The sequence below is a fragment of the Pezoporus wallicus genome, unplaced genomic scaffold (genome assembly GCF_028554395.1).
Source record: "Pezoporus wallicus isolate ANWC-B61680 ecotype Strahan unplaced genomic scaffold, APGP_CSIRO_Pwel_v1 contig_747, whole genome shotgun sequence".
NCBI lineage: Eukaryota > Metazoa > Chordata > Aves > Psittaciformes > Psittacidae > Pezoporus > Pezoporus wallicus.
Window position 1 is genome coordinate 2,138,480 of NW_026638457.1, and position 72,089 is coordinate 2,210,568.

At 38.2% G+C, this 72,089-nt stretch overlaps 1 protein-coding gene across 5 annotated transcripts; it reads right to left on the minus strand.

The window, feature by feature from the left end:
* Positions 1-1,824: 1,824 nt before the first annotated feature.
* FBXL4 (F-box and leucine rich repeat protein 4) lies at positions 1,825-59,855 on the minus strand. Of its 5 annotated transcripts, none has more exons than XM_057410833.1 (9): positions 59,751-59,855; positions 53,569-53,741; positions 52,151-52,740; positions 41,908-42,253; positions 34,842-35,086; positions 26,557-26,770; positions 11,949-12,020; positions 9,666-9,978; positions 1,825-2,323 (listed from the first exon to the last, which is right to left on the minus strand). In XM_057410833.1, the coding sequence occupies exons 3-9, from the start codon at positions 52,657-52,659 to the stop codon at positions 2,160-2,162; spliced, it is 1,863 nt and encodes a 620-aa protein (XP_057266816.1). In that variant the 5' UTR covers positions 52,660-52,740; positions 53,569-53,741; positions 59,751-59,855; the 3' UTR covers positions 1,825-2,159. The 5 variants fall into 5 exon arrangements, with proteins under 5 accessions (XP_057266816.1, XP_057266819.1, XP_057266818.1 ...); XM_057410836.1 differs by lacking the exon at positions 59,751-59,855 and adding an exon at positions 59,593-59,677; XM_057410835.1 differs by lacking the exon at positions 59,751-59,855 and adding an exon at positions 54,470-54,601.
* Between the last annotated feature and the right edge of the window lie 12,234 nt (positions 59,856-72,089).

Genomic DNA, 72,089 nt, shown 5'->3' on the forward strand with positions numbered 1-72,089 from the left:
CACAATGGCTATCACTTCATCCACATCCCATTCTATTTACAGAGAAAAACAAGGATCATTAAGGAAAAAAAGGAGATAAATACAGATGCACCCTGAGAAGTGAAATTTCACAACAAAAGCATTTGTTTTGAAACACTGTTCTTTGTAAACTCCCATTATCTGAACCTGTGTTCTCTAAAACAATAATGTTTAATACTCAATTACAAGGAAAAATATTACTTGCAGGAAAGAAAAGTTAAAAGCTTAAGTTCCCAGACAAATAAATCAACCCAAACCTGATTGAAATAAATGAGGTCTCATATAGAAGCACACCAAAGCTGACAACTGTCAGTGTGGAAAAAATGTAAATCAAGCTAAAGATCTCTTGACAATGTCCAGTTTTCTGGGGAAAGAAAAAATAAAATGGAATGGCATAATCTAGTTGGAAATCCCATAGTGCCATCTGTGTGGAAGAAAAATCAAAAAGCCAACTGTGCATGCCCTTCTTTGGATCTGGAATTCCCAAAAGTTTCTGTAAAATTGAAAAAACTGATGAAAAAGGTCATTCTATAAGATTAGATAAATGTTCTGTAGCTGTTTCATGACATGGTTTATAAAGTATTGGCACCAGCACAAAGAGTTCAAAGTGTTCATTCAGGAGTCATGGAGATTGTCAAATCTTCAGTGATTCATAGCAGTCCTCTAGTAGCAGTCAGCTATTTACTGCATAAACTGAAGAATCCTTTGCCAGTGATCTTCAGTGCAATAATGTTCTTTTGTCAGACAAAATAATTTTCTTATTATTCCAGTAGGTAATAAGTGCCATCAATACAAGAACAGTGGAATTAATATCAAATGACAAGCTATATTTCATGGTCCATATTCACCAACACTAGCTATAAAGATAAAATTCTAAACTCAAGCTGTACATAGCAACATATTGTAGCAGTGGTACTCAAGGAAGAAAAAAAAAAAAGGAAAAAAAAGGAGAAAATCCTCATCAAAGAAAGTGCAAAAGGAAGAAACCTTCAGAATTTGTCCATTGACAGTTTTCCGTCTTCAGAGGCTGAACAGTGCTAAAGAGAGTGCAATAGTACTTTGACTGATCACCTCTTGGAAAACCAAACCAAAAAAATCCAAAACCAAACCAAATCCAATGCTAATGTTTGGTGATTATTAAATCACCAAATCACATTGCCCTTGTTTCAAACCCACTATACTATATTTTCACTGATGTTTTACTGAACAAAGACGTTTGGTTTTACACTTGACAATAGATTTGATGCCAGTGTAATGCATTACCCTATTTTTCATGGTACTCTGCATGATAACCAGATGTGCCACAAATCAAGTCTTGACCGTGACAGAAATTTGAAACAAAAATTGCTCTGGAGTTTTCTACACATTACCAGTTATGACACTAAGTACCTGGCTCCAACTTTATATCCAATACCAAGAAGCATCTGGCAATTTTCCCTCTGCTCTAAGTTAGGTGGAAGACTCTTTCATTTATTGGTTGTGTCACTTAGGCTGGACTGTAAAGCATCACAACATCTATTTCAGGTGAAGGGAGAAAAATGTATCAGATGCAATTCATTGCCAAAAATCCGAAGACGACAAAGTGTCTTTTCAATCCATTCTTATAATCATAAATAGGTTTTCAAACAACTAACTATAGGCCAGATCATAACGTCTTATGCTGCAGACCAAGCGAGAATGCTACAGTATCTATGTATATACAAATACATTTGTAAACATTCATATATACACATACAAACACTTATACATAAAAAGGAAGCACCCATTTTTTCTTACTGCTAAATATTGAAATTCTGCTTCCATCCAGATATAAACAGAATTTATTGTGTGTAACACTCTATAAAGGGACATTTAAGACAACATTATTAATTTCCTTCTCATTAAAGCCACATAGATGGCTGGTATTTAAAAACATGCAGTGCCACCAATTAATACAGAGTTAAACAATTCTTAGGTGCAATATCAACTCTTTAAGAAACGCACAATTTACTTATATGTATTTTACCCATTTATTTTTTTTCTTAGATAATTAATACTTTCCACTATTTCATAGCAGATTTATAGTCTTCTTAAAAAAAGTCAGCACAAATTCACAGGAAACAACTCTGTCAAATGCATTTCACAGCAGCTTAAGTAGTGAGTCACTGAGTGAAACTCTTTTTTATGAACACATTAGGAAAGTTGGCATTCAGTTCTAGGACAACTCTATTGTCAATCTGTGAACAGAACGACACATCGAGTAAAGAAAGATCTTTACAAGACTCCAGCAATTTTCTTAAAGATGCAGGGCTTACCATCCTTGTCCCTGTTCAAAAAACAAGAAAAAAAGAAACAAAGCAAATTGTAAAGTTAGTGAGAATAATACTTTCTTTTTTTTCTCTTAAAGCTACTTGATAGTGTGTTACGAAAAAATGCTACTGTAACACAAATTTTATTAAGACATGTGAACCTGGAGAAGGAGAACCATGCCTTACTGGAACATCTGGAAGCCAGGCAGGCTACTCTGGGTAAGTGAACTAAGCCTGGATGGCTATAGTGGGATAAAGAAAGCTCTCCTGGCTCTGTAATTTATACATCCAACATGACTGCACACACCTGTCAGTAGACACGTCAACTTACATAGCTCCACCTTGAGCTGAACTGCACCCCAAAAAGCCACCTAGCTCAGGATCTTGTCTATGGTCAAGGCCAATATTATTTACAGAAAAAAAAAAGCCAAAAAACAAACAAACAAAAAAACAAATAAACCAACAAAAAACCCCAACACAACAACAAAAAAAATCCAAACAAAAAGAAAACCCAACCCAAAACCCAACCCCAAACCCAACAATCGCCCCCCACATAAACATTAAACACACTATTAATTGTAATAATTAAGGGGCAATGAATCACAAATAAGCAGTGAGAGATCACGCCCATTAAACTATTTCCACATCATTTATAATCCTGTGGACATCTTCCTGTTCCCTCAAGGCTGCCTGTTTTCCAGACTCTTTTGCATCTCAGATGACCCCTGTTGTCTTCTTTCTGCACTAATTTAGTACTTTTAAAATTGGACAACTAGAGCTATACAGTGCAGTAAACACAGAGCCAGTAACTCTAAATGAGGTCTTAACGGTGTTTTCTCCATTTTTTTTCCTAAAATATCTTAAAATTCTCTTTGCCTGTCGGAACGATGCTGAGCAATGAGCTAATGTTTTCCAAAAATTGTCCACAGGATCTCTTTCCTACTGAACAGTAACTAACATAAAGTCCCCTTCCCCTGTATTCTTAGTGAATGTTATTTTGCCTCATGCAATAACTTAGCATTTGATGGAATGTTTTCTTCCTGCTTTATCATCTGTTTACTAAATATCAGATGATGACGCAGGATAAAATCATTCTGTATTTTTTTAGTGTTAAATTCTTCAGCTTAAGATTTTTCTACCCTGAATGGCTGCGCATTACCCTCTGGTAACGCATTATCCACCCCTTTGCCTGGATTACTTATAAGCAGGTCAGTACAGAACCTCAGTGACTACAGTAATGACATAATTTCATTGTTCTTGTCCTCTATCTTCGAAACACTCATAACCCAGAAGAAGACAGCTAAGTCACAAAAGCAGAAAAACCTTGGCTGAAGCTTTTGAAAATCCAAACCTTTATGGACTGGATCATGATCATGAGGAACTCCAAGGAATTCTAAAAGACTGGAGAGCATAACTACGCTATCCTCACAGGGATGCAGCTCTCCCTCAAAATATCATAATGGCCTTCATGTGCACCAACTGACTTCATGGTTGCAACTGGTTTTCACAGAGCAAAAGGTGATCTTACTGTTTTGAAGCTTCTAACCTGCACCTTTTAGAGAAGCTTTACCCATGTTCATAACCCTTCATTTCTCTAGTGCTAAGGCTGATGTAAGTGACAGACCACACACCAGAACTAAGATTTCCACAGCTCTGTATTTAAGCTCATTTAGAACTACTGCATAAATACTATTCAGCCCTAACTATTTATTATTGTTCAATGTATTGATTTGTTCAAAAGCTTTCTGTATTGGCATTCCAATTTAAAGCAGCTTTCCAGGCTAATCTCCTGGAAAGAATGACTCTGATGTAGCAACCTACTTGATCCTCCTTGCCATGAACCCTAATGACAGACAACAGTTCTGCTGCAATGGCCTTCTTGATCTAAGTAATCCTTCACATCTGGAGTATCTATCAACCTCAGTAACTCTCCTGTAAACCTCTTTTAACATATCTGAAAATACAGTTTTAGCATTTACCTTTACCAATAGTTCCTTAATATCTCATACTGCCTTACTGTGATTTTGTTTCACTTTTTAAAGTTCATCTTCCCACTTTCCTTCTCTGAACAGGATTTATTTCGAGAAAGATGCCTCTGTTTTTAGTAGTCTCCTGTACTCTTCTGTGTAAGCAAGGGGGTATCTAACTGTAGTCTTCACTTCTTTTACTTCTTAAATTAGTTGCTTTGAGACATCATTTAACATCACCCAAAAAACAGTCTTTCCTATCATGCCCCCAGATTTTACTTCACCTACAGGGAGGTAATCAGAGCTTGTCATTATTATTGTGACTTTTAACTCCCTTATCATTACATGATCACCGTCACCACAACTGTCTGGTGGTTGATGTAACAGTCCCTATGGCCATATACAGAAATTCTGTAATACACTTTCAATTATTCACTTTGCTTGACCATAAATTTTACCACTGTCCTACCATCAGGATCTGCTCTACCATCCAACTGAAACTCTAAGAACAACATATTATGCTACTCCTGGGTTCTTTTTACCAAGCCTTAAAATTGCTACTGAATCAGCACCTTCATTTAAAACCAGTCTTACTTACACATAACAGCTTTTACGCTTCAAGATTCAAATGTGTGTTTCTACAAAAAATGCCAGATCTAGATGCCTAGCCACAGATTTTTTTTGTGTAGGATGTTCTTCATCCCTTCCTACCTGAACTTCGACAGTTCTTCTACCGTTTCGTCTAAGTTACAAATCCATTAAAGATTGCAGTCTACGTAGGCCATCCTAAATTGCATGTTTTACTGCACCTGTTTCTTTTTTCCTCTTCAGACTTACAATTTTATGTTAGAGAATATCTTTTTTCAAAAAGCTAAAAAACCCAGCAACCTGGCTGGGGTTTAGTTAGTCAAACCACAGGATAAGCAAGCATCATCTGCAGTCTTACTTTTATTTATACAATGTACAATTAGTGATGTGGTTTCTTAAAGCACATTCAAAAGCACTTCTGAAGAGTAATACATGTTTCCTTTGCTTTTGAAAGACTGACAACATATGCTGCTCGTTACCCATATAGTGCATTCTTCTAGAGTTCAGAGGCTTTTGGACCTTTGTTACTTACAACTTCGCTTACATGGACTAATAGGCCATTTCTGAGAATAAATAAATAACCAGTATATTAAAATATGTTATTTAATTTTGTTGTTTGGCATAAAGGCACTTCTGAGTAATGATTTGTTTACTAGAATGATTATGTTTATTGCCTGTAAATTATTTCATTTATACCATATATCAAAGTCTTCAAATTGTAGAGCTGTTTAGAAGAGCTGTGCACGACTGCTATAAAACATGTTACAGCCCTGATCTCTAGGGCAAGGGATATCGCTACACATTAAATGATATTTAAGAGTAGAGACCCTGAAAAATATCAAGCATTATCCCCTCAAATGTTCTTACTTTTCCTTTCCTTAGAGCATCCAGACCAGCCTTTTATTCCTTACATTTTATTCAATCTATTGCCCACAACTCAAATTCAAAATTTTAGGGTTCTACACATTTTCATGTTTGAATTGACTAACTACGTGTTGATGCTCTCAAGATAAAGCTGAAAATTTTGACAGCTGGCAAGGGGGCAGTTGGGTTTTCTGTTGCTCAGGAAGGTGTGGGAGGTGTTGGTATGTAGATAGGAATACATGAATTTTGTGTTAACAAGGGCATCTACTTTTCATTACCCTTTTTGTGCAGGACACAGGCAGTCACGAATTTTGGGGAGTGAGGTTAAGATGACTTATTCTTCACCCTTGACAGCAGCTGGTAGCCCCACAGCAACCGAACAAAGTAGCTGATGTAATGTACAAGAAAAGCTTTTGGCACTGCCAATTCAGGTTGTCATCTGACTTGTCACATTGCTCAATGCTGATCACAGTTTGAAGACTAGTTTTTAACTACAGGTCTAGAGGTGTCCACAACTTTTGATAGCCTGGATGATGCACTCCATCACCACAAAACTGTCAAATGATCACAGTTGGATCATTCTACGGCAGGGTAGAAACCTGCCATGTCAGTCAGTGGAAAAGTTGTGGGCAGAGAAGGAAATGATACTTGTAAGCAGGCAGCTCTGTATGTAATGAGTAAAAGAAACCCCAGAACTAAAATCTTCAAGAAGCACACCCTCATATACTCAGTGACATGCATCAATGCTTCCTCTTCCAAACTGTATTATAATATAGCAGATACAGATCCAACCCATGATTTCTTTTTTTTAAACAGAAGTTTACTTTCTGAAGTATATATTACACACCACAAACACAGCTACCATCAAATAATGCTCTATATGAGCCAATAAGTTTGGGAATTTTAATCTTGTATGGAGTGCTCTGATTATGTAACAAGGGAATTGCCAAATGATAATGGTAAAGGACATATGGGTAGCAAGCCACAGTACCTGAAAACAGCATCCAGGGTATATATATATAACATACATTTTGTAATACTTAAATGAAAGACCCAGAGTTCAAGATTTCTATCAGAGGCTTGGACTCTTCCAGTCCTGAAGCTATTGTGATGATAAATAATCTATAATCAAAACAAGAAGTTTTCCCTGACAAGTTTTTAAGTTCTAACAACTGCAGAGAAGCCAGGCTAGCATTGTCAGCTCTGGTGACTACGGTGCAAGGTATGACATTCTGATCCCTACTTAGTTAAGCATAAAAAACCTTAAGCTTTTAAACAGCTTGCTGAAGCAAAAGAAATTCCCTTATGATGGGCACTGCTAACCTATCAGCAACTCTCCTACACCCTTTACAAGGCATGTACAAGCCAGATATTTCTGTACTTCGGAGATGACAAAGGATATAATGAGAGCACCTCTCATTCTTTCACATCACAGAGAAGACCCACTGTTCAAGGTTACTCTTGCAAAGCTAAGCACTGACCTCAGGCCTCTAACAGCTTCAGACCTGTTGTCACACTCATTCAAAAGTACAAAAACATATTAAGCATTTCTGTAGCTTATAGTAACAGGATGGCCCTACATCAGCTGTGAAAAGTTGGAGCACATACAGAGATTTACGACTTTCTTGGTACTCCAACACTATGAGAGACTAGCTCTTTAGATTAGACAACAAAGATTTCTGCACTTACATGGGAACACCTGGCAACTCTGCCTCCAGGTGACCTGCTGTGGTTCTACTTGACAACTCTTCCTTTTAACCACAGGCTGTAATGATTCCCATATTCAGACAAAGAAATGAACACAGTTTCTTTGCTGTTGACAAAAAAGCTAAGTAACTCACTCACACATACTGTATCATGTTGTACTGACTCATTTACAGCAGAAGACAATATTCTTTCCACTCTACCGAGTATTCCCCTGAAGGAAAAAGTGAGGTCTGGAAGACAGATATTAAGGTTTTTTGGTAAGATAGAATCACAGAATAGTTAGGGCTGGAAAGGGCCTCAAGATCATCTAGTTCCAACTCCCCTGCCATGGGCAGGGACACCCCACACTAAACCATGTCACTCAAGGCTCTGTCCAACCTGGCCTTGAACACCAGCAGGGATGGAGCATTCACAACTTCCCTGGGCAACCCATTCCAGTGCCTCACCACCTCACAGTAAAGAACTTCTTCCTTATATCCAATCTAAACTTCCCCTGTTTAAGTTTTAACCCACGACCCCTTCTTTTGGACAGTTTAATTGGATATCCCCTGGAAAGCATTTATCTGAACACAACATGCTGCCTCACTGGGAAAGGTTTACTACAGGTCCACTTGACTCAGGAATATAGGCAAGCACACAGAGAATAGAACAAATTCCTTTTCCACATTCATGTGTTATTTTTCCACAAAAACGTCAGCAAGACGTCAAACTAAATTCAAACGTGAATTCAAATGCTGAAGAAGCTTGGCAACAAACCTTCACTGCCAGCAGAGAGGCAACAGAAGTAGCAAGACTATCCACAGGATTTAACACAGCCAAACTATTCATTGGGCAGCCTCTGGTGTAATGAAAAGGTCAGACCACTTTGTGGGCAGACACAATGCCGTTGTAACAGAAATGCATGGAAGTGGGTGGTCAGGGGAACATACGTGTTTATGAAAGACTTCATTCACCATGGCGTTTGGAAATTTTTCATGTCTGAAGAGGGAAATGTGATGTTGATAATCTAGCTACAAAGTAAGATTCCTTAAGGATACACAAAACACATTACCTCCTGTGGACACACACATCAAGTCTCTACAATGTGTATTAAGTGGAGTTAAGTTTCTAGCTGTTCATCTTTTCTTCCCATGCTGGTCAGAAGGCAACTTCCTCAGAGATGAGTAGAAACATATTTCATGATAGAAGAGTGTACTAGCTATACTGGAATGACAATCTGAAGGCATATGGTAAATTTTTTGTTATGAGAAATGCCAATAGCCTTAAACTTGCTTGAAATGTTATTCAATCTGAGGTCTCTCAGTTCTTTACAGCATCGCTCTCAAATGTAATATTTTCATTTAAAGTATTAAAAATTGAAAATACATGGTGCAGTTACTTTACTTCCTTTTATTTAAATCTCCCCTTTTCAATTAGCCCTATGAAAATAAATCAGTAAAAGCACGAAGACATTTCTCCCACACTGATGTCACAAATATCCCTGCTGTCCTACATTATTTTAAAAAGAAAACCTCACATTCCACCATAAAAGGAATAAATTTAGTATCATGCAAAACTGTATTCTAAGTCCTTCCTCAAGAGCCCAAACTGTATTTATATTTCTAAAAATATTTTTAACTATAGAAGTTGTAGAGGATTAGAAATTCAAGTTTGCTATACCTTTTGCCCCTCATCACTTCCTTCCCACCTTACTAGAAAGTGCATTTTAAGTTTTGCTGTTAATTACCTTTTCCTCTTTAATGAGTCAAACTCACTTCTTGGTAAAAGTGACAAAGAAATTCAATATTGATTGATATATCTGTATGGCGTAAAAGCAGAAATCTGTTTATTGATCACAGACTCATTCTATAAATACACTTTGTCATGCTTCAAAGGAATAAAACAACAAAAGCAGAAACAAGGTTAAGAAATTGAATCTTTTGATAGAAAAAAAAAGACTTCAGTGTAAAAAATAATGGTCATGAAACTAAAAGCTACTGAAAAAATCTTGCACTTAAATCTCAGTTTAAGCAATTCATACTAAGTAGTCAAATTACACGGTTGGTACAAATACACTGGATTCTGAGTCAGAAATACACTGCAGTGAGTAACTTTTTTTTAAATGTTAAACCATAATTTTAAGAAATATTTATTTAGAAATATGTCTAGAAGATGGTTTTGTCTTAAGGACTCTTTAACTGCACAAATTCTGAGACACAGTAAGATAAAAAACAGTATTCCCACATTTTCTTACCTAATATATCCAGCTGCCGTAAATGCGTACAGTTAGCAGCAAGTTCCTCAATGTCTGTGTCACACACAGACCTGTTGGCTGTAAGAAAGAGCTTTTGCAGGTTTGGGAGTTTACGTGCAAGGTTTGTGAAACAGCCTGTACTGCTCTGTAATGTAGGGCACCAGCCAAGATCAAGTTCCTCCAAAAGCTGGCAGCCTGATGCCAATTCTGCTATTCCACTTTCAGTTATGTTTTTACATCTCCACAAATCCAGACTACGAAGCTTTTTGCATTTTGCTCCCATCATGCTTGCTATAAGATCATAGTCTTCAATCTGCAAGGAAAGCAAACAATTTGTCATATATACCATCTTTCCAGACATACATAGGTGCTTCAAGATTTGCTTGCTAACACACCTACAGATCTGTTTTAAGCATTTGTCATTTCTAAAGAGCTCTGAAAACTATTGTATAGTAGAGGTTTCATTTTTAAAACAACAAAAATAAAATAAATTTCCTATCAAACCCCAGATATAGGTGCCTTTAATTCACTTAATACTAAGGATCAGTGAAAAGGCGGTGAAAATTTTTTTTTTTCCTCAGAATCCTTCTCCTCACCTTTTTTCCATAGTTGTTTTTCTTTTAAAAGACAATTAAAACTGATTTTTATGACCATAGGCACTGCAACCATAAGCACATGCAGATTAAAGAACATGTCTGTTTCCATTCTGGGCTGACCAGTTGCTGCATCTTCTCATGGAAGTCTTACTAGTTACTTTGGGCAAGCCAAAAGGACTGAAACAAAGGCCAAACATACAGGCAGAAAAAATGAAATCCACTATCAAAAAACATAGGAAAATAAGGACTGTTGAAAAAACAGTCAACACTGCCTTCCTCTTCTGTCCAAGAGTCAAAGCATGGAAGGCTGAGCCAATTCTCCTTTATCACTTGCTTCTCTGGACAACCCCAAGCACTAATACAGGCTGGACAAACAATGGATTGAGAGGAGCCTTGAGGAGAAAGACTTAGGGGTGTTGGCTGGTGTGAAGCTCAACACAAGCTGGCAGTGTGCGCTTGCAGCATGGAAAGCCAACCATATCCTGGGCTGCATCAAATGAGCATGTCCAACAGGTTAAGGAAGGTGATTCTGCTCCTCTACTCTGCTTCTGTGAGACCCCCTCCCTTCAGCACCACATTCAGCTCTGGAGCCCTCAACATAAGAAGGACATGGATCTGTTGGAGTGAGTCCAGAGGAGGCCATGAAGATGGTCAGAGGGCTGGTGCACCTCTCCTATGAAGACAGAGAGGCTGAGAGAGTTGGGCTTGTTCAGCTTGGAGAAGGCTCAGAGGTGACCTTATAAGGGTACTGCCCTCCAGTACCTAAAGGGGGCCTACAGGAAATCTGGAGAGGGACTTTGTACAAGGGCATGTAGGGATAGAACAATGGGGGGGTGGCTTTAAACTCTAAGAGGGGAGATTTAGATTGGACATTAGGAAGAAATTCTTTCCTGTGAGGGTGGTGAGACACTGACAAAGGTTGCCCAGAGAAGCTGTGACAGCCCCATCTCTGACAAGTGTTCAAGGACAGGTTGGATGGGGGCTTTGAGCAACCTGGTCTAGTGGAAGGTGTCCCTGCTGCTGTGGTTTAATCCCTAAGAAGGAAAAAAGTGACTGCTACAGCTGAACCCTGGACACCTGCCCATGGCAAGGGGCTGCAACTAGATGATCTTTAATATCCCTTCCAACCCAAACCATTCTATGATTCTTGAACTACGAGGAAGATCAGCTAAGTCTCCTTTAGCCTCTGGCATGTACATGTAATACAGCTCAGTTGAGTGCCCTGCGAATTGCTGCTGTTCCTGTATTCTCTTTTTTTAAATCATCAGTGTTCCCAGCAAGTCTATGATAAGTGGCTTTTACTGAAAATATTTATCTTGTGGTACTGTAAGGGTCAGACACAAGCGTTAATCTGCTAGAAATGATGATTTGGTCTGAATAAAGTAAGTTTTGATTACTAGTTTTGGAAAGAAAAAAGTGATTACGCATATAAAGGAATGCCCAAAAGCTTAGGAAGAAGTTGAACAAGTGTGAGAAAGCCTACAAGCTGGTTTAGACCTTCTAAACTAGTATATAAGACTTAAGTATATGGCTAAACTGCATTCATCTTGGACCCTTTAAGAGAGTATAATATCAGTCTAGCATTTAACATGTCTTTGTGAAACATAACCCCAGCCTGGGTTCCAAAGCAAGGGTTTGCACACACACACATACAAACCTATGCACCCTGAGTGGTGTAAGTACTCACCATGACGCAGCTGCCCAGGCTGAGGTGCTGCAATTCTGAGCAGAAGTTCAGAATACTGAGCAGGGCTGTTTGCTGCCACAGGGGAACACATCAGAAGGAAATATGGAAAGTGAAACAAAGAGAAGAGGTCAATTAGACATTAAAGGCTGTCACTGCATTTCCTGAAATACAGCTCAAAACTCTGTTAACGACACCACAAATGTCACTTAATGAGTCCCTGGGTACTTTACCCATTGACTGGCTTAAAGCAACGGTAATCGTTACAAACCTTTATGCAAGTCACTTTGGATGTGGTTTTGCATTGCCCTGAAGATACCTATATACTCATGACCTATCTGCTCATTTCCCACAGGAAAGCTGCTGAAGAAGCGTGGCAAGTTCAAACAGGCAAGGCCTGCCCAAAAACACAGAGGGCTGACGACATACCAGAAGAACAGCAGAGGCTCTGACATTCACTGATCAGCTATGGCCTGATGGAACTGCCAATAGAGGGGCACAGCAACAGGACCGAGCTGGTGACTTTCATGTCAAAGGAGTCTCTATGCTGACAAGGATGCTGACAACCATTGAGCACCTGTCACTACTAGCATGCAAACTGAAACAGATATAATGTGCATTTTACAGTCATGTTCCTGCCATTTAACATGGCCACTCTTTTCAGAAAGTACAGCACACTGCTCGGCCTGAAATTGGACTGGAGCATCAGATGCATCTTACAAAAGTACAATGTTGTTCTGTTCCACAGCAAAGGAAACTTCATGAGTTTTTTGTGTTTCTAAGATACAGAAAAGACTCTTCGGCATTGTCTGTAGCCATATTTTGCTTTGCAGTTTGAAATACAGCGCAAAAAAGAACATGGTCTGGGATTCAAATCGCAAATAGATATGCATCATACCTAATACATTCATCACTTTGTTAGGACTTTGTAATCTGTATGAGCTTGAAATCAGGAGTAAGTTTCACAAAATACTAACAACACAACTGTGGATTTCTACAGGATGCACAACAGTTTCTAATAGAAAAAAAACAAACCCCAAGCGATATGCAAGGGACAAAATAACCCTTAGCTAATAAGAGGAATTCCTACAAGAATATTATCTAACAGTATTTGTATGCACGGGTAGCATAATTTATGCAGGTTGTTTGTTTTTTTGTTTTTTTTTTTAATACAAATTTACCTGTTTTCAGAAAGTTTACAGTTTCATAGAATAGAATCATAGAATCATTACGGTTGGAAAGGACCTTAAGATCACCTAGTTCCAACCCCCCTGCCATGGGCAGGGACACCCAAGGCCTCGTCCAACCTGGCCTTGAACACTGCCAGGGATGGAGCATTCACAACCTCCCTGGGCAACCTATTCCAGTGCCTCACCACTGTAACAGGAAAGAATTTCCTTCTTATATCCAACCTAAACTTCCCCTGTTTAAGTTTTACCCCGTTACCCCACGTCCTGTCACTACAGTCCCTAATGAAGAGTCCCTCCCCAGCATCCCTATAGGCCCCCTTCAGATACTGGAAGGCTGCTATGAGGTCTCCACGCAGCTTTCTCTTCCCCAGGCTGAACAGCCCCAACTTCCTCAGCCTGTCTTCATACGGGAGGTGCTCCAGTCCCCTGATCATCCTCGTGGCCCTTCTCTGGACTTGTTCCAACAGTTCCATGTCCTTTTTATGTTGAGGACACCAGAACTGCACACAATACTCCAGGTTAGATCTCAAAAGAGCAGAGCAAAGGGGCAGGATCACTTCCTTCGACCTGCTGGTCACGCTCCTTTTGATGCAGCCCAGGATACGGTTGGCTTTCTGGGCCGCGAGCGCACACTGAAGCTGGCTCATGTTCATTTTCTCATCAACCAACACCCCCAAGTCCTTCTCTGCAGGGCTGCTCTGAATCTCTTCTCTGCCCAGCCTGTAGCTGTGCCTGGGATTGCTCCGACAAAGTTTAATGCTTTATTTAGTTTCTTCAGTTATATTTCTAATGAAACTTGGCAAGAACACGATCCTTTGTCATACCACTGCAAAGACATATTTGATTCCTTGAACTGAAAGGCTGGCAGACACAAAACAGGGACATAGTATAGGGTATTCATGGAGACCATTTCAGACATCTAATTTACATGTCTCCAGTGAGCAACTGGAAACACCCAACACTTAACATCTATGGAACTTCAGCTTCCAACTTGTCCTTCCAAGATATGATTTATCAAAGGCAGCCTAAATGTAGACACTACACATGTATCTCTGCAGAGGTCTCCTAAAGCCACTGTCTGCTTGTCTGCTTTAGTTTCATTCATGTTTTTACAGAAAAAGGTAGCTAGGAAATTAAGCACAAGCATTAAAAACTCATTATTAAAGAGGCAACACTTAAGAACACTTTAAAGCTAGTAAATGTGAATATCCAGTAATGTACTTATTGAGCAAATGCTTCACTGTGATCATTAAAACCTGAATAAACAAGTAACTCCAACAGAGTAAGACACAGTCTTTACTATTTAACTTGGTGCAAGCTATGAGCTTTAGAACTTACTCAGGTGTAAAAAATAAAAGCAAAATCCCCAACCCCCTCTCTACAAACCTTAAATACCGAGCTAAATAAATTAGTCTCTGACTGGACACATTTCTAAAGAGGGTTTCTGCAGGTATTCAGGTGATTCTGGAGGAAAGCTGAATACCTTCCTGCATTCCACCATAGTTTTTAGTAATGGTTTCCAGACCGGAATTTAAACACTGGCCTGAAAGGATTGGAAACAGCAATATCTTTCTTTAATTAACACACACAATGTGAAAGCGGACTGTCACTGTGAACAGCCTGCAGGGATGCAAGATCAATTCCATACATTGTGTCTTCAGAGAGGAGTGAAATAGGTAAGACGACTAATATTCATAGTTATCTTGATTAGATAACTGAGCTATTTTTGTCAACTTGAACAGTAACTTGACTCATCTCAGAATACCTTTTTAATTTCTCTCTAATGTGAGGCAGTCCCTTCTGTATTGATGTGCACCGAGTCCACATTTTCAAAGGTGTTTTCACAACCCATAAACTTTGAAGTATTATTATAAACAATTATTGAAAAAAACCCAAACAATTTAAGAAAAAGCACTAGGAATGTGGGTAATAGAAGGAAGACTGGTAGGACACCATGTTGTACCATCATAAATCATGCCAAGTCAAACCCAAGTGTAAACAACTATTTACTCAACATAAATTATACTGGCTATATTAATTCCTCTTCTGGGGCACACACATGCCTGCATGCAACAAATCAGATTTCTTTCAGAAGCAGTGTCTGTTCTGTAACTGAGGTGGGGTTTGCATATGTCAAGAAAGAAGAAAAAAACCCTTTGTTCGTGCCTACTTGTGCCTCAGTCAATTCAGAATCCAGGTGGCTAAAGGCATGAAAATAGCAGAAGAGAATGGCAGCTCACAGAATCCATATGTACTACATATAGAAGGACTATCATTGTAATAACCTGTCTGTTTCAAGCCATCTGTCTCTACAATTCATCTCTCTGACTTGCAATACAAGATGAGTGATAACACTCCTATTTAAGCAAAGGAGAAGAGCGAGGCAATCACCCAACCCTGAAGCTGTAACATAGGCCAAACTTTGATGTTAGAGTGCTTTACAAGAGCAGCTAAGAGGCCACCTAAATTCTGGATCAGTGAGCTTTAACCTGGAGTCTAATTTCACTTTCTCAGCCAAACAGAGACAGTCAAACCAAAGACTACCCATGCAATACCATTCTTGAGCCTAGTAGCCAAGACGTGCATAGTTTGGAGATATTCTGACTTTTCCCTGAACCAAAGGTAAGGTTTGGTTCAACAAACAAAAACCCACCAAAAACCCCCACTCTGAAAAGAAACAAAAGCTACCATTTTTTGTGGAGTAATGTATGCACGGCTTTAGTGTGGTCTAAATTTCTTCTCCCACCCAAGCCAAAACAAAAGCTACTAAAGTAATCAACTTTTATGAGATAGCATAGACTACAGGAAGAGTCCAAAGGGACCAAATAAAATGCTTCATTCCAGGAAAGGTGTTTTCAGATGAGGAAAACATACAGCATAGGAGTTGCTTTAAGAGAGAAGACTCTTGATAACAAACTGATCAGAAGGATATTATACTGCTGCTAAACACAAGCTTACAGAGCAGATTCCAGATATGTTTTAGGCCATGGCAGTAAGCCCTACACCTCAGGAAATGAGAGCAGACTGCTTGAAGAGTCTCTAAAGTCTTTGAACAGGTCAGACAAACATCTGCCAGAAAGCACATCAACAGTACTTATCCTGCCTTGGACAAGAGATTAGATTATTGCTTGAGATCCTAACTCACTCCAGATGAGAGGTCTGCCCAAACATGAAAGTCTGTAATATAGGGCAGTCTGGAAGACATTTATGTGTTGTGTATGCTTCAATAGCTGATACTGGAATAACTTGTATTCTACCTGTCTTTTTAAAGACCTTAGACATCACATGGAAGTTTTGACTTAGACGTTTCAAGAGTGTTGCTGGTTTGCACAGACAACCCATCAGTGAAGAAACCAAATACTGGTGTCCAAGTAATACACTTAGCAAGACTGAATCTTGCTTGACCTTTTTTTCAGGACTTTTTGCATTCATGATGCAGCAGGAAGTACAAATCACTTCTGATGTTAGTATGATAAGGAAAGCATCCAACAGATAGCCTGAGCTCAATATCCGTTCAAATAGAAAAACCTTCTGTCTGTGGCAGATATGGCACACCTGTGAAAGATGCACTTCGAATATTTAGTCATTGCAGTTTCATTGTCAAATACTCAAAGACTAAAAAACAACATGCAAAAGGTGTAAAAGAAATACAACTGCACTATAATATGGCTATCACATAATGGCTGCACTATAATAAAAGGCATGAAAATAAGATTAAAGGAAGAGCTAAAAAACCCCAACGTTTAACCTTTAGGGTTGGGGCAGGGAAGAAACAGTCTGCATCTTTTAATAAACCTTTTTATAGAGAGATCTTAAAACCAGCTTTCAAAATTGGGGTTTCTTTTGGTTTTTTTGGGTTTGGGCGTTTCGTTTTTTTTGTTTGTTTGTTTGTTTTTTATGCTGGGAACAAAGGGCTGTCTTCTCCCCTTCTCTGAAGAACTGTGTCTGACATAAGTTGGGAACTCTTCCAGCTGCTCAATGAAACAACTTGAGAGTCTAAATCTTTTACAAAACTTTTATTCTCCTGCAATTTCTTGAGATTTTCAGTGAGGTGAATGCTGAGAGTAATCTTAAAGTCTCATTAAAGACTGCTTCCTCTCTTCTTTAAATATGGTTTCCCTTCCTTGCTATGTTTTTAATCATAGAGTTACTATTCTCTAGTTAATCTCTTTGTTCAAGAAAACTCACGAATTATGCAGGACTTAAATTTGGGTTTTTCTTTAACATTAAAAATTAAAGTTAGGCATAAAAAAATATCCTTTAATACCCATTCCCCCCAATTACATTATATGAGAGGACAAAGTTGTATTGTTTTTTCTTATAATTTCCAAGTGATGATCTAATTTTAAGCCCTTCCTGACTCATCCCCCCAGAAACTCTGTCGCTTCCACTTTACGTTCAAATAACTGTGTAACATTAGTTGCAGGCAGATATCAGATAACATGACTGCATTTGCAAGATCACCACAATAAGAATACTGCATTTTTTTCTACAATACCAAAGAATTAATAATGTTCCTAAAGACTACAATTTCATTTTCGTACGTCCGTTATTTCTCTCCCCATCAAAAAAAAATGCATCTTGAAGAGTCTTTGCAGTGAGTTTCCTTTGCATATAAATTTATGAAGTTGTTATATTTAATAACAGGTTCCATCACAGTATTTACTGAGGTTTCTCAGTAGCATTTTCATCTTACTTTACAGATCTATGTTAAAATATTATAAAAAATACTTGCTTTGAGGTTAGAATCGGGGTCTTCAGAACTTTATTAACCAATTGGACTGGATAACATATCTAGACAAGCTTATTCCACAATAACCTTTCCCTAAGACAAATAAGGAAAGCATCAAAAGATTTGATCAGCTGGCTAGCAAAGAATTGTGTAATCCTGAATATCCTGTACCCAATCACCAGCTGTCACATGCTGTTTGAGTACAAATAATTTGGACACAATTTGTACATTTCTCAACACATTCACCTAAAACTTGATACAGTAATTAGGCAATTAATATACAACAAACAGTCAGTATACATTTGATACTATGCAGTTATATTTTGGGAGCCTATTTATGCAACAGGACACCTGAAAATATTATTGCATTTAGTAACAACTAATTATCTGAATGAAAACCCGAGACAGAAAATTCAACCTTGCCTGAATGAGGAGGGTTATATCCAGTAATAAGGAGATAAAAGCATGGGAAGACATGAGAAAGCAGAGAGGAAGGAAGCCACCACTCGCTTAAGGGAAACTACAAACGAGCTCTTGGCAAATCAAGAACAGAACCACATGTGTGGTATCTACTATTTGACATTGAAGTAATTGCCTCACGTGGGTTATTTATTGGGATCAAGTAATCTGAATCAAAAGGGTATATGGAAATTTTTAGAATGGCCTGACTACCGGAATTGAGACCAAACTTCTTGGAAGGGCAGACTAATGACTACAAATTTATTCCCTTCCCAATTTCACACCAACAGTTCAAATCTCCTTTGATAAGACCTGTCCTACTTAACAGCTTGTTTTTCACCACGGATGTGTTTCTGAAGAGTGCAACAGTTAGTGATTCCATGGGCAGCAAAGTAGTTTTCCCCGTAAGAATTTACCTAATAGATGGGACACATGCAGGCAGCTAAAGAAACACATGCAGGCTTAATACAGACAGGTCACATGCGATGTGATCATTACCTTCAGACAGAAAAAGGCTCCCGTTGTCTCCTGCTGACCCTTTGGAGAGAGACCCCCCTCCTCAAAATACCAGCCAAAGGAAACATCCCAAACTGTCTTCTTCCATACGGCAAGCTTCTCCTCTTTTGACTACAAATTGATGTATACAGCTTTTGCCAAAAAGTTTCAGAAAATGAGCCAGATTACTTCCAATTTCAGGGAAAATAATTGAGACACAACTAAATGTTAATTCTGCTTTAGAACTTCCAGAAATACCTTAGTGAATAGCATCTGCTATGTGTTCCTGTGTAAAGTAGAGACAAGGAATTCTGATGTCAGTACGTCACTAGATTACTTTTAAGACTACAGCTATTATATCTTTGGAATGGCAATTTATTTCTGCATGTAAAACTGGATAAAAGGCAGTAAGACTCCTTGGAAAATAAAACCTGTAACAATCAATCCTTTCTCTCCCTTTCCCCAGTAACACAGCTCAGAAAGTTCTTCCCTCCGACTTTGGCTTTTAGTAGCAAAAATGCTACAGAAACATTTTTACTGGTGTTTACATCAACTATTTGAAATTTTACAGCTATAATTTATCACAGTCTTTTCTTAAGCCAGAGAAGTTCTATTTCATATAGTACCGCACCAAAAAAAAAGTTTTGCCAGACTAGGACTATCCGTGGTAAAAAACCTAACCAATCAAACAAGAAAAGCCTCAGATGAAAGCAGACAATTTTATTTCAATGAGTGCCACTACTGCTATAAATATTTATAATTACAAGCACCTAATGAAAATATAAAAGGTAATTTTGTTAAGACTGTCAGAAGTAATTAAAAATCTCTATAAGCACAGAACTCTTCCCCCCACACACACCTTTGGCATTGTAAAGCACAAGAAGGAAACAAAAAATCAACTGTTTGGATCTGTTCTTTTTTTTTTTTGGCACAGTCTCTGAAAGAACTACGTCAGAAATTACTTGGCATCTGCTATTCTAATACAGAAATTAAAACCCACTTCCAATGCAAAGTGAGAATTTTGTAAACTTCTATTGAAACATTAATTTTGACAGGTACAACAGGGCAAATCAATATTGCCTATTAAAAAGTAAAAAAAGAAAGAAACAAAAAAATCTACTTTGTGGATTTCAAGGTATTGTACTTTGGCATCTAAAAACCTACCTACAATAATCCCCAAAGCAATCCTTCCCACAGAAATAAGAATGTAGTACATCATTAATGCAGAAACAAATGTATAATAAAGGTGAAATACAATCAATCCTTACCTAAATTCACTCAATCAAAGAAACTGTAGAATATGCTTCTGGTCTTTCCCACCCTCCCAGCATTTTAAGGCATCAAGATAATTTCAGTTATGTACTTGTTGGTACTATGATACTTTGAAACAACTATGTTAAAGATATGAGGGAACTTGAGAAGGTTAGAGAGATGAGTCAATATGTACGTTTATAAGCACGAGAGTCATTGGGTTTAACCAGTGCTACCTTTAGTTTCAGGAAAAGTTTTCATATGTGTTATCTTCCCAGAAAGAACTCATTTTCAGATTATTTCTAAGACTTTGAGTTCTAAAGATAAATACTTATCCTTAGTATCTTATTTCTGACAGAAAGAACACGTCTTGGGGTAGTACATGAACAGTCAGTAACACACAAAATACGTAATATACCATTTCTGGAAACTAAGATTGGATCTAGACATCTATAAAGCTATTCAAGTTGTTCATCTACTTTCTATCTCATCTATTTTCACTTCTCTTTAACTTAGTTTTCAGTTAAATAAAATGTTACTGAAAATGGCAGGGAATCACATACCAAATTACAAGTAAATGATGGCCAAAACTGTTTTATGCTTAAGTCCTCCAGCTCCCTGTACTATGTGGTGTCCTTTCATGAGGAAGCAAATAGAAGAGGTCACCTCACTCTTTACGAGGTAGTTTTTGTGGCAGTTTTTAGGAACAACAGATACCCATGTAGTCCCAGACAGAGATAACACCTGAAACCCTCCAATCATTTACTTTGCAGAAATGCTTATACCTCTTAAGCAAGCTTTCTTTAGCAATCCTTTTCTAGTTTTTTCCAGAGGAAAAAGGCTAAGCTTTGTAACTTCCTGCAACTTAGGAAAGTATGTTACCAAGGTACGGTAACCTTATACAGACATCTATGCAGAGTACCATACATATCAAGAGAATCTCAGTCTTCTGTAATTATCCTCATACCACAGCTACAAGCTGAGAAAGTTGCTATTATGCAAATTTCACTGACAAGAAAACTGTGGCACACAAAAACAGTGCATCTCACAACTGGCCTCTGTCCTGGCCACAGATCAGGACAAAGCTCACGGGTTAAGTCCTCCATTAGTGCCATCAGCGCCAAGACACAGAACCACAGAAGAGCTGAACATTGGGAAGGACTTCTGGAGACTACTTAGGCCAGCCCACTTGGCTCCAGCTCAGCCAGCCTCTCCAATCAGGTTGAAAAAAAGCTGCCAGCAGATGTAGGAACCAGTCCTTTTCACATTTTTCAACTGATGTTTGCAGAAGGCAATAACCCTCCACCCTACCCTTTACTACCGCAATCACAAATGTATTTAAGTAATGCTTTCTGGACAGAGACATTAATGCAGTAATTTTCATTTACAGATTCAAAATAAATATAGCATCAAAACCCCTATCCTCTAAACTGGCAAAAGAACAGGAATTCTATTCTCCCTCAAGCATCCATCAGCTATCATGCTGGAAGACAGAACATGGAAAGAAACACCGGAATTGAATACATTTGTTAAAAATCAGCTCCCCCCTCAATGTACTCAGATTATTGGACCACTTTTGAGATTAAGAGTTGGACAGCGATACAACTTTTGCCTCCAAAACTTTATAACATGTGCCTAAAATCAGATGTAATATAAAATTAAAAAAAAAAAAAAAGCATCAGTTAAGAGAGAAACGTGAGTACATGGAAATAGGGTGAAATAAATCTTATTAATAATGAGTGCAGATGTAGCTTCTAAAAAGTCAAAACACTTGCCTCCTCACAAATAGGTGCAGTGTCATTTGCAAGCTGGGAGTCAGGATATACAGGGGCACCTTTTTGTTCTCTACAGCTACTTGACAGTGCTAGGGACATAGCAGAGACCGAGATACAGCAACATGGCAATTACTGAACTAATTCAATGAAAGTGGTAGTCTCTGTAGTTAATTCAATTACTGTATTTTGGTTTTGCTTCATTTGGTCAAATTATGCCCCTGCTTATGCCTGCAAATCTGTTTTACATCCTTGTTCTTTCCCCTCTTCGCACTACAGGCTCAAATGACCAAATTCAGCCCTATGAGCCTGACACAGGATCAGAAGGCACCATCAGGGCCCTGTACTGCAAAATTATTCACCATGGGCTCAACCTCCTTCCAAGGAGGTTTCACTTTATAGCTACAGGCTTTCACTTTTTTTTTTTTTTCCTCCACTAGTTGCTTGCAACTCTTAATCCTAAAGATTTGTACCCAAGCCAATGAAATTCTGTCCAAGCTGAAAAACCTCAGACAATAGCTCTCAGAAGTATAACATGACCCATAACAGGTTATTTCTGAAAATGGCAGAAAAATTTTATGGCAACATTAACTCTTTCATTGTTAATGGCATAAGAAAATAAGAACTGTTGTTATAATTACTGTTAAGATTCTTATGCCTCTTCTTGGTATCTTAAGATTTCCAGTGTCCTCTGTTACAGTTACCCAAGTTCCAAATTTGCTCTTGGTTAAAGTTATCAGAGATAATTTATAACACAACACTTGCTTTAAAATGTGTGCGCAAAGTCCTCTGACCACTGTAATTTGATTTAAATTTAGTTCATTTTGTATTTCAATTACAATCGTAATACAAACTTTAAAAACCTTTTCTTCACATATTATCAAGAATCTAGAATATCATGCAAGATGAAATACGTAATTTCACATTAAAACTTAAATCCAGCAATAAGGAGACTGTCAAGTTCTCCTACTGTAATTGTGGCTTTGGTTTCTTTAAAATGCAATTTTAGCTGCATTATTTATATGAATGGAATACTTCATGATAAGCATTGAATCAAGATAATATTCATACACAAACCATAAAGATGTGCATAGCCAATTACTGTACACAATAATACTTCCATTGTTCATTGTTTACTTCAAATGTATCAATGCCAATAAATGCTTAAATTATGCCGTGAATACACTCTCAATGAATAAATATTAAGGAGTCATGTATCAGTAAATACCAAAACCACCAGCACAAAAATCCAATGTCTATAATAGTGGTGTTGAACTAGCAAAAGTTACATTTATAAAATGCCGAGATTAGTTTCTCAAAGCAAGTTATAAATTATTTCAAGCATACACATAATCAAACAACCCTTAAGAATGACACTTTTAACAATGAAATAAAGCATTGGAAAAATGAGCTGCACTTTGTGGGGAGAAGGATAGCAATGCAGACAATTTATTATTTTTTTTTCCTTGTTCATCCTGGAACAAGTTACTGAAAGTCACTGGACTTCTCTTCTTGTAACACAGAGGCTGGAATAATTCAAGGGCATTGGAAGCTTCAATTAAGAGGTTTGAAACCAATTTTGTATACAGAAACTTGCACTCAGTAAGTCAAGGAAATAACATTATATACGGCCTTAAGAACCAGCAAGGTTAGGACCAAAGAGACCAGAAACTCCTCCAGATGGTACAGCTATCTTTCAAAATAGCAATGCAGTGCATTAAGTAGCAGAATATCATAATTGCTCATTTCACTAAAAATAGAAATTTAAAAATTGGAGCTTTGATTACAAAGGCAATGGGAATATTTTTAAATACAAAACCTATTAACACCCCCACCCCCCCCCAGCTAATATAACAAGCAACTGTCATATAACAGAGACAGAACTTTAACAGAGGTCCATAACACACATCAGCTCTGGTTTTCCCACCTTCTGACTTTTGCTTAATAGTCACATACTTGTTAGCAGTTAGTTTTCCTTAGCAGATTCATGGCCTCATATTCTTTTCTCTGAGCAGGTCCAGTTGGCAACAGTACAATGCCAAGCTCTAGATTAAGCATTAGCATTGCTCCACTGTTTGCTTCTCAGCAGCATCAGTAATGAAGACGCAGCAGTAGCAGAAATTTCACGGAAATCAAGAACACAGCTGTGTTACAGTTCTTTGACAAGTTTTAAAGAACTGTAAATCACTTCAGAGCATGCTTGATCAATCTATACTGTCTTTTTTGCATCTAGCCACCACTTACCACCTAGCACCTCTGCACCAGCTGAAGAGTACAGAACGAATGATAGCCTATTTTGTATAGAAAACTAAAGGCTTGCATCAAGAGAAGCTAATGTTGGGAAAAGCAATGTTATTTCTACAAATCTGTGACTTCTGTAACTCTAATCCTCTAATTCAAATCCTATACTACATTTTTCCTGTTTACTCTTCCCCCTGGGATTCACAATGTACATTGTTAAGTTTTACCTGTTTAAACTTCTAGAAATTTCTCTTCCATGGCTTGTCAGAAACAGTGCCTTTTGTTTACACTTGTATATAAAATGGAAGGGCAATCCTAAGTAAGCTTGATTATGAATGAATGTTCTGTCAGCTACAAGCAGATGCATGTCCATACACACAAAAGACAGAAATGAATCTTCACAATTTAAGGGCTTAAAGTCAGACCTACATTCAGTCTAATTTCAAGCTCTGTTCAGCAAAGTGATATCTGAGACATAACAGTTACCAATCATTACCAATCAGTTGGGGCTGTTCAGCCTGGAGAAGAGAAGGCTGCGTGAAGACCTCATAGCAGCCTTCCAGTATCTGAAGGGGGGCCTATAAGGATGCTGGGGAGGAACTCTTCATTAGGGACTGTAGTGACAGGACATGGGGTAATGGGTTAAAACTTAAACAGGGGAAGTTTAGATTGGATATAAGGAAGAAATTCTTTACTGTTAGGGTGGTGAGGCACTGGAATGGGTTGCCCAGGGAGGTTGTGAATGCTCCATCCCTGGCAGTGCTCAAGGCCAGGTTGAGATGGGTGAGATGGTTTAGTGTGAGGTGTCCCTGCCCATGGCAGGGGGGTTGGAACTAGATGATCTTAAGGTCCTTTCCAACCCTAACTATTCTGTGATTCTATGATTTCTGGAGTACACCTCAGCTGCTGCACTATTACAAGCATGAAGTCTCAAACTTTGAAGTTACCTGAGCAGAATCAAGAAGATTATGATCAATCTACAGTAGGGGAAAATAATTTGAAATTATACAATCTTTACCTCTGATACAATGATCTTTCTTGGATCTCAAAAAGCTTTTTGAATTAGAGCTCACAGTCAAAATGAGGTAAGTGGATTTGTCAAAGATTTACAGAAAGACTAATGATATAGAAACAGAACAGATACACTCAAAGTACTGATTCAGCTCTGTCAAAAAGGCACTTGAAAGCAGGGCTCACCAATTTATTTTTGAGCTTAAAGAAAATGATAATTGCTTCAATATACGGAGCAACTACCACAAAGTACAAGTTATTGAGGGGTACTGGCTTCATGGTGACTGCCTACATACCCCACAGCAAATGCCAATCATTCCAGATAGTCTGTCCTTTAACTACCTTGCATTACAAATTACCATCACAGATGGTAAATGAAAATAAGGTATCCTAACTCGGATGCCTTGGACATCTAGTAGACAGAACCTACTGTTCCAGCTTCAGTTCTTCTGTTATTCTACAGGATAACACCTCACACAATCCCGTGTCATAACTTTACTACTGTCTACCAAAATCATAAGCAGAAATAACACACACAAGTGAACTCCTCTTAAAAAGTTTAACCTAGAACTAAAAGCTAGCCCGCAGAAACATGGGTTTTTTCCCCTCCATTTTGGCGTTCTACTAAGCAATAGCTTTTGCAACAAGAGAAGCACAAACATGAGAGCTTCCATGTAAACCAGAGCAGGAAGGTTATAATACATGAGTAATGTAGCTAGCGAGAAGGAATGGAATTGCTTCTGATTCAATCTACTGAATTTACTAGAATACAACATTTGTAAAATGAAGTAAAGTAAAACAGTCTTCTCAACTGTAGTATGTAAAACCATTCCATCTCAGCTAGGAAATGTGTTGCAGCAAACAATAATAATGTTGATTCAAGCAGTGGAATAATTGTACAAAGAAGTCATTTTTACTCTGTAAATGAAAAGTATTTAAAAAAACCTGTGTTTCATGTCTCAAATGCTCCTAATATATGAAGACACTAGGCATCCAGTGTCAAGTAACAAGTCGTTCTAAAGGACAGAATGTTGAGAATTGAAGTTACTAAACATGATCATTTCCCAATTATATTGCCAAATACAGCCTGTCTGAAGTATACTTAAAAAAAAAACACAAACAAACCGAACATAAAAGAGAAAAGCTTTCAGATCTGTGATTTTACTATATTCCTTAAAACAGCTGGTGAAAAGTCACTGCTCTCTCATGCAACTTAAAAAAGTTAAAACATGCAGACCTTTTTTTGTGGGTTTTTGTTTTGTTTGGGTTTTTTTTTTTAAACCCGGAAACTATTTTGAAAAAAAAAAAGTCCTGTTTCTTGAAACTACCTTTGAGTTTTCTGAATTTACCTTGGAATGCAAAATTCTAAATCACTTCTTAATTAACAAAGAAAAAAAAATAAATACAACTTTACCAGGACTGAAAGTATTTATTGCAAAGGTTGAAATACTTGTTCCTACCTCCACCTTTGTTCGATAGAGAATGAGACGCTTTAGGCTGCCCACTTTGGCTATGTGGTTGAAAGCCTGAGGTGGTATTTTATCACATGATGAGAGATTTAATTCCTGAAGATTGGGACACATTTCAGTAATGACCTCCAAGCATGTTTCATTGAGGAAATGGCCACAAGACAGCTCAAGACGTATTAGTTCAGAGCCACAAACTTTCAAGAACCTGTAAAAAACCCCATATTTTAAGTGAAAAACAAACACTTTCAGGTGAAGTTTTAACAGTATTCAGACTCTAAGCATGTAAACCAGGAAACAGTTCCTTTCAATAATGAAAGGATTACTGACCACAGCTCTTGTATCACCTCAGTTAATTAACAGAAAACATGATTAGGTCAAAGTAAATTAATCACAAGCTCTCTGAAGAAGTTACTTTTGAATCAAATCTCTACAAATCCAGAAGAGACCAAAACAATTAGGTGTGTTGAGTTAGAGAGCAATGTTAAAAACTCAAAGTTAGTCAAGACTGTATCACCAACATTAACTTGATACTGTACATAACCTAGATATTATACAGTATTTTGTACAAAAGAATATTTTACTGCATTTTAAGAAACACAGAAGGGTATATAATGCTGTACATGGCATAAGGAGGCTAACGTCACTAAAGCAGTCTTAAGGAAACAATTCTACTTTGAAAATAAACTGCAAAAGAATCATCAGGGGTGAAAACAGTACAGAAAGGGATTTTTATGACACTAATGTTAGTCTTGAAAACCCTGTTTCAGTTTAGAAAGTCAGAAAATGCTTCATTCCTGGTGTTTATTCTGAGACAACGGAGCAAAGTACAACACAGATAATGTCTGAAATGGTTTTAAACAGTTCCTCAAAGCCAATGACCTGCAGGTTTCCAACAATAATCTCATACTTATCTCAGAAAAATCTGCAAAAGTAAAAATGAGGTTAAACAAACATTTTTAAATTAAAACATTCAAGAGAAGTGTTTTAAGACTGTTAGGCAAATATCCTGTTCCCTTCATTAACAAATAATTCAAAATCAACACTTTGTAGCTGTTCTAAGACACAGAGATTCCTAAGGGTTATTCCACATGACTTTCACTGGAATTATAAAAAAACTAAGATACTGAAAGACAAAATATCCAAAATTTTGGAAACTGATGGTCTGTGCATGAATTACACTGTCAGAGATCGTGTCACGAATACAAACTCTACTGTATCTAATCCAAGCTTTAATTACACACACATAAGCTTGTCCCTTTTTATTGCAAAGATAACCTTCAAACTGTAAATCAATCACAAACTGTAAATCAATCAAACTGCAAATCAATCCTGAATACAGTGAGTTTACCTAGACTGGTAAGCCTTCTTACGGGAGTGTCAAAGCTGAAATGACACGACAATTCACAACATTAACATCAGGTATTTAAACATTATTGCTAGTCTAAAATAGCAGTGTAGAGTTCAACACCGCCACGGAGAAACACAAGATCAAAATCCCATGGAAATCAAGACAGAGACATAGAGACATACGGATTCATTGCTGATTACCAATTAGCCAATTCTTCTATTTAATGGGTATTTTAACAATATATTAACACAGCTTCTTTCATCAATAAATTATCAGGTTTGTTTGTATGGTGATATTTTCCATAAAACCTTGTCAGTCATCACTTATTATACCTCTAGCTTCTAATTTGCTAACAGATAAATATTTTATGAATTACTCCATTACAATAATGGATGTTAGGTTAACTGCCATGCAATTTAACAGGGCTTTGCTGTTACAAATGTTGGTACAGATCAACATTTTTCTCCTTCTAGGACTATTAAAAGTTAACATTACCAGGTCAGTACACCCAGTTACCTCCCTAGACTCAGAGAAGAACTCTAGGCTCACCAGCCTGAAAAATTACTATTCTTATAACATTTTATTTTAATTCATTACAATTGAAACACACAGGCAGAGCATACACAGCAACAGCAATGAGTGTTGCACTTCATGACTTTGCTGCCTTTTTGGGAAAGGTTATTTAACACAGAGGCAAGGGTGTAAGGTACATGGAAAAGGGTACAAGAATGAGCTGACAGACATGAATAAAGAGATGTATGGAAACAGAAGGAGGAATTTGAGGAAGTCACCAGTAAGCACAGAGCAGAGAACATCGGGCAGAATTGCAGAGTTTTCTGAATGATCCAGAGATCCCAGTCTTCGTTTGCACTAAACAGGCTGCTCAGGACAGAGATTTTTGCTGATGTCTTTCTACATGGATATCCAAAACCACATGGCAAAGTAGAACATTGGTTCTCATGCTTTCAGAACAAATGTGGCATGGTTTTCACACTACTGAGACTTACCAGACGCTGCGTGCCTCTCTGACTTAGCTCATTGGTAAACAACCAACCTCCCAAAAAGTACCTTCTACCCAAATCAACATTTCTTCACATACTTCTTTAATCACTGAAGATTGACTGGTTCCTGTTTTTAGTCTCTATTCCTTTCTGCACAATCATCCATCCCTTTAGTTTTTTTTTAATCAATATTTTATACACACAATTTCTGAAGTTATTTCCCTTCATGTTTGTTATGAAATACAACTAAACAACCTAAACTAATGGGAACATGCGCATCTATTTTGCTAGACACTGGATTGGGCCTTTCCCTCAAAGTCTGTCCTCATTCCAGACTGCAGTATTTCAAGAGTCTTGGGTGTTTGATGGGTTTGGGTTTGGTTTTTTTTGAGGAACTGTGGTGGTTGTTTTTATTTGTTTGGGGGGGTTTGTTTTTAATGAAAAAATAAAAAATAAAAAATTAATCTCACTTTCCATCACCTTCTACCTGCTTTTAAGAACTGCTGCTCATTCTTCCTCCCCACTACCCCCAACTTCAGGGAAGTAATTTAGTCCTACTGAAATCTTTCTGAAACATCAAATATATCTATTAGGAGTTAAGACACTGTTTGGTCATGGTCGTGATAAACCCCCTTGACCGTAGGGTTAGTCTATTAACAAATTCTAATCTTGTAATTCATGTCTAAGCATACTGCATGAGCCAAACATGATCCAAAATTAAAATACCAAGGTAAGAGATAGCACCCTTCATGTCAGAACTGGCTGCATAAGACCTCCTAAACAGAATTCCCAAAATACCTTTAGACACATGCTTGTGAGGGTGGCTAAACACACCACATTTGCTCCAATGATTTCTAATGGAACTGCATGGATCCAAAACCTAGACTTCACTGTTAGCTTAATGATCTTCACTTAGTCAATATCCCATGGCTCAAGATTACTGAAAATTCTTCAACAAGCAGGGATCAGTCCAGTTCTCCCTCATCTACTAATCTTCCTAAACAGAAATAGCTACTTTGTATAATTGCACTCCTTTAATATAATTATCCCACCAGTTTTCAATCATTCTGATTTTATCAAATCTATTTTCAATTAAAATGTTATATACTCATTTTGTAGTCACTGACATATAAACCACTGCATTTGGCGTGGCAGAGACAGGAAGGAATTTCCATTTATTACAGGGTTGGATAGATTTTTTCTCTTTAGCACTTTCCTTTGTAGTGTTTGTTACCTTACAGAATCATAGAATGGTTTGGTTGGAAAGGACCTTAAAGATCATTTAGTCCCAACCCCGCCTGCCACCATCCAATATAGTTTCCAACATCTCCAGGGATGGGGCAGCCACAGCTTTTCTGGGCAACCTGTTTCAGTGTCTCACTACCCCGACAGGGAAGAACTTCTTCCTAATGTCTAATCTAGACCTCCCTTCAGTCAGCTAAAAGCCATTCTCCTCTGTCAGCTTAAAGTCATTCCCCCTTTTCCTGTCACTACATGCCCTTGTAAGAAGTCCCCCACAATGTAAGCTATTCTAATCGTTACAATGTTATTTTCCACTCTAGCATGTATTACACTGTCAGCCAACCTTAAAACATTACATGCAAGTGGGGTGAATATTAACTACATGATCTTGTGCTTTTCTCAACACAGATGAAACATTTTAATAAATCATGCAAAACAAACATGATCACTTAATCTCAGTTACAGCAACTCTAGGTTTTACTAAAAAGCTGTGGAAATTAAAGCAAGACACAGACATGGTTCTTAAATTAAGAATCAGACATTATTCCTATTTTTCTGTGACTATTTGATGCATGTTTCCGTAATTTCTCTGACCTTCCTGCTAGTCTGATTCACAGCAAGCCTCACCAAGTTAAACATTGTCAAAATACACCTCTATTAAACAGCACCTAAAGCCTTCAAATGTTAACAACAAAATTGCTGAATAAGTATTCCTGGATGTGCTTGACATGCAAACACTGTATGACTAACTTGAAAATAAAACACTATCAATTCATTTTCACAGTATAAAATGTTAGAAATGATAAAAATCTTAATACCTCAGATATTTAAGCAAAAGAGTTTAAACAAGCTAATGACATAATCAGTGACAGAAAGAAATCTGCATGCAGAACGCCGGTTTTAATCTGTCATGGTCCTAGAGCTGTTTAAACCTCAGAACATGTATTCATCATCTTGATACCCAGTACACCTTCAGTCAGCTTGCCACACTTTTCTTATATAGGTCTTACGCTCCCACACTGATACTCTTCTGGCAGGAAGAAAATCACTGTACCTCTAACGCCAAGAGAAATGCAGTGCTGCTTATGTAACACTTGCTGTGAAATCTTTGCTATTCCCTGTCACATTGCATTCCAGACACTTGAGACTGCTCAGATACTCAACTTCATTTGTCTTTCACTTTTCCATGCACTTTTAGTTCAATCCAAATGATAAAATTTAGTTAATTTATATTATATGCTGAAATGAAAAATTTACAGTAGTCATTTTTAGCCCTGAGGAGTAGATGCTATCAATAACTTAAAATACCTTCAGCTTTGCCTCGGGATGTTCATATGCCTGAAGCATTCTATCTTCTCATGATTATACAGTATTAGCTTCAGTCTTAAAATTACTTTTTTTGAAAAAAAAAATCTATTTTAATATCTTTCTGCAAGAAAATATATACTTTCAACTATTTTTTACAATCATGTCTATATATACCTTTAAAAGGAACACACAAATTTACACAAGCTACTTCTTTTGAAACCACAGATAAAAACAGCTTGGAAAGGTATTTGCCAAAATAAAATTCAAGTAATACTAGCATTTAAACATGAGCTGACTTGCAGAAATATTAACCTAAATTGTACAGTTGTAAGAATGAAACTAACTTTACCAGTTTTGAATTCAACAGTGCCAACTGTAACACCAAATGCTGAAAAAAAGTGCAAAAATAAACAAAAAACCCCAGGTCCTGTAAAAGTGAAATGCTGTTATCTATGAGGATAAGGTATTTTGGTTTTAGCATCTTGCAATTTCTATACTGCCATAATTTGTAAATAACTTCACAAACACTACACATGTCACTTAGCAAACAATGTTTTTTCTCCCTGAACGGACCAATACGGGTGGGGCTTTTAAAAACAGCATAACAGAGCCCTTCAAACTGTTAGAACTTCTAGGCAGAATTCTCTTGGCAGCCGCTCCTGGCTGCTTATGCAGCAATTTAACACAAATTTGATAAACCTGAAGTACTGGAACAAGCAATTTAGGCTTGTTTCAACTCAACCTCAAGTTATGAGAGGGCTTTTTCACCAATTAAATCCAGAATAAAAGATGCAGCTTGGTATGCTATCAGCTTTATTTAGAAATTTCCTTTGCAGAAAGAAACAGAAAATACCAAGACCAGAGAGGAAGCCAAGAAGAGCAGGATAAAGAGAAACCAACAAGCTCATTCAGAAACAGTCATGCAGTAGGCAGCAAGAGAATATTTTACACTAATAAACGTAGGGGTACTTGTCTTCTACTGTTATGTAGAGAGACAGAAATATATAAGTATTTAATTTCTGCAAAGGACAATTACAGATTAAGTTTTTAGTACCAGTTAACATCAGCAGGTAACTGATAAAAGCAGCAATGTACCCTCCCTAGCCAGCTGAGAGCATCATCTGCAATACTCATATGCTGAAGAATAAACTGAAAAAAAATTTTAATTATGAAACAGAATTCCTAAGAAAGTCAAAGTACCTCCGTTCTTTGGAAACTCTGTTTTGTGTAATACCTCCCAAAAGTGAGGCTGGGTGAGGAACACGTAGAAGTTAAAAAAAAAATTATGGGATTTCATGACTACATGTTCTGGATGCTGCAATATCCACATGATGATGGCATCTTGATGAAAGTCAGGGCAAGAGAACTAAACATTACTTGCCAGATTTCTCCTTTGAGGAACACCATCTCTTGCCAGGAAGCTACTTCTTTGAAGAAAGTCACATTAATGCTTTTGAAAAGCAAGTGTTGTTCTAAGAGGTCTCCTGTATTAACACATATTTGAAAGCAATGACCACCAAATTTTCCTTTCTTGGAAGCTAGCAAATTCAACAAACATATACCCAAAGGAAAATTTGTGTTTGGAAATTTTACTAGAAAAGACACTTCTACAGAACAAAGAGTTGCAAAACTATTTCTGTATAAGGAAAAAGAAAACTTTCAAAACCAAGCCTAGTTACAGTGGAGAATTTTTGATTCAGAAGTTAAAATTCTGAGAAGTCACACCTGAAAACTATTTTGCTTACAACTTTGTTTCAAAAATCTATGATTGAACTGCAATTCCCATTCCCAGACTGCACAGCTCTTCCAAGAAATACTTTTTCCTAGAAATACAGATAACTTCACAATTGTATCAACGGCCAAGAACACTTTGTTACAAATAAATATCACCATTATAATGAATATAAATTGACCACGTTTATTCACTGGTTATTAATAGTAAAACAATGACTACCTATCATTTTAAAAATGCTGACTACACATAAGTGCTGCTATGAGTTCAGCACTATTTTTCAGTCCTTTAGCAATAAAGTTTTTTTCAACTAACTGGAAGTCAGAAATGCCAGAACTGCAAAGCTTATAATTCTCTGAGTCTGGAAATTCATTTATTTGAAAACCTGCATGGTCAAAACAAAAATAACCCAAAAATTTAAAAACATGCCATGAAGATGCACATATTTTAAATGTTCAAAACACAAATTTAATAGCTAAGCATCAGAAAGCAAGTACTTTGTGATTTCAGAGATGAATTCTCAATTAAAGCTTGCATATTTATGATCTGCATAATGTATCTAATATGAAATCCAAATTTAGGAGAAATGCTTGTACCCCATTTAACAGCTAGCTGGTGCCTATCTATTTTATCCCATTTAACAACTAGCTGGTGGCTGCCTCCTTTTTCTACCAACAATCACAAAAGATCTTAGGGCTCCTGGATTATGAGCTGGAAAGTCAGGAAAGCAACATTCTCATCCCAACAAAGTATTTCTTCAAATTATTTTGCTTCCCCAGGGAAGGCACCCCGGCAAAGAAAATAAAAAGTCTGAAAACTTGATTTAACCTTTTATTCAGAAAACAAATGAGAGCTAAGACAATTTTTTTTTAATATATATTAAACATTTCTGTTTCTTATCAGTCAAGTTCTGCTTTCACCTGCCACTGCTGATTACCTCTTAGTTGAAGCAGCAATTTTTGCTTAAATGAAATGCTTTGATAGATGTTGTTTAACTAATGCAAACGAGCAAAGAAGCAAGAAACGATATCTTAAGAAAGCAGAGAACACGGCTGTTACACAGAGAAGATTCCCTGTGAATTTGCTATTTTAATGACCTAAAGCACAGTCAGCTCATTGGAAGATGCACAAGCAAACCCCCCATTTCCCAACAGGACTAATGTTTTAAATCATTTTTATGAAAATATTTGCACTTACATTGCACTCCAGTGATTACTTAGGGCCCGCACCTTGTAAACATGCAGTTTATTACTGCACCATTCTAATACAGTCCTACTGATGACTCATCTGTACAAAAACCAACCATATTTTCTTTCTGAGATAGACTTTTGGACAGCTTGGTTCTAGTGGAGTTTTTTAGAAGCCCAGAAGAAAGCAAAACACTGCTCCCCCTTGGAAAAAGCCTTTCAGTCACAGGTGGTTTGGCACATGCAGACTCTACATATGGAAATGCACTTCAGCTGCTGTATCCAGAATCTCTTACTGGTTTAGCTCTTGTCTTTTCCTATATCATAACAATCACACCTTTTATAGCAAATCAAACATTTTTTGTCTTTTAATACTGTTTCAGATACTTAGCAGAACTACTGTGCAGCAGCTCTGCAAACAAAGCTTATCAAAATACTTCTGTACATTTAGCACTGACCTGCTAAATCCAGAAACAGAGATGGCTCCCCTGTTCCCAGTCCAAGATAAATTCAGCCATTGGATGAGAGTGCAACGAGACTGCAGGTATTCCAGAGATGTGTCATTAATCCTTGCCCAGTAAGGTTGTAAACTGAGATGAATGTACTGTAGAGGATCACAGCAATGTTGATATAGTAGCTTACAAGTTTGCGCTAGTCTACACAGGTCTGGTACTGTAAGATGACTCAAAATCAACTGGATGAGCTATATTAAAAACAAAAAAAAGTCACAGATGGTCATACAGCACTTGAAATGTTAAGAGAAAACCAAAAAGGATTAAGAAAAGATGTTCTGGCTTCAAAGAAAAGTAAACCCTTTTACTTAAAAGTAACATGAATAAATCATTGATTAACTATTAAATAGGACTGCACTGCCTTCTCAATTTGATGACATTAAACAAGAAAGGAAAAAGCAGATCAACACATGAAAGTGACAGGAAGCTTTCAAATTAAAAGTTTCTTTACCCATGCTAATTTAAACAGTGATATATATGTAAACACTATGTTTACATATTTCCCTTCACAATGTCTGCACTACTGTTGATCAGAACACTGAATTGGCATTTTCTTTCTTCTGTGGATTCGTTTTTTAAAATGGCAGCACATTTGCAGAGTACATGGAAAAACAATACCATGTCCCACTTTCCCCACACCTTGAAATGATTTCAGATTTATTCCTCTGCTCCTAGCTTAAAAAAACAAAACAAAACAAACCCAGTATTTTGTTTTCTACCTTATATCCTCTCCCATCCATGCTGGACTATGCAACTAGGTGACAAAATTCAACATTTTCAGATCTTTTACAAAGTAATCTCTTCCTTGCTGTAATACTTGGAGAGCACTTTTGTTCTACGCCAAAGTCAAATCTGAAAGGCAAAGCGCTTTTTTACCTGTATCAGATTGAATCAGTTTCAGAATAACCACCAGCCCTTCCGACTAGCACCGCTATACATGTTTTTGTAATGACTTATCTCCAACTCAGAAATCAAGAAATATCCCGTCTCTTATCATGTCCTGTTTTCCTTTCCAAGGGAAGATCAACAAACACAGACACATATATACTCACATCAGGAAATAACAAAAACACTCAGCAAAAAAATCTCCTTTAGATTAGGAGTTGAGAGGAAAGTGTGCTTGAAAATGCGATCTAAAAATTAATGTTTACTTTACCAGAGCTGTCTTCAACAGCTATAAGTACCTGCACCAAAGTTATGTAACTAAAATTGGTGAAGTGTTCTCAAGCAGTGGGAAATGATTACTCACTGACATGAATCAGTGTAAATAAAAAAAAAACCAAAACAAAAAACACCCCCCCCAAACAAAAAACAAAAAAACCCACCACCACACACCAACCCCCATCAACACAAACAAACCCTCAAATCAGCTTAAACTGGAATCCTGCGGCCCTTTCAAAATACCATGTTTTAGTTTGATGTCTTTACAAGCATTCATAAGACAAACCACTCAAAGCCAGAATAAAATGCTTGATATAAAATGAAAATGAATCTTCTTGTGAGATGCAAACAGACTGTACTTCCAATGAACCAGTTTATTATGCAGTTAGCTTCCGCCTCCCCTCCTCCCCCTTTCATTTTTGGAATAGAAGAAATAAGAAAACAATCCAACTTCCTGCAAAATGAAAAATGCTACTTCCTACTCAGCTCCAGATTTAGTATTTAGATTTCAAACACTATCTACAACTCCTCAAAAAATTTAACTTCAACTCCAACGCCAAAATGCATATACTCCAGTTTCTCTCCAGCCTAATTTCAAGTCTTCCCTTCTCCTTACTCCAACTTTCCCCTAAAGCCAGACTTTTTTGTCTCTGCAGGTGCCTGAAACTCTCACCTTAGCTTGATGCAAAAGATCTGCATAGACATTTCAATGTGACAGCAATATATACATATATATATATATATAAAATATATATCCACATATAATAAATGAAGTTGACATATTAATCAAAAAAGTTTCCTCCCAATTGACATTTAGGTTGTTGGCATTTTGATATCTGAGAAAGTGCAAAATAACATGGAGCTAACAGATATAATCCCAAATTAGTATCTTGATTTTTGGTTGTCTAAAGCCCATACTTAAGCTTAAAGGTTCCTATGTACAGTTTTGTCTGTCATCCTAACAGTAGATACCCAAACACATACCTATTTTTCTAAGGCCATCAATTAACTTCAAATTATCCGCAATATTCTGAAAGATGGCTTTAAATTCTTGCAATCTTTCAGCTATTCCATACTCTATAAAACACCCAAATATTCCCTCAGACTTTTCCTGTGCTTATATAATAAGTTTTCTAGAGCAGAGACCTCAGCAAAGGCTGCCAAATTAGCTAAATTTATGTCTATGACTAATGCGGTAAAATAATGCCTGATAGAAACAAAGTAATACAAATTTTGTTCAGTGGCAAAAAAAGTTATTTTGTAACTTTTGAGCAGTAAAGATAATGGTGAATGAAATTATAAATGCATCACCAATATCCCTTTACACTTCAGTGAGTATTTCGTAACATACAGAATGTTGCAATCTGTCTACACCCTGAGACGAAATCCCTTCCACATGAATGTCTTGATCAGAAAAAAAATAATCCTTTTTTACTAAAATTATACTACTTCACAGTATCTATAATGAAAAAATACAATTAAATTACAGTACTGTGACATTACTATGTAAAGTACTTTTTTCTGGCTTTTGATTAAACAAAGTACCAAACCTACAGGCTAGTAGCCATTAATCACCCTTAGTCTGGTGTCTGTCAAATTCACTTTTTATGTATGTATATCCTACCACAAAGTACAATTTGACTCCTTAATGAGTATGCGACATGACGTGCTGTACTGTGCTACACCGTGCTCATGGTGATACAAAGAATGCTACAGAATTGAGTATCTGCTTCAAAAACTACTTTTGTAACACAGTTTCTCACGAACAACTGTTTTCACTTTGCATTTATGAAAAATTATGGCAAGCATTATTTACACTTTCTTATAAATCAGTAAAAACAAAGATTAATGGAAAAAATACAACAGAGTGTGCAGAAGAAAACAAAACAGAATTTATACATCACTTTTTGAGGCTGTGATGGACCAAAACAACTTTCTTTCCTGTTTCCAGGGCAAACATGGAGCATGCCAGCTTTAGAGATGTGGTGAGACCAAGATCTAGTACCTCAAAAACCTCCAAAACCTGAAAGGTTTCCAAATCATAATTCTCTACAATTCAACCAACAGCAGTATGCAAATTCATTGCTGTTTGAGCACAGAAAAGATTCTGATTCATATCTGATCTGTGCCTTATTATCACCATAGTCCCTGATTGCAGCGTCTTACATATATGCATACATTTTGAACTACCAATTAAAAAATATAAGTTCTTAAGAAAACCGCAGATATCTCACCCAGTGTAAAGTTTGCTCATAAGCTCAGAAAGGATCTCCATCACACTCTTCAATACACTCAATAAAATTTTACTAATGGTGTAACTCCTAATGGTACTTACCTACCAAAAAGTTTCTCTGGCTTTTTTAAGCTTTTTTTCTGAATAACAGCAAGCACTTTCTGTGCCTAGAGCACGGTAACGCAGAACCTGATTTGGTCAGAAAATAATGCCTGGATGCTGGTCAAACCTAGAATACCGGCACTTTCTACAAACAGCCACTTTTTAGTTCTCCAGCGTGAGTCCTTCCAATATGAAAATACATTGGCCTTTGCAAGCCATTCATTTGGAAACATGCGAATCAATGACTTGCAATTTCTTACTTCTGCAGCTACAGCTGCCACAGCTTAGACTCCAATTAATCAGACTTGATACTAAGGCATACTCATAAAGAAGAAAGGTTATACGCACAAAAAGGCAGAGTGAAGACAGGAAGAAGATGATGGCATTCTAGGGCTTCTGACGTTCCTCAACGTAGTTTAAGAAAACCCAGCCCCTAGTTACATGATCCTATAGCATGCACTAGTAAATGCATACACATCCAATAGTACACATGGATACATGAAGAGTGTATCTTGCAACTGCTTCACAAAACAACCATTTAAGTCTCTCTTTTCTTTATTCTATTCAATTGCATGCTTTGTGGAGTGGGGTTTACATCACAAGGCTGTAGGCTCTGATCCTCTCAGCAATGGAAGGCTGTAAAGGTTTTAAGCCCCTTCCTGATACAAAGAACAAAAAAAGATCTTACTGACAGACTGTACAGTCAATTAATCAAGACTCCATGAGGACTAACGCTGGAGAGATCTTTTCCCATGTGCCATCATTGCTCAGAGCCTACTCTGCTATAGCAACTGGCAGTAGTATATGGGCCATGAACTGAAGGGAATCTTGTGCATATGGTTATTAGCTTTTAAGGACCCTCATGAGTTTCCCTTTCCAAACGGACGCATAAAATCTTGCTGGCTATCCGAAAGCCTACAAATATAGAAAGATGTAAGAAGTATACGGTTGAGATTAAAAAGGTGTATGACACTTAAAAATGCTCCTGCTTATTGCTCTGAGCCTTTTATCAAAGTATCATAAGAGATGCAGATCTTACATTCGAGACCCATTTTCCTGCAACATAGGTGCCAAATCCACATTTAGCTGTGAAATTCACTTCCTTTGACATGAGCAGGTCAAAAATCTTGAGGCAGCTTTCAGAAAAAAACTGGCTTTGGGGAACAATAAATATGTTATTTGTATTTTTTTATATTAAAAAAATTATATATATATATAAAAGTCTTTTGGACTGCAGCAGACAGGATTTCTTCTGACCCTTCTCTCTGGAGAACAGAAGTTAAATTCTTCATACATGCCACATCTTGGTGAGTCTCAAACTGCACAACAGTTATGCTTTGGCAGGTATTCCTCACCTTTCTTAAAGGTTTTTAACTTGTTCTGACCTTCAGGTCTCAAGGGCTTCTGTAAAGCCAACTAAGACTAAGCCCTACTCCTTCCACTTTAAGAGCAGCACAAGTTAGTCAAAGATATCTGGGAAGAAACACAACAAAATGAAGCGTGTCCTGGAAAATCCCTCCTCAATTTTAAGGCAATTATGGAGAACAGATGATAGCACATTAAAGCTACTAAGGGCTAATTAACACTGTTCATGAGCAGGGAAGGAAAGTTCTCATCCCTAGCTCACCCAAGATTTTATACTTTCTTCTAAGGAAGTCTGTGCCCCAGAAGCCGAGCATTTCTCTTTTGGAGCAGGAGCAATGTAGAGCTCACACTGCAGCAAGCCATTCCTAATGCCATTTTGAGAAAAAACACAGTCTATGAAAGAATAGTCTATGGATGTTTCAGAAAGACAATGAATACAAAACAAAGGCTGGAGGAACTGCTATCTACTTTAAAATTAGCATGGAAGACCATTCAGCCTGTGCATTTAGTGAATTATGGACAGCAGTACGAAAAAGCCTGAAACAGCTCAAATCAGAAACAGGCATATGTAGGAAGACTTAGCACAGTTACATGTTCACAATCAACATGAACATCTAAAAAGATACAATTTTTCATGTAATGTATCAATCAAAACTGGAAGGAGTCAGCAGTTGTTGCCTTACTTCTTCACTACAAGGTTTGAACACTTCCCAGCAAAATCTGACACTTGTCAGTCTTGAAGCCAGCATGCAAAGCAGTGTTTCCATATCTGATATAATAAAAAAAAATTGTCATACTACAAAGTATAACACTTTTGTTGTTCTGATACCCAAACCTTCCAGCTGGACCAAGAAAATAGGAGACTGGGATTTCTGCTCTCACAAAACCAGTCCAGAAATAGTATTTTGTAGCTTTCTGACAAATTATCTGTATTTTCAGTTTCTTTAAATCAAAGCTGAAAAAAAACCCACCAAAAAACATGCTTAGCATTGACAGACTATATAAATGCATTCATGAAACCAAACATGTTAAAAAATGGATAAAAAAGGAAGCTAGTACACAAACAGAAAAGCAGAAAAGCACAATAAAATACATGGAGACAGAAGTTTATAGGAATAACAGGACCATACAAATACTTCCTAAATTATAATCTTAATACGTGGAATCATGTGGGCAGACAAGAGATTAATCAATCTCTCTAATAGTCTAGCACGTTATAAACCAATTTATCTGCCCTTTTCAAACAAGATTTCCTAGATTTAAATCAAGTTTTTCTCTAAAATTAACTTCTCTGAATGACTAAAACAAATATATTTTCAAACTTTCAAGCAGTTGTATGTTTTAAGATGTTCTGGAATCAGCTGCACCTTTGCATAGGCAAAGTACTTTCTTTACTTCAATACTGATATACAAGCACCAACAGTAAAAATGTTGCACACTGTATGGACTCTGAGGAAAAAGAAACCACCACTAGAGCTAACTCGGGATGAAGCCAGTATCCTCATTTATTCTTCCACTGCAGCAACAAAAAAAAAACAACACAACAAACTCAAGAACTGAAGACTTGAATGAGAAGACGCACATAGGAGAAAGACAGAGTTGTTATATTCTCTCTTTACAAGCACAGCAAACTTCTGCAGCTTACTTGGGCACACAGTCACCTAACCATGGCCTTCATGTACAAAACTGGGGTACTTAAGAGATGAAAGATGTGACAAAACCAAAATTCTATTTGATTATGCATTTCTGAAAGTGTCCTACAATCAGTGACAGCATCTCTCACTATCCTCCCTTCACTTTCAAAGTGAGTCCGATTCGAGCTGCAAGCACTCTGAGCAGCTGATGAGTTACCGCAGTAAACAAACAGTTCTCCTGGCAGACTGCAGTATCCTGAAGAGCAGGATTAATCACACCTATGCCCAAGTCAAGAAGTCTGATCAGCAGGTGAAGGTTTCTTTCCATTATGTGCAAACCCAGCTTATTTCAGGATGGAAGTAAATCGACTTACATAATTCAGGCATAACTATACAATAACTGCAGGGAACTCATAAAAGAATGCAGGGCACTGGAAAAGACAATCTTGACTGGTACCCTGTAACATATCTTTAAGGAATAAGACAAATATATTCAGTGTAAACATGCCCTTCTTACCTCATAAGGCAGTTTATCAAAATACCCATTAGTTGGCCATTCCCTGAGGGTAACAATGCTGAACTGTTTATTCAGGGTGTCCATTCCACAGCCATACTTTTCTTCATCCTCCTCATCATCTATATCATTCATATCAATCATTGAAGTCTTCAGTGAAAGCACAGGTCTCTCTTTCACACCATGTAGTACTACTGCATCCAATTCAGTGTAATAGTCCAGAAGAGAGCTATTCACTTCCAGTCGGATTAAGTTTGTGGGAAAGTTTATCTGTTTGATACAAGGTGTGAACTGCCGTGCCTGAGGACCATTCACCTTTGTAGGTGCCTCGGACCAAAGGATCTCCCATCTGTAAAGGAAAAATCACACATACAGACAGCATAGAATCAAAGTTACTAAAGCAATTCCTGAATACAGTAAGAGGGCTTCTCTGTTACAAGTCTTTAACTAGTAAGAAACATGGTTGAAAAGACAACGAGATTTATTATTTCCCTAGATTTTGTCAGTATCCTAAAGAGGAATTTAACAGGGCAAACTGATTCATCATCTTAGCATATTTTCTCTGCAATGCTAATTAACAAACCAAGCTGCATACTCACAGTCATGAGTACATAGTCATAGAGTACTGTTATTCATGCACAAGCTGTTCTGACATCTCACAGGTAATCATAACAAACGGATTACAGATGACTTTGCAATGATAGTGTGTTAGTGTAAGTATGCAGGCAGCAGTCTTGCCATGTAGCACAAATATCCAGTCAGCTGACATCTCTTACTTCCCACAAAAGGTTTTAATAATAATAAACCCCCACTGTTCACAGAACATCAAACCTGTTCAAATTGCAGCTATGCATATTTTTAATACATATATTTTATAATATCTAAAAAATAATATAAACTTTATCTGTCTAGGCAAGCAAACTATTGCTTTTAAAAGTAATTCACTGCCAAATTACAAAAAAGACACTCCTCAAGTAATTTTTGAAAGGGTCCTTTGCAAATAAAGGTAGAACTTCCAAACTGCTAAACTGAAAAGCTTTTCTCCTCTTTGGTCCAGTGAAAGAAGGAGGTTCAGGGCATGCACAGAACAACCACACTTATGTCCTTAATTGCACACACAGACCTCAAATCTTCTCCAGGAAACAGCAGTGAAACCTGCTGCCAACTGAGTAATCTGGAGAATCAAGTCTTATATTCATTAGATCTTCAGTGCTCCCAAACTTGTCCACAGTCCTGACCACAGACACGTTTTTTTATATCTGTGTGGGTCCTCATCCAGTGAGTGGATTTTAGAGGTCCTTCAGTCACTGATGCCCATCTTTTCCTCCCTCAAGTCCAGTTAATTCCTAAAGGAAGCCTCCCGCAACCAATGCCACTTTTTTCTGCCTTTATTCTGCATGCCATATGCATAAGCCAGACAAGTTCCACATTTACTCCCTCTCTTTCTGATCACTCTAGTTTCAGCTTCAAGGATTTCCCTCAGGCTACTTGTCCTGTCACACAGGGTCTCAGAAATGCTGTATCTGCTCCTTAGCACCTCAGCATCTTGGCTTTCCCTAACATACTACTCCTCTGAATTTGCAAGTATTGCTCAACACTGACATACACTGCAGAGCACACATAGGGAGGAAAAAAAAATAATTGGAAATAAAACCCAAACAACCAAACCACAAACACATGCTTTATTTTCCAGCACCAAATACTTTGTCTATCATGACAGAAAGTGAAAAATAGGAAGTGCATGTAAGGACTTTCATTAAAACACAGCACACATACTAATAAGGCTTAGAAGCTTGACAGTCGCTACTATTTCAAGGATAGGAAAATTATATCAGCTGAAACTTCCATTTCACAATGGACATTTTCAGATATGTACAGACAGATTTTCCTATCTTACATCATGCCACTCTTCACAAATACCTTACAGAAGAACAGGAGGCCTGCACAAGTCTTAATGTCAAAGGAAAAAAAGAAAAAGTAATGGAGTGAAACTAAACATGCAGGACTGGTGAAGATATGGCACATGAGAAAGTACCAATGTAGGAGAGTGGACAACTCCACCCTAAGGTTAACAAGTCTTATAAGCCAGACTTATTACTAAGAGATTTCATCTATTTAGGAAATGAAAGTCAACTCATGAAACAATGTACCAGACAGTCACACTGTCATGCCCACTCACACAGGTCGATTCCCTATGCAAATACTTTATGTCGGCAATGCACATGACCTTTCTTGAACACATCCAGATCACCATTTGACATTTTGCTTAGATGCTTTCATATACCCACTCAAACTATCCTTAGGGAAACTCAAAGCTACATTTTCACTAATTTAGCACACACTGCACCACAGAATGTATCTCAGTTATTGACTTCTCCTTTGGTGCCCTGGAGAGAGTATTATCTAGCAGTAGCAGAGCTCTGGGAAAAAATAAGGCACCTGAAGATCTAGGTCCATCAAGCTGCAAAGCAATAATTTCCTTCAGCAAGCAGCATCTCAAGTTTCCAGTCTTTGTAATAAATTGGAGAAAAGGAAAGACACATAGCATGAACTTATAGTCTTGTGAAACTCCACATTACATACCCAGTACTGATGAATAAGACCAGTGACAATTTTCCACTGGCCTTGTCATACTGTTTTCATCAACAGCTCACTAATCTAACTTTAAAGGAATTAGCTGTTGCGTAAAATGGAAAACTTCAAGTCTATCAGGCTGATTTGATGGTTCTCTGCCTTGGTGGCACCACATACAAGGACAGGCCACAGCAATTGCTCTGAGTCAGGGTTGGCGAATTCTTCCTGAGTGTAGATATACTCTTAACACACTCATTACTGCAACTGGAAGTGGTCTCCTCATCTAGGATCAGCACTTCTAACACTTGAATGGGCTACATGTGATCTGGATAAAAAAAGTATAAATTTCCAAGAGGCTTCAGTAAGAACTGCACTGCTTCTGTTCTGGAGCTTTTTCCTGTTCTGGTCATCCATTCCAAAACCTTTCAGAACAGACATTTTGACAGTCAGTCCTGGTTTTAAGGTGTACCAAAATCAGCTTCCCTAGTAAGTTTGCCTGCATTTGTTTCAAGCTTAAGGTGCTGATAAACTATTTAACCCAACAGAAAGAGAATCTGAGTCCCAACACATACCTGTAAAAAAGTCAATAAAATTTTCCTCTCTCCCTTGAGTTAACTAGGCAGCTGTCAAAAAATCAAGCTGAATCAAATGACTGAAGGTAGGACATTGCTTGTCCTCAAGTGTTGAAGATACACAGTAACAGCTGATTGAAGATGTTGCAGTAAGAGTGCTTTGATAAAGTTTCATCAGCAATGTGCTAGAAAGCCTCAGCCTTTACAGTGCCATTCAAAGTCTGAATGAGAGGCAGAATTATTTTCTCTAGCAACTGAAGAAAATGAGGACTTTACGTGAATATTCTCTATTCAGCTTTAATAGACTCAGTTTTCCCACTAGATTTCTCTCCACCTCAAGAAAATAATCAGAAACTCACTCCGTTCAGATTTCTGGTACTAAAGACTCCATACACACACCTATGTTCTTTAAAAAAAAGTAAAACCCTGCATCTTTTAAACCTGTCATTTAAAAACCCCTTTATTTTCCGCTGTGAAGTAAAATACAGTCTAGTGATTTTTAGGCTGAGAAACATACTTGCAAGGTTTGTGTCAAACGAGTGCACATACTTCATGCTTGTTTAATTTTTTTCTTGACCTAATGCTGTTGGAAAGCTTTTTAATGCCTGATGCCTGAGCAGACCTGGTTACTTCTGAAGAAAATATATAATAAGAAAGATTCTTTGGAGAAGTGGCTCCTAGGAAACGTAATCAGATTTCTCTTCAGTAAGACAAGATTAAACTCTGCCTGCAATCTGCTAAGATTTCTTGCATTATAAAATTGAGACTGGTGTAGAAAGTGAATAAAGCACTATGTGCAATTCAAGCACAAAAAATAAACACCATGTCCCAAGAAACTTAAAGCTAAAAACCAAAAGAAAAGAAAGTTTCAGATAGACCAAGCAGAACCAAAAGAAACTTGGAGAATAAAAGGAAACTCAGAGAATAATATGATCACACGTTTGCTGAAATTGCAACTTCTGCTACAATTATGATCATGAAGTGATTATCGATTCATAGAAAAACTCCAAAAACTCACCAACAAAGTTTAAGTTGACAAGCAGGCATTCTTTATTGCAGCACTGGGTGACATGGGGAATAGCTCCTCCAAGTGTGTCCCCTCCAAGCATCAAACAAACCGTGTTTATATTGTTGATTAACATACATAATCATTACATGTTATATATATTCATTAGGTCTGTAATCAATGACACCACATTTCTAGAAAATTCTTTCCACATGTGTACAATAACGTGGTAGTGGTCTTTGGGACCCCTGGTGGTCATTTCTTCCTCATCTTCTTCCTCACTTTGTCCTCTGGCTGAACTTTAGGTTTGGAAAGTCCCACTGTCTCGCCAGCAAACACTAGTTCGGTTCTAGCTGGTTATTGTAAAACATTTACCTAAGATACTTCTTCACTGTCATTTACCACAAAGCTCTTACCCATTGCTGTTGTTGCAAAGCTACCAAGCTCAACGTTACTTAACCACAAAGCAGAACTTATTTTACTTATTTACAAAAGACTATACTTCAGTTTGTATTTCTCTGTTTCATTATAATACATCCCATCTGCTCTTACCCAAGCAAGTGCTCTGTAAATAATCTGTAGGCTACTAACAAGAAAACGTCACCTGCCTGATCACATGGCAAGGATGCTTCAGCACACTAGGTTCCCCATAACCTGGGAAGTCCACCCCTGCCCACATCTGTGCATTCATAAGTACAAAATGCAGGCAAAACATATGAACATAAGACATAAGAACAATGTTAGAACATTCAGATCAAGCTGTCTAATTACTTTGAGGGAATATGCAGCAGTTTTTCCTTTCTACTTAAAGAATTCAATTCTGAAATAACAGAGAGAGCAGACAGGACTCCAAGAATGCTCAGGGCATTTAAAATAGCAAGAGGTATTTCAAATAACTGCCCTCTCCACATAAGCTTTTTATGGCTTTCTCAAAAACGACTATGTCCCATGAACCCAGATTTCATTCTTCTATGACAGGCATCCGGACAAGAAAAAGCTGTTTCCCTGAAGATGTCAAAACAAGTTATAAGTAAGGATTCAAATGGCTAGAACTTAAGCTGTATGTTATACATAGGTGAGATACAGCCCTGAAGGTGCCTTATCACACTCTAATGTGTTGATGGTATCAGCAATATCTTAGGTGCCTTCAGGACCTTTACAAAGCAAAAGGAATCCCGCAAGCAGCAAACACAGCTAAACTAGGAAATACTGAGCCAAGCTGTTCATCTACAAATCAAACTGAGAGTTTTGCTCAAAAGAGTATCTAGAAAAATTCTAAGATGAAATAAATTAAATAGAAATAAATGGCAGGAACACACAAGTCATAATGGAACTGCTCACAGCCAGTCAAATGATCATAGTATCTCACCTATGAGAAACCACCTAATCAGTGTTACACTTTATCTGTGGAAGAACTACAAAAAAAATAAAATAAATCACAAAATCACCTTCAGCCTACTAAGGAAGCTATCACTGCATAGCATAAGGACATACAGAATCATAGAATTCTTTTAGGATAGTCTAAATGTTTAGAAACCTTTAAGATCGCGTCCAACTGTTAACCTAGCACTGACAAGTCCACCACTAAACTATGTCCCTGCGTGCCACATCTACATGTCTTTTAGATAACCTCCAGGGGTGGTGACTCCACCACTTCCCTGGGCAGCCTGTTCAGTGCTTGACAACCCTTTTGGTGATGAAATTTTTCCTATTTTTCCAACCTAAACCTCCTCTGGTGCAACTCAAAGCCTGTTACTCATTATTTGGGAGAAGAGCCCGACCAGCACCTGGCTACAGCCTCCTTTCAGGTAGTTGCAAAGAGCAATAAGGTGTCCCCCCCGAGCCTTCTCTTCTCCAGGATAAACAAACCCAGATCCCTCAAATGCTCCTCATAAAACGTGTGCTCTAGACCTTTACCAGCTTTGTTCCATTTCTTTGGACACTCTCCAGCACCTATATGCTATGAAACATTACCCCAAGCACAGCCACACATCTCAGACTAGTTAGGAATCTCTGGTTTTAAGCTTTTTATAAAAGCACGTGAATATATGGTGTCACTATAACCTACATGAGATAAGAGTCCCTGCAGTTCTAAGACAGCTCTTCCAATGCCCAAAGAGAGCCACATTGCTGTTACCAAACCCTAACTACAGGGAATGTGCACCACAATACAAAAATCTCAAGGCTACACTAGTATAACCATAGTAGAACACAACATAAGAAAGGGGTGGATTCCTTCACCACATAACTACTGAGACCCTTTGCTACAATACTCCCTTAATTTCTGATTATTAATTTTTGCTTGGATTTTCTGCACTCAGATAATTCATGTAACAAATCTATACGTGGATACTAACATAATGTTAGCACTGTTTAAGAAATAACCAAACACTTCTCAACAGTGTAAGTGGCACTGATGAAAAGCACAGGTCTTCATGTGTAAAGACAGCAGTTTCTATGGCATTTATGACTTTTAAAAATTGTTTTATGCAGAGGAGAGTGATGCAATGTCTTCTGTGTTTAAAGCTGCAAAAGCTATGAGAAGACAGAAATCTCAAACTGCTGGAAGTTAGTTGAAAATTATTTCACATTAACTGCTTGTCCTGGGTTTAGCAGTAGCAGTCAATTTTTTCTCCTTCTTAGTAGCTGGTGCAGCCTTGTGTTTTGACTTTCAGCCTGGGAATAGAGCTGATAACACCAATGTTTTTAGTTGTTGCTAAGTCATGTTTACTCTGACCAAGGACTTTCTGAGTCTCATGGTCTGCCAGGGAGGAGGGGAGGCCAGGAGGAAGCAGAAACAGGACACCTGACCCAAGCTAGCCAAAGAGGTATTCCATGCCACAGCACGTCATGACCAGGGAGGTAACTGGGAGTTACCCAGAAGGGCATGGGGGCTCTCTTGGGTTGGACTCATTTTGGCGGGTGGTATCGTATTGTAGTAGTAGTGATTTGTGTTGTACCTTAGTTGCTGGACTGTTCTTGTCTCAACCCATGGGAGTTGCATTCTTTCGGTTCTCTTCCCCATCCCTTCGGAAGTGGAGGGGGAGGCAGGGGGGGAGGAAGGAAAGAAAGAGGAAGGAAGGGGGGGAGTGAGTGAACGAGCTGTGTGGCTGGATTTAAACCATGACACTGCTGAAGAGCTGATCCCACCTCTAAAAAATGGCTCTGAATAAAGCTGATCTGAGACAGCAACATACAAAGCTGTAACTGATAGGAATATTCAGTGCACCAGCAACCGAGGAACATGACTAAAGACCTTTTTCTGAACACCTGTGTAAGTCCTTTCAGACAACTGAAGCATAAAGTGAGCAACAGCAACACAGTGGCCAATGTGAGCTATAGCCACTTTTCTGCAAGAATATATAAAGTCCCCTTGAGTGAGGGCTGTGGTGGCCCAAGTCCTTATGGAGCCTCTTGTAGGCCAGAAGTTTTTGCACACAGCAGTCTTGGATGAGCTGATGTTTTAGATATTAAAGAAAGAAAGAAAAAAAAAAAGAAAAAGGTTACTCAGCTCAGCTAGTATAATCCACTAAACGTAACATTTAAACAAGTCTCAAGAGACTTTTTCCTCTCAACAGTTTTGAATTCACCATTAATATGGTCTTTTCTTCGTATCGAAGAAAGAACTGATGAAAAGGAACCTTTCTAATGACCTGCCTTTTCTACATTGGTGTTCAGAAAGAAACAGATCCAGAGTCAGCAGATAAAACAAAACAGTACTTTAAGGTTTTTAGGGAATAAGGGGATTTAAAATTTTGCATCAAAATAGAAAGAGGAGGAAGACAAATTCTAAGTGTCCTTCCAGTAATTCAGACAGGGCCTTTTTAACAGAAGGAAATAGTACAACAGTTCTTCAAGTCCAAAACATCAATTCAACACAGAATAACTGAGATTATCAGCAGCATTTCACCTTCAAAAAGAATAATTTTTAGTTGACACTTCAGAAAATTTCTGGAAATGAAAACAAGGGGTCAAGAACTGAAGCAGAAAAGAGACCACATTCTTGAAACTCTTCATACTCCCCTTATAAGGGGAAGCGAATGAACAGAGGAAAAATATTGCATACCTCACGCGGAGAAAGAGTTCCTTTATCTTCCCTTCAAGACATTAAGACATGTTTGCCTCTTTCAGAAGAAAGAAAGAGCCAAACCAAATGAGCAGCTCTCAACAGACAAGTCCTGCTAAGGAAAGGTAAGCCAAAAGGGAACAAACAAAAAAAGTCCCTCTAACACTTCCCTAGCATCAAAACTGACAAGTCCTGAAGATGCAGCACAGACAACTTCTTCTGAGTTCTTCTAACCAAGATATTGTTAACATAGGTAGGCAGAACAGAAGATACTCTTGCCTACAAATTCAAAAGCAGGTCCTACAGAAGGTCCATCCTTATTTACAAGGAACGGAAAGTCTGAGCTCTGACTGTCCACACCACAAGCGCAGTCATAAAGCACATCCAAGAAGTTTCATATTAGTATTTTTAAGTATTTTTACTTTCACCTTCTTTTAGCACTCTGAAATATTTTTTTATTCTTAGTGCTCTTTCAGTTAACACTTCTTAAGCTTTCCTACAACGCTTATTGGTCTTTACGCAAAACTACAAGAAGTATTAAGAGCCAAAACCTAAACAGACATTTTTATAAAATAGCATTATCCTATTACTCAGAATTATACCTTCATACCATCCTGCAGAACACGATCTTACTATTACTCTAAAGCAGTATTATCAAGTTACAGAAATATCTTCATAAATCTGTGCTACATTATAAAATAAAATAGTAAAATGAAAGTTCATAGAGTAATTGACAAAAAAACATTTCACATTAGGTTCTAAGTTCAAAAGTCTTAAAAGCTGCCTTCACCACATACCATTTCATAAATAAGTTCTGTATTACAGTGCCAAAGACACTTCTCCTACTTCTGAAGCTGGGTGGCCTATTATTATTAGTTTGATTTATCACTGTCCCTTGAATTCGGACGTTTAGAGCTATACAGTATATACTTATCAGAGTGCTGTAAAACAACTGCACGAAAAAACAGTAAGTGACAGAACCACACAAAATATACTAATTGGGAATTTTGAATATATGACATGACACCTGATTTTCTAGGGATTTCGAATAAACATCAATGGCCTAGTATTAGGAAGCATGGGTTACTAAGACCTCCAAGTATGCTTTTTAGCTGTATCTGTAACAGGCAAGTCAGGAAAAAAACCACCCAGTATCCAAGCTAACACTGCCTATACTGCCACAGTGTGCACTTTAAAGGAATACAGTATTTGTTTGGCATGTTATTTTCTATAGGATAGTCTTTCTTCTATCAGTTTTCTTTTATGGGTTATTTACTATCTTTTTGATGTATACAGAATACTTTGACTGCATATACTGATGGCTTTTCCCTGTGTTCTTCCCCACTACGCTTTTACCTGTTCTCTTTCTCCTTCCATTTCTATTTCCTAATCTCCTCACTAAGAGCCTCCACCAACAGGATCAATTCGGCTTCTTTTAGTCTATGAAGCAAGTGTAAAAATGATGTGTGGCTAACACCCTTTGATCATACCAAAAATAAATATCAGACAAATGGCATCACCTTTTGTCCAACTGTTCTGTGCTTCTGGGTTTGGCCTCATTGCCATATTAACAGTTATAGTGCCTGATTGTACTATACATAGAACCTAACATATGCAGCCAGAAGAAAGTTTATGGCTACTTGAAGAAGGATGATACAGCAACCATGAATCCTCAGCCTCTCCTACACTGTTTGCTTTCCTTATTGGAGAAAGAGAAGAACTTGGAAATGTCACTTCAAAAGTGATTTTTTGTACATACATAATAATTATTACTCATTAAAATTCCAACACAAAAACTATCATTACACAAATGTAATTAGGATCTGCATTAATTCCTACAAAAAAATCCACATCTCAAGTTGCTATCAAAACATGTCACCAGAGTTTTAAAAATACGCAGAAATAGAGGAAACATCAGTGGATCAGATATAAAACAGAAGTACTTGGAAGTAAAGTTTGCTACACAGCATTATTTGTGGCATTTAACATCTTACAGGAAAGCATTAAGGAGAAAAAAAAAAAAATTACCTTACTTCAGCTGGCAGATTTTGTGAGTAAGGGTTTGCAGAGCATGCCAAAATCCTGACTACAGCTCCAGGATGATATGTTTCCAGAATGTGCACTGCAGTGGGATAAACTGGTTCCTCAAAAGCAAGTTCCACATAATCCTGGCTACAGAAGGTTGGTGGTGTCCTCTTGAATGGCAGCCGAGCACTAGGGCAATGATCCCACCAGGTTCCGTAAGTTCGAAAGACAGCAGTCTGAGTAAAGTCACCAGAACTAGGGTACACATTAGGAATACCTGCTAAATTCCACATGGTATACGACATGCTGTTTTCACTACCATAGTGAGAGCTGAAATCCAACACTTCTTTGGCATACTGAACTAGTTCAACATTGATAGGTAAGGCTCGGGTGTTTGATTCAATAGCCCTTCGGCTGTTCATTTCTCCTCTAGTCGCTGTCCGAGCTCGGCGCCGAAGGCACATATAGTAAAACATGCTCAGAACTGTTAACATGGGAAACACTGGTGACATCTAGATCTGACTTGGGAAGATGCGAAAGGTCAGGAGTCCTTTATAAGGTGCATTAACTGCTTGTGGTGTTTTGGAAAAGAGCTGATAAAACAGAAAGAATAAACATAGTAGGCAGATAAAGCATTCTTAGAAAGCAAAGGTACTCCTTTAAATACTGTCTTAAACAAAATACTGCTACTAAACCAGTAATAAACTACTACATTTTATTTTAAGACAATTATTTAGTTAGAGGTTATTAAGTGCGCACATCCCACCCCCCACCCCCCACCCCCATTTACTGTGTTTAAAAAAAGACTATGAAGAAACATTAGCCAAAACTAGCCCTCAAGCAACAAAAAGACTAATGATTAAACAAAGCATTATTTTTAGAGATTTATTAAGAGGAAAAAAAAATCTTGTATTGACTTATGGAAATTAAACCAAGTATGAAATGAAATCAAGTATGAAATGAAATCTGGCCTTTGCAGTAAACAACTGTAGAAGAGTATCTGAAGGTACACCTAAAATTATCCATAGTATAGCTGAAATACTTAAAATAAAACTGACTTCTAAACAAAGTACTCAAGTAAGACTGTAGCAGTACACAGCTGAACAAAATCTAAGTTACTTCACTGCTTATATTTTGCAATAACACTTGCCAGACCCAAATTAGTTCATTGAAAGCTATCCCAAGTGTATCTATATTATGCTAGAATCTGGGGAAAAAATACACTCTTCAAAGATAGCTCATGTAGAAAGCTGGACAGCCGCTCCAGCAAACTGTTATCTCTAATTTGTTCCCATGATTTGTGAACAGTTTTAAGAGTGAAAAAAGTGAGTTTTGGGCAGTTAATACAAACCAAAAATTTAACCCACTGCTTCCTATATTAGAGCACTAGCCTGAAACACTCACAAAACCACTGCCTTTACCCTTTGAAAGTTGTCCATGACAGCATTCACCAACAATAGAAGGATCACCAGCGTCCTGAAGGATGCTCAGAATTCATTAACAACATCATCTTCCTTTAAGCCAAGCAACAAAGTAAGTCTTCAAAAGAGTCTTGGCATCAGAAGCTGAAGTCCCCATAGAAAGCATTTTACTTCTGATAAGAGAAAATATTTTAATTTATGTAACAACTCAGTTAAACGCAAAATGTACTAGACCTGCATGCTGCTAGGCCTCCTGAAAAATCAACACAAAACATACTAATAATTAAGGTACAGATGTAGTTTACACAGCCTACACCAAATCACAAGACAAACATACAAGCAAGTTTAGCCATCAGAGAAAGCCAAATTGAAAGCAAGTCTCTTTAGTAAAGTTTTCTATTTACAACAGGTATGAAGAAATATTTATAGCTGAATGTTGTCCTCGGGCTGTATCATATTCCCGACTAATAAAGATCCTATTACATATGCTTGTCCCATATTTAGCAGCCACTCCATACCTGCATGATGTAAACTTTTAGATTTACTAACACACAATAAATGCAGAATGTTTTCTCTGATCACTGCTAGCAGTACACAACACACTTGGCAATAATACAGCACTCCAGAATTCACATCCTCCAGCACCACAAACTTTCTCAGAAACTGGCCTTCTGATTAACTTATTCATCAGCTTTACTAGGAAAGAAAAACAAGTAATGCCTGTAACCTGCTAAGAGGCCAAAACAGGGATGACTAAGCATGTCTCAAAATAGAACAAACGTTTCTTCAACAGCCTGTACTGGAGTGGCTGGTTAGTTTACCACAGGATACATAGTGTGGTAATCACTGAATCAACAGAGCTGACTCTTCTACTGCAGAAGACGCATCAAACAACAACTACCATGGTGCCTCATATTGCCTGGCAGACAAACTGATATGTGCAATGGTTACCATTCTTCATAGAGCTTTTGAAAGCAGAAGTAGAGCAAATAACTGAACAAATTGAGATGAATCAAAATTAGTTTTGTACACCTCTATACAGAATCGTAGAATTGTAGAATTAACCATGTTGGAAAAGACCTTTAAGATCCTCAAGTCCAACCACTGCCACAGGACTGCCAAAACCACCACTAAGCCATGTCATTAAAGGCCTCATCTCAATGTTTTTTGAACACTTCCAGGGACACTGATTCCACCACTTCCCTGGGCTGCCTGTTCCAATGCCTGATCAACTTTCGGTGAAGAAATTTTTCCTAATACCCAGACTAAACCTCCCCATGCCCAGCTTGAGACATGTCATTATGAGATTAAAATGTGTTTATTTAAATCTCTCTCCTACAATTCAGCCATTTTCATTGCTTTATCTAATTAAATTCACTAAGAGTTACCAGACAATGGGAGCTGTAGCCCCATTTTCTGATCTGACAGATTTAAAATAAATAAATTATACATGTACACACTGCCATAAAGGATCCTTTGCAGTGTTCTTTTCTTTGGTAAATTGCTTGTTTCCCATATTGACAAAATGTACATAACAGCTCTCTTTGGTTCGAACGTTGCAACAAGAAGGAGCTTGTGGTAACAGATAAGGACAGGCTGCACTATTTGACCCTCTTACTTGTGACAGCGAGAAAGTTTACTAACAAAGTGTTCACTTTTCACTTTCATGCCTCTTCTATTATTAGCTTTTTGTTTAGTTCCTGTCCTTCACCCAGTTTCACATATTGACATAACTGTCAACAACATGAATTACTCCTGACATTCAGTGCAGAAGGGAATGCGTAAGACAGTATGCTGGATCCACTTCAACCTCTCCTGGAATGCCAAAACCCAATAATGTCACATTTCCTCCAAACATCCTGTTGAGCCACCTTTTAGAAAAGGCACCGGGAATAAAAGCACCACAACCCCCAATCTCTCCTCCTCACACACACCACAAAAAAAAAAAAAAAATCCCAACCAAAAAAACCCAAAGTAACAACAAACCAAAAAACAAAACACAAAAAGAAATCCACCCCAAGAAACAAAAGAACTCCAAACCGAAAACTGTTATTTTACCTTTTCAGCATGGAGCTGCTATAAGATGTAAATGAAGATTACAAATACATCCCCTTCCTGGATTTTTCCCTCTAAAAAGAAAAAATTATCTACAGAATATGCCAACAGACATTAAACTTCAACAAACTTACTGCTGTCAAACCCTGGAATCACGTATAAACCAGAACATACACCAGCTTCTAACTCAAAATTTCACTAATTAACATGTTTTGAAGGCTGCTCCATGGAAATTATAGCTTTACAGAGCTCAGTTTTAAGAATATGAGGTATTTCAAGATCAGGTACGAATTGCTTATCTCACATACACATCCTACACTTCTCACATACACACTACACTTCACGTTTGCATTGCAAACTCCAGGCTTCCTCTGGCCACAGCCCGGAGCTCTTACAGCACTGTTGTAAAACCCAGCTGTGCTCCCTGTCAGCTTGTCAAAGAGCAGCTCAACCATCAATTCATTCAGAGCTAGGCATCAACTAGCTGGCCAGTTTAAGCCAGGTCTAACAGAGCAGGTAACTTGAAATCATGCTGCAAATTTTCCATTAGCATAAATGGAAATTATTTTCATAAAACCTGGAAAAAATCGGTATCTTTGACACACCACTTTGTCAATTTTGGCTGACACTGGTCAACAGGCTTGAAAGTAAGTAAGTAGGAAGAAACAGGGAGGAGCATACAGCTTTCAGAAAAATGCATTAGTTTAAACAATACAAGTGGAGGTAAATTTTCCAAAGAGTTAAAAGTAATATAGAATTTAGTAGATTAGTTTCCACTAAGAGGAAATAGAAAATTATTTAAAAAAGAAGGAAAATGAGCATTAGGACTACAATACAAATAAAAACTCTTCTTTTGGCATTTTGAAAGAAGTGTCAAGAATTGTGTACAGTTAAAAGACCAATGAAAAATTGCTCAGAAGGTTAAAGGATAATAACCCAGTGCAAAAATTACATTAAATACGCATCAGTCGAGCCAGATGATATAGAGATTTCTTCAGGAACTACCACAGGTCAAGCTGGTTTCCAATTAAAGGGACTTAACTTTGCAAAAAGTATTAAAATGCAGACTCAGGCCTATACAAAGCGTTAAGATAGTGCTGAAGTGGAGCAGTTCATGTACATGCAAAGTTTATGTGGAAAAATTTCCCCTCCCCCAGACTGCTTGGTTATTTTTAAGATATCCATTCAGGCCTATGCAATTATACCTTCCAATCGCTGACAGCATCTTTGGCCCGTTGCATATTATTGATTTCCACTTGTACAGGCATAATTATGCCAAACTGAAGCTTAATAAAGGTTTAACTGTGTCTTATTATCCTCCTCCCAAGAAGCAGCCTTCTACTTCTTTCCTTTTATTTGGCTTCTTTCATGTAATCATTTTTTTTCTGTCAATATATCACTAAACAGACTGAAATGGCACTATTAAATATCAGGAACTCCAGTGGCCACCACAGACTAACCCTGAGGGTGTTAACTGTTCAGTCAGAAACAGAAAGCAATGCACTATGAATGCATAGCAACACTGTGAGTTGCTGTCCCAGGCCTCCCTGTTCATTTTGCACTTCCAGACTGTGTCTCGCCCCTGGCCTCTTGGGGCTGCCTGAGCTCTGCCCTCCCACCTGATGTCCCACGCAGACTCATCCCTCTCCGCTCCTCAGCCACCCCTCCAGCCGGCACTTCTGAGGAACACTGGGGCTCACCCAGCCACACACCAACCACTCCTGCAAGCAAGTGTAGTGTTCAGTCTGTTCATCTCCCTGAAACAACTCACTGACAGTTAACAAAAACGAGTGCTGGCTCTAAGAGGCAGTAAGACTACAGGATCCTCAATGCAGACCAGCTCAAAGGGCCATGGAAATGTTACCTTTGAGTTTACAAAATAGACAGGATTTCAGAGAGCCAGACCAGACTAGGCATGGAATAAAACTTTCCTAGGAGAGATGCCACCTTCTTCCAAAATACATTACAGCCCATCATTTTACTTACAGCCTCTCCTATTCAGATCGTTATTTAACTGACAGCTATTTCAATTACATGAGGAAATACCCTTTTTCTATTATGATTGCCCCTTCTTCCCTTCATGCTAAAGTCTTCCAAGACTGGAATTCACTTCTTTCAAACACAACAAACCTAAATAAAAATGTCTTATGGATTCTGTACAGATGTCATGGGAACAGGCACTAATTAAGCTAAAGCATTCAAAAGTCCTAGATATTTCCAGTCTTCTTCTGTTTTGCCCCTTTTTACAGGTATTTTATGTACACAAATCTATTCTGTGTACAATCCTGAAATGATGTCCTTACCTATCCCCGGCAAAGCATGTGTTAGACAAGAATTTGTTCTATTTGAAAAGCACATGTACCTACAAGTCATGCATACACATTTTTAAAGCCACAGAGATAATAATTCCTCTTTACACCAGCTTTGCTAATCTCGCACTTGGGACTACTGTGCAGAGTTTTCTTTCATTTGACTATAAAAGAAACAACACTGACAAATTACAAAGAACATATAAATGACAAAAGCAATAGATTGTATTATCTCTGAAGAAAGATTAATGCAATTTAATATACGTGTCCTAAATAGAAGATGGTAAATTGGAAATCTCTTAATTATCTTTGTACATTAATAAATAGAGGGAATACTGCATCTGTACATTACAGGCTAAACCAGAGCATTTTTACCACACGTTAAGTTTCTCTCACTGTTAATTACCTAGATTATACTAACACCTACACTCAACTTGTTGAAACCAGAAGCTAATATTAATTAAAAATTAATAAGCTCTTTGAGGCCCCACTCACTGTGTTTCTTCTTGTGTTATGGCACTATGAGCAGCCATTTGGGACTCATAAATTTACATTTTGAAAAATAATGGAAGATCATGACAACTGTATCTATTTCAAATCTTGATTTGGCGCAATCATGAACATTAAAACATACAAAATCCACTAATTTCAGATTATTTCAATGACTGCCCATTCCTTCCTGCTAGGAGCAGAGCTCACTGCACAGTGTTAGCATCACAGCACAAAACAGACAAAAGTTCCTCAGGCATCTGCAACACAGCAAGGATGACTGTTGTTGACACACACAGTTCACATATAAGGAATTGTTTCTCACTATGGGTAAATCATCAGGTAGCCCCTTTTTAAAAACGGGTCATTCTACACAGAGCCTAAAGTTACCAGCATCAGACCAGCTGCCCTTCCACCTATGGTGAAACTCTCCTCCTCATGCAGAAAAGAAAGTAAAAATATCCCCACACAATGCTACTCTCAATAATCAACTGAAGTGCATCTGTCTTCTCATTTTCTCTTCACCACGTTGTACCACTTTTCAATGCAGGCATATTCTGCATGCCAACTGCCGTGACCAGAGCGGATTAGGTCACGGAGCTGTCTCCACAGTCCAATCACCAGCCTGCGCTACGCTAAAGAACAAGTCACACTAAGTGAAGCGCCCCAAAGCACGTACCTAAAATAACAAATACGTAAGGACTGCCAGCTGAGCTCCCGCCCTGCGCTTCTGTCGTGTTGGGACGGGTCAGCTGGGGCAGGGAGGTGTAACTCGTGTAACACAACAGGTACCGCGCAGCACTGAACCCTTGTGGGGAGCGCGGCTCTACGGGGACCCGCACAGGAGACGACACCCGGGCGCTGCCGGCTCCTACAATGGCTCCTCCGGCGTGCTCCATCTCCTCCCCTAATGTCGCACTCCCAGGGCACCCGCGCTCCCTGCCGACACGGACCTTGGCCGGGTCAGGTCTCGCCGAGACCCACGGGCACCGGTGGGGCTCTCCCACCGCGAAGCAGGTGGGGCTGCCTGGCACCGCCGCCACCGCCGCCGGGTCCCCTCCCCGCCGCTCAGACAGCACCCGCCCCGGCACCGACAACCACCGAACCACAGCCGGGGAACCGTCCCTGCGGCCCGGCCGTTGGGCGGGCACACACCTGCGGCCGGCCACACCCGCCGCGCAGGACCAGGACCGGCACCGCAGGGGGCTGCCCCGGGCCCGCCATCGCGCTCACCGGGCCGCGTCCCTGCGGGAGGGACCCCGGTGGGCAGCGCGCCCCCTTCCCTTCCCCTCCCACCCCGCGCGCGCGGGAGCGGAGCCACCACCCTACCCCGTCCGGAGGGCGGAGCACCTCGGGCCGCGTGCCACCGCCGCGACACGCGCCGCCGGAAGCCCCGCAACGGCGGCGGGGGCGGGGCGCTGGGGGAAGGGGCGGGGCTGCGGGCGCGAGCGGCGGCGGGCACGCGCCTGAGCGCGGGCGGGAGGAGCGGCCGTTAACGGCCGGGGTGGGCGGCGTGCGCTTCGCTGGGGGAGGCGGCGGGAGGGATGGGCACAGCCCGGCGTCCCTTTGTTTTGGTTGCAAAATGAAGCGAGCCTCGGTGCAGGCCTATCGTATTGTTATCGTTTGTGATCCAGCCCTCTGTGCCCTGTGTCGGGTGCTGCCTACCTGCCCATGGCAAGCCCCAGCCTGCTGTCTCCCAGAGCTTTTCATCAAGCGGTTCATAAGTCCTGCCCTAGACGCAGCCCAACCAGCTCATGCTTTTAGCGTGGTGTTTTGAGTTCCCGGCGTGTCAGAAGGCCAGCCCTGATTTTAATTGATCTTAATGAGTGCTTGCTCCAGCTAGTGAACTTTAGTGCCTCTTGGGTCCGTAACAGGCATATTGCAAGTGTATTTTGCTTCCATGTCCTTTTAATTCAGTATGCATGCCCAAGCATTTGTGCTTTCTCCTTCAACCCCCATTTCTGATCCCAGCTCTTGTGACAATTGCTGATACTGCTATCCATCTGTCTAGCCTCCTCATGTGTCCAGAAACTCTCCATGTTAGATGGTGCCTGCGACCCTCTGGTTATGGTAGAAAAGAGTGATCATGCTGACTAACTGGTAAAAATTCAATTCTAAAAAATCCAGAAAAGATTAAAAATACTTGACATCTCAGATATTTTTTGTATAATGCTTTAATACAAATTCTAAATATTTTTACTGCATTCAAAATAGAGAAATCCATATATTTCGGATAGAGTGCCCTCTGTTGCTAAGTGTAGTGGCAGACAGGCCACTGCTCTCCACAAGCAGACATGCCAGGGTGAGCAGTTTATATAGGTGATTCGTATAGCTGCCTGCACATGCGTGCACATACAGATATACATGTACATACAGACAATTTTTATGTGCATAGGGTGCCACTGTACCATTTTTAGACAGCAGTTTAAGGCACTATTTCTGTGGAAGAAGGTAGGCTCTTCAGTTTTAAGTGCCTATGGTGGTTGTGCCTTTCTGCCTCTTTTAACCTCACTTCTATCCTGCAGTAGGGTGCTAGCTACAGGGTGCTTATAAAGGTGATTTTAATAATCACTTTCCCAGACAGTGGCCACCTCAAAATTTATATTCCTACTACAAAAAAAAAAAAAAAAGATGTCAAAATAAGACTATGAATCAGTTTGAGTCAGAAAATAGGTTAGGCATGAAGGTGTTTTTTTGAGGTTTATTTTGTTTACATTATTGTTTTCATTTTAAATTTTGTGCATATCGTCCTATCCTCCCTTTCCAAATGTAATGAAGGGAAAGGGAGCGCTCAGAAGGCGCAATTTGTCTAACCTATTGAAGACTTCTACTTTAGCATTAAATATGTTACCTAAGAACAGAGATGAAGAAGTTTCTATTTCTGCCTATTGACTATAAAGAAAAAGCAGGCAACTAGTGGATATATCTGTATAGAGGTCTATATTTGGCTGAATCATTCTTACACTGTGTTTAAGACTCTATTGAGACTGAGTTCTGCTTCGGTGTAGAATACAGATATGAAAAGTTTTTCTCTTAGTCTGCTCATTGCCATCTCACAGAGACTGGAGTTATCACAGATTCATCTTAAGATTTGTAAAGGTTAAGTTTTGTAAAGGTTATGTGTTTGATCTAGTCTGCTATTATCATTCTATAATTAATGGGGATACATGGATACCTCCAGGTGATCCAGCATATTGCATTCACTCCTATGACAGGTGCCCAAGATACATGGAAGATACCACTGTTTGGAGGTACATCTCTCTGCTTGGCATAGACCACACCCAGACTTTCAGACGGCAAATGGGATGTGCTGTGTATGAACACATCCCTACTAATTGAGACAAATTACGGAACCAACTCTGCTGTTATTCACAGAGGTTGTCCAGCATTAGAGAGCATTTTAAAACTGCAGAGGGACTAGTATTTGTTGAAGGGGACATTCAGTAACAGTGTCCTTTTTGTCTAGGCTGCTGTCTCAAGTTCAAGCTATGTACATTCAATATGTGTTCCAAATTACTGTCAAATTGTCATTCCGCAGCCTTTGTAAAAATCAATTGATGATCTGCTTTTGTTCAACAATTAACTGTATCTGGAGCTCACAGATAATTTCCAGTGAGCTATAACATATAAACACTTTATACATACTTCTATGTACACATCAGCAGTAAAACTAGGCATAGAATATGTTCCAGAAATGGTCCTCTGTGTTGAAAAGAAATACACTGCCAGAACAGTACAGGAAACCTTGTGAATTAACAGTGGGACTTCCCTTTTGTGTGTATTAATCAAACCTTGTAATCACCAAATTCATGTCTTAGCACCATGCTGCTTCTCCTTCAGCTTCCCTTCCTTATGGTAGGCGGTACTATGGATTGCTTTTTAGGGGAAATCTTACTGAAGTCAGTAGAATATTGTTATCTCAAAATTAGGCATAAAGAATGGAATGGCCATATCACTGGCATACTTAAATTGATTTAAGTTATGTCTGTTTGTATACCAAAGGAATGTACAGGTATTATATGGCTAGTGACATTTCAATTACTTTTGATTCCCAGTACATACGGATGGGTCTTGGATCTGCAGTCAGGTATTTTAACTTGCTTGTCACCACAAGGCACCATTGTGATGACTGATAAAAATGTCCAGAAGGGAATTTTTTGTAGGAGGAAGTAAAGATCCCACTGTGTCAGCTATTGTGTCTGGTGGTTGTTGCTTTTACATTTTGCACTTCCAGAAGAAATCCAGATCAACTTTTCCAGGTGGTCCTAAAAAAGCACTTGTAGCAAAGGGATTTTTAGTGAGAATGAAGAACCATCTTACCTGAGCCTTGGGACAGGCTCCTCGTGAAACCAGGGTAACACTTTAGTTATGTTTGCAGGAAACCAGAAAGGCCTGTGTCACTATTTCTCATGTATGGGGTGAGAAAACCCTTTGTAAATAAACAAATCATGCAAAAAAACTACCTGGCTTGTAAGTCTCCAGTTCCTGCTCTCAGTAATCTGAACTTTGTTGTCACTTTGCAAAGCTTTATGTTTGAAGTGTTAAATTGAACCCTAAAAATAACAACATCATTTTAATCAGTGAGTTATCCTTAATACAACAAACGTATCCAAGTGTTAACTGCAGAGCAGCACTGAGTGGGTATGCATAACGCTGTTGCTATTGGTGTGAGTTGTTCTCTCTGGCTTCCTCTGCATCCAGTATATTAACCCAGCATAGGAAACATCTCACTGCCTCTTGGACTGGCATTATTGCTTTTTGATATGTGAAATTGCATATATTCTTTGAAGTGGAAAAGAAAGTATACTAAGTCAATGAGACTCCTCACCAAGTAAATTTAAACGTTTGTAGGTGTTTCCATGAGCCAGGCCTAACAAGTCATTGGTTTCTGTGTCAGCCTGATCTCTGTTTTTTTCTAAATGAAATTTTTATATTCCCTATGATTTTTTTTTTCCATGTAACAATATTTTGCTGCGGCATCCTCTCTCTGACATGCTCTATGAAAACGCCATATTGCATAGTTAATCATGTTTGCTGCATTTTATCTTTATTTTGCTGTACTTTTATTAAAAGATAAAGAGAAAAATGGGCCAGAGTACAAGCATGTGCTTAAATTTCATGCACAATTAAACTACTGCAGTACTTCATTTGTGTCTCTCCTGCTTGGCATCGGTTCTTAGTAGGTGACACAGAATTTAGACTGTAGACTCACTGGGAGAAGGGCAACATCTTGATATGTCTCCTGTGAAGTGCCTAGTGTGCTAGGTATCAAATCATGTTAACAGTAACAATTCCAGGATTTCAATGGCTTAGAACTGCCTTTAACTGTGGAAGCACTCCACATAATATGTAATTAAACTTTAAGAAAAAAAAAAAGCATAAAGAATGAGAAAATCCTAATTTATCAAAATACAGCATTACATGTACATATCCTGGTTAAAAATCTTTCCTCTTTCTTTTTTGTCTTTCTGCAGAAATATGAGCAATAATTCTAAAGCCTGGAAAGGATGTGCTGACTGAAGTCTTTGTGAGGTTTTTAATGAGGGTTAGGGAATCTGAGGTAGTAAAATCGACCATATACAAGAAGGTTGTTGTGCAAGAATCCTCAGACAAGTTTTAAATCCAAATCCTTTGTCAGCAGCACTAGGATCCAGTCAGGATAATATGCTAATTTTAACCAGCAGTAGGCTTCATATAGGGATCTAAAGAGACAGAGATAGATGCAATGTTATTAAGCTTTTGTGTTGACACTGCACAGCTTGTTCCTGAATTCAATTGAAATTTAAGGATGGGAATGTAAAACCTGTGCAACATTTTAGCAAGATATACAGTAACATTGGAACCTGAATAGCAGTCGGAAGAGTAAGTAGGAAATTCCCTTAGCCCTTGGGCTACCACCATTTTTCTGTTCCGGCAGACAAGTAAATGCTCTAGGTGTCGATGCTGTAAAAACTTTCCCAGAGGCAATTTAGGAAAACTACCTACTTTCTTCAAACTGGACCCATTGCTTTAACCTTCTGAATGTCAGATTTCTAAAGCTAAGTGCTTCTGGTGCACTGTTGGCTGCTTCTAGTCTCTAGGTTTTCCTTGCAGCCTGCTAGGAGTGCAGGAGACTATCACAGGCATGTATGTTCAAGGAACAGGGACCATTGATTCCTTCTTCATAACAACTAGAGAGCTGCAAGGTGCATTTGAGCAAGGTCTTATTGTAATTTCATGTTGAAAGGGAAATTCTAAGAGTTAGCAAGACTGTGTTTTATCAGGCTTATGATATTGATTGGTAGCAATTGTTAATCAGCTCAAGTCTTCTCTATCATGCCAGTGTTTTTTCTTTAGAAATATATCAGCCATTTCACGTTTTTTTTTTTTTGTGTAAATGGCTATATGAACTGACTGGCAGCAAGGAGCAGATGACTGGTAGCTTTGAGCCAGGTATGTGCAACATCCACACTGTGCGCTTTTTTGTCACAAAACTCAAGGGAATCGATACAGCTGCAGTGCAGTACTTTAGTGTTTGCAGATCTGAGCCATATCGATTTCAATAGTTGTATGTCATTTAACCTCACAGAAAGACGTTGTTAACCTCTCATCAAGCATCACATAACTATTTTAAACCCTTTAGAATATGTTCATATCACCAGAGATATCTTTTATAGGTCACTTGTATTCTATGAGTACAAAACTGTCTGTGGCTCATCCACTGCTGCCCCATTGCACAACAGCATGATCCGTCAGATCAGAGCTCAGCAGGGACAAAGTTACAGATGCTAAACAGTAACATGATTCCACCCAAGGGTTAGAAACTTGGAAAACTATGAAAAGTATTATGAAGTTCATATTGCTGTTGCAATCAGATCAATGTGAGCATCGTTATCAGTGGCAATGAATGGAGAAGGCAGTGGTGGTACTTTGCAACTGATGTCTTAGGCTTCCAACACGATGGATCAAATGTGCAGAAGTTTTCTTGTAGAAATAGCATATGCATCCACTGCATGAAGAAAAGGTGCTTTCAGCTGTGTAAATACGCTATCAGTAAAACCATATGTTGATTTATTACCATTTTCCACTGCTAAAGATATCATACAAGTGTGAAAAGTAAAAGTGATGTATTAAAAGACAATGTAAGAAAATGTACCCATGAAAAATTAGGACACTTTAGTGCTTGCTGTGTTTTATTAACTTTTTGTTTCCAACAGACAATGTGTAAGAAAGCAGACTGCCACTTCCTTAAATATGTAAGCTTTTAGCAGCCAGATTCAGGACAGACTTAATGAGCTTCAGCTTCTAACTAGAAGCTGTAGCCACTTTCCTTTTCCTGCTATACCAGCAGCTCAAAATTACACTGTGTACGCATGCTTATAATATGCATATTTGTACACACACACACATACATCCTCTCTACCCCACTGCAGGAAGCATTTTTGATCTCTTTAATTTGTGAAAGTCCCTTAAATATGGATACAGTGCAAATAGAAAATCACACAGCCAGATATTTGACCCAAGCATTCTCTGTTTAGGAATGAATTTGCTACAGTAATAGAAACAACTAAGTCAGTTTAGAAGTATGCATGGATGTCATGTTGGCATTCAAACAATTGGAATATAAAAGCCAAGAATCTGGGTTGTTTGGTTTGGGTTTTTTTTTAATTTTTATTTTTATTCTTGTCTACTAACTGTACTGGGATTTTCTACCTTTTGAGCTGAATGCTCTATTTCTGTCTTACGGCTAGTCATAAACAGGTGAGCTGTTACTTACAAGTAGTTCTCCAGCCCTTAGGTCTTAGTTTATTTAGCTAGCTCACTTCTATTTTGCATGGTTTAGCTTTTGAAATTACCATATTTTCTTGCAGGAATTTGGCTGATTTCCACAGCTGATGAAGTAGGTTTGTGATGTAGGTAATATTTACAAAGGGAGGGTAAATAGGCAGCAATGTCAAGCAATATCATGTCACACAGAGGAAACATAATGGGCAGGACATCTACATATAAGTTTGCCGTACAACATTGCCAGGGAGAAATGCAGGGATGTGGGATTAAATGCTATCTGATCTCAAACAAGAAAAGATAGGCATCATTTTAAAATCATTCTTTTCCCATATTTACACATCATTATCACTTTGGAAAGAGGACTCATAGCATAATGAGAGGCTATGGTGCCTAGCTATAAAATTACCAGCACTGTTAAACTTTAAAGACACTGATGTGTTCAGACTGAGTTAAGTATGATAGAGTAGCACACTGTTAAACGTGCATAGTCTGTGATTTTATCAGCTGTGGATTGATTCCTGGTATGTTAATGCAGACCTATGTATAGTTTTCTTGATTAACGTAAGGCTTGTAACTTGTTACTTTAGCACTAAGCAAGATTTAGTTTCTTGAGCTGTTGCATCTGATACCTCAATTATTCATCCTGGGAATTAATGTACAATTAGCATGAATTCCCACTTACATGGAAATAGATAGTTATGTTAATTTGGCTGCTGTTCCTAAAAGAATTCTGAATAATGAAAAGATTAGTATTAATATCTTTGTATTGGATACAGATCTGACTGTGTAAGGGACAATTTTTTAAATGTAGAAATGTCTTCACGGTTTGTTTTATTTGATCCATTCTCCCTCCAGTTTCAGGCTGTTTGGCACATCTGCCAATGATTTCACATAATTATGACTGCTAAGTAGTTTTTGACTACAAATATATTTGAAATATTTGGCCTACTTCTGTACTGATTTGTACATTTCTGAATGAAGGTAACTCCTTTGAAGTGACTGGAATTGCCCCATTTTAAAGTCACTTAAGGAAAAGCGTAGGTAGGTCACTCTCTTGGAGCTTTTTCCTCAAACATATCATGCTGGTGATTTGCCAGTGAGTTACTGGTACTGTAATTAATTAGCTCATCTAAAAGCAAGGTAGCAGTGTGCAGTTGTTAGGAACACTGCAATATGTTTTTCATGGCAGAGCAATTTCATTCTTAGCTTTTAAATGCAGCATTTTCACCAGAAGAGCACTGTTTGATTTGAATTGTTTTTTGGTTTGGTTTTTTGTTTTTTTTTCTTTTAATCTATTGATTTCTCTGCTTCCTGACACTGAAAGCTTTCCTTACTGTTTGGAGGACATAGCTAGAGATCATCAGTCCAAGCCTGAAGCTGCAGCAATATCTGCTGCTCTTGCATGGGTTAAGAGGCTTAGAATGCACAGAACACTGCTTATGGACATGCAGCCCACTCACCTCCACTCAGGGGACACCAACTTACTTGGAATAAAATAAAGTATGAAACAGGGTTGTTTCTTTTTTGCTGCCTGCTGTTAACTTCCAGTATGCACTAATGAAAGATACTCCACATTGTTAGAGAGATTTTTCCATCTTGTATTATTCTAACCCTCGCATTGTTAGTGAGATTTTTCTCTCTTGTATTATTATAACCCTTTACACTGAGTGTTGTCCTGTCCCCAGCTTCCGGATGATTGTGTATTCTGAGCACATAGTTAGTTCTGAAGGTGGCATTGTTATTGACTGAATATACTAACTGCTTGAGAAAATGTTGATTACTTCACATTCCTGAAAATTAATCCTGAAACCTTCCTGAACTATATTAATCAACTCCTTTAACTTTTTCTTCAGTGAAGAAGGTGGAGGCCAGCAATGTCATCAAAGAGCAGGTGCCCCTCCCTGCCTCATTAGCACCTTGCCTTCTTCAGTTGCAAAATCCTTGAAACCAGGAATGCTGTTTATAGCTTTTACAGAATTCCATTGGCCTGGCCTGTCTCTGCAGCTGTTTGTCTGCCTCTTCCATTGTGTTAAATCACAATGTGTGACAGCACCCTCCAGACCTGCAGAAGCAATGGCTCTGCAGTGATGTGGTGCATCTGAAGGAGATGACAGCTAGAATGGTGGACTGATGGGAGCATTTAAACACACCAGCATCTAAAAGACTGAGGAAGAAATCAGGAGCATGAGGATGATAAAAGGGGAATATGAGGGCATAGAAGGAACCCCCATAAACAGGGACCCCCATAAATAAGACCAGGCCAGGTCCTAGTACAGAAGGTAATCTCAAAATGCCTATAAAGAGGATGATGGTAGCAAATGACTGTTTTTTAATATGTGTATTCTGATTACAGTAGGAACAGAATGGAAGCAGGCACATAGATCTAATAGTAGAAGCTATGTCGGGAAAAAACGGGAATGTTTTCTTCCCTGTATTTGCAATAACTATCTTCTGATAGTCATCTTTACGTGATGTGACAAAATCAAATACTACTGTTGGATGATTTTGTGATCAGCAAGAATGTAGTGTTGTGTCTTGAAGGTAGATCTCACCAGATGTCCTTGTGGAGAATTTTTCCTTTCACATGCAAGGCAGCACAGCCTGACAGGCCAAGGATTTTCCTCTGAAGCAGTAGAAGTGCCTTCACACACTGGATACTGGAATTTTAGGTTGGAATGGAAAATCCTGCTTTTCTAATGCAGTAGTGATAGCCACGGTGACAAGTGCTTTTTCATGATTTTAGAAGGGAGGAGCCTTTAAATGTTGATAGCAGAGGTATGCAGTACAAGTTAATGCTGTGGTGATCCATTCTGAGCACATAGGAAATGTCTCTGTACATACTCCTAGCATGCAATAATAGCTACGCACACAAGTGTAAATCAGATGCTCTAGGTAATAACACCTATGTCTGCTTCAGCCAGCTAAGTGACCTGACATATCTATCACTTACCTATTTATGCAGATGCTCTCCCATCATGAAGGAGGATTAATGATGCTACTTCACAGAGCTAATGAGAAAATGAATCAGTTAATGTTTGATTCACAAGAGCCATAAAGCATTATACAGACATTGTTTGTTTTTAATTCCTCCCTCTATCATGCTAGCTAATAAGCAGTATTATTCATATTCATACAATTATTAAAATCACATTATATATCCCAGATAACCCACAACATTTTTCTGATATCCTTTTTCTTGCTTCTTTCATACTTAGTACTTCTTTGCCATGCTACCTGAATTGTAGAATCTCTTTTCAATACTATGCGTAGGTTAGAAGATAGCCAGATAGGGTCATGGACTGATGGGAGCATTGAAACACACCAGCATTTAAATACCCACCCTGCAAAAGTCATCATCAAAGAGCTTTATTCTTCTCTTGCAATACCTAATGATCTCTGATTTTTTTGTCAGCTTCATGATCTCATTGTTGAGACCTAGTTTACTGTTCTGGATGGGAAAGGTTTAAAGGATGTGACTCAGAGTTTGTCCTCCCGCTTTTATAAAGCTGAAGGAGATAATTCTCAAACAACCAAAATGTACATTCACATTTGGATAGAGCAGACATGCTTTTTCCATCTGATCCTTGCATGAACTAATGGAAGTGAAAAGACTTTGTCAGCTAATGATGTGAAGTATCGTGTAATCACATGTAACTTCTATCTTGTTTAATACCAGAGGGTGCATCATTTTTTAAATATTTATGCAGAGTCTTAGAGCCATTTATATCATAATTGGTTCATATTCAGTAATGACAGACCACCAACCCAAAAGCATGTGCTTGCTAAAATGGAAAGTATCAATAAATACATACTCCTAATACAAATAAGAATTCTGATTTGTGTTCTTGTTTACTTCTTTTTGTTTGGGTTTTTTGGTTGTTCATTTTTGGTTTGTTTGTTGTTTTGTGGGTTTTTTTCCCAGTACTATTTCTGGTTATTAAAATCATACATTCCCCTAACAAACTGGGCTATATCCTTTCCTAATACAAATATAAGGAAGGTCCTGTTTAATCTTCCAAACTTCCATTGCATTTCCTTTAGGAAAAAACTAATAAATCATAATAAATCAGTCTTTTATTTCCTTCTGTTACATGCTACTATCCATCCCAATGTGAGATGCTCTCTTGAAGCAACAAAGACAGCAGTTCTCGAAGCAGTCAAAGACATCTTTCTACAGAACCGTGAGTCTTTTCCAGTCCAGCCAGTTAGTTTCTTTTTACTTGTAACTTCCTATCTGAATTCAGAGCATTCTGAAAAATGAGTTCTCACTCTTCCAAGGGTTAAATTTTTGCTAACAAATATGGACTATTTGATATGAAAACCATTATTGTTTGATATGTCAAATAAAACATTTGTCAATCAAAAGTCTTTAAGCACTGGACTATGTGACATTTACTCTTTTATAAACCGACAAAGTCCCTGGTGGCATGCCTTTCTTCCTCTCATTTAAATAGTGGTAGAAGAACAAATCACACTTCAGGGCAAGTTGATAACTGCCAGTCACGATTTCTGCCTTGTTTACTATAATGAGGAGGGTAATAAATGCATCTGACCATTTCAGCTGGCATTTGCATAGATGAATGATTTGTCCAGTCAGTTGCTCTCCAGTGATTTGGGCCTTTTTGTCAGCACAAAGAGCATTCAGTCTCCCTGGAATTTACAGCAGCCAAGCTCTCATTAGCAAACATCCTTTACCATGAATGATTCAAATAATTACCACTGAAATAATAAACTGTTTCACAAAAACATTTTATTTGATAGCTCCAAACAACAACTTTTCTGAATTGTTGACATTCAAATAAGCCAGAGAGCTTTATTGTTGAGCAACAATGATCCCCTTGTAAAAGGGTGGGCATTGTTTTACCTCCAGCAGACCTTTAAACTTGGCTAGATATCAAATGTGTCTCTCAAACAGCTAGTCAACGTGCTGGGTAATTAGAGGGCATGTACCAGATGGAGCTATAGTAAAACTGTATGTTCAGGCTTCCAACTAATTTTTACTAGATTTACTTAGGATATTGTGAGCATGAAATTCCAGACTAATTAGCTGCAAGTTATCTGTTTGCATCTACAGGAGCTGTATAATTATTAAATGCTTCTGCTTACACTGAGCTCTCAGTTCCGAGTTCTCTTCTGTAATGGTATTTTATGTATATAATTAAGTGTTATTTGATACAGTTTTGGAGTTCAATCAAATGAGCAAGCAACAATTATACCCCATTATGACCTCCTCTAGTGTTTGGCAGTAGGAATGATTTTTACATTACATTTCCAAACCCGTAGCATGAGGCAAAAGGAATTTCCTGCTATCACTCTCCTTTACCCTTTGTACCATGTGTAATTGGAAAGGTTTTATGAGTTAATTTAGAGTAGGCCTATTTACTACAGGTTTTCATAGGCTGCAGGAATGTATTCAGTTTTCATTGCGGCATTGTTTGTATGAGTATGTGAATGAAATTATTATCTTAATATCAACCAAACAGGATTCAATTGCACATTTTATGCTTCTCTCAACTGCAAGGAAACAAACCACAACAACAGAAAGCGGAAATATTTCACTCATCCTAGCACATTCTTCATTGCATGATTTCACTTTCACATTAAGGTTTCATAGGTAACAATAATCTCAAACAGCCTAATACCTGAGACCTTGATGTTCAGAAATAGAATAACAGAGTCCTGATTTTCATTTACACACCATTTATATCCCTCTGGCAAGATAAATTTCTTATGCTGCCAAGGAGAGGTAGAAAGCTCTTAAAATATATGAAAGTCAGGCCAGTAAAATTAAATACATTAAAACACATGGCTGTTATTTGCAAGCTATTAATGTCTGATAATTGTTCTGAGCCAGGAAGGCAAATATTTAGAACCCAACTTTTCATACTTAGGTATATGCAG

Excerpts from the sequence above, each read along its gene's own strand:
- FBXL4 (XM_057410833.1), bottom strand. The coding sequence starts at position 52,659 with ATGTCACCAGTGTTTCCCATGTTAACAGTTCTGAGCATGTTTTACTAT. Across the intron at positions 35,087-41,907 it reads TTGATAAACTGCCTTATGAG|CTCATCCAGTTGATTTTGAG; the intron begins GTAAGAAGGGCA and ends TTTTTAATATAG. Across the intron at positions 12,021-26,556 it reads TCTATCGAACAAAGGTGGAG|CAAACAGCCCTGCTCAGTAT; the intron begins GTAGGAACAAGT and ends CCCCTGTGGCAG.